The following is a 72089-nucleotide window of genomic DNA, read 5'->3' on the forward strand; positions in this document are numbered from 1 at the left end:
TGACAAAAATAAAGAGGTACTGGTCAGCAATGACTGGAGGAAAAATTGGGAATAAACTCAAAGAATCTTTTTTGGTAGCAAGTCACTCTTGAACATGACACTTCCACTCCGTGCCTGAGTCGGGTTGGGTTGTTTCATTAACCGGTCACATCACCATGGTCACGCCACACCATCCATATTTGGGGTAAATGCTACCAATCCATCACATAAGTGTCGTCGACATGTTCAAGAGAAGTCATCCAGAGAAGTCACCTGTGTCCCATCCACTACCATACATTATACTTCATTATTTCATGACCGCCACCCTGAACCATATATCATCAGATCATTTTCACCTCCAGCAAAATCATTTGCTCCATTCCGTGTCATTGATGTGGGATTAATTAAGGCCCTCCTTTGACGGATTGCTTCTTGTCAACATCAGCTCATTATCCAAGAAGTTGATCTAGGAACACCCCCTTCAGTACTTTGAAGCTTGCATGCCTCAATGGCAAGTTTCTCACTTCCAGCGACATGTATACATCAATGACCTTCGACCGAAAGATTTTGCGTGGTGTTCGACGCCAAGTCCTTTATTCACACCACGTGAATTGTACTGCAGTACCTTGAGGGTCATCATCATTATCGGTGATTCCTCTCGCGCTTGTTAACAGTTTACATCATTGACTGGTAATCAAGCGATGTCTTTCCATGTTCGACTTCAAAACATTTCTCACATGGATGGACTTGTACTTCGAGTAAAAATTGGACGAGATTGAAGACCCCGGATCTAGTTTCATCCATTCGGGCTGCGAGATATATTCAGGAAAAATAAAGACATTGAAATGTACAACATTACAGCACAGATAATCATCCTACCAAAAGGATGATGGCTCTATCAGAATCATCAGACTACCATCAGACGATTGTCTGTCCTATGTACATGAAAATGAATTTATAAAGCTGAGCATGGGAATGCCCGCCTCAGCTAGATCATGAAAACAGTATGAAGATAATGTATTGTATTGTATCTTATTACAGGTCTCCTCCCAGCATTGAAGGAACTTCGTATCCTCCTAATAAAGCATTTCACCCGATAAACGGCCTCATACTTTAGGGGGCAACTGTTATAGACATTTTTGTGCCTTACAGCTCTAAGCATGAAATGTCCATTTCAAGGGATCCTAAGTCCCTAAAAGTGTTGTTCCGGCCCCTAAAGGAACAAGGTCAACAAATTACAGCTTCTCCCAGAAGTTCTCCACCAGAAACTGCTCAGAATCAGTCAAATCAGGATCATTTCAGCTGCTCCACTAGCTAGCTGCGTTGCATAGCACCAAAGTACACTAGCTAGGTGCATTGCAACGCACCTAAATGCACTACCAGGGTGCATTGAGTGGGAAATGACAAATGGCAGTGTCATTCCGCGAGGTGGACAGACAATGGAAGCTTCCAGAATCTTCCCCAATGACACTTGCCTCACTGAGTTCGACCAAGGATGAGTAAGAGGCTCTCAGTCTCCAAGTGGAAGAAAGAAATGACAGAGAGAAGCCACTAGTCAAATCATAAGCTGACTCATCCTCTTTGCATACATCTATATATGGATCCCTCATCCCAGAGATCCAGAGGCTGGAATTTTGTACATTGCAGAGAATTGCTGTTGGTTTTGGGATAGATATCAGAGTATTGGGTGATTTATGCTTTGTTGGAGGTGAAGAGGGGATTCTATGCTGGGAGGTTGATGCTGGATCAGGAATCATCGGTTGTAACTCCTCCTGGATCTTCTTGTTTTATCAATAAAACTATTTGAGTTTCTCCTACATGCTTGTGTATCATTGATGTTTGTTACATTTGTATGTTTAGCTTAAATCTGAACCTAAGCTATTTATGAATATAAATCCATGTCTTTGTGTAGTTTCCTTCTTCTGTAATCTTGCAGGAACTTGGTGACACTGGGCAAGTAAGGGAGCAGGTAGTTGGAAGCTGTCAAAGAGGAGAGAGATTGGATCAAAGGACTAGCACAAGACACAGGTTGGTTCATCCTATTCCTCTTCATTTATAGTTCATAAAGAAGAATACGAAAGTAGTTTTCCCTATTTGTTTCTGAGGTCACTGTCACACCTTAGTGGGATAGGGTCATTCTGAATAGACACTTTTCCCGTTAACACTATGTCCATGATACTCTTTTTTGGGCACTGGACTAGAGTTACACACAAATCTTTAATCAGGCCAAGGCATTTGACTTGGCTAGAATCAAAGGAAAAGAGGTCCTTGTATGGTCTGGTGATATCTAAGTTTAGTCTCTCCATGATTGCTTTAGGCATTAGGTTATGGGATGCCCCTGAATCTAGCATAGCATTATGTAAGATTTTATCATGAACATTCAAGCTAATGTAGAATGGAGGGATAGCCCCTTGTTGATGTTTTCCATTTACTTCTGGACCAAATAACAACTCAGGTTGATCATCATTAAGGTTTACAACATCTTCTCCTTCACCTATGTTTAATGTTTCAGTGATTTGTGTCCTGTATGATTCATTTTTCACTAGCTCGGTCAAAGGAACTGATATTTTCAATTTGGCTATCTCAGTCTTAATGTTAAATGGCAATTGAGTTTTGCTTGATTGTATGAGATCTTCCTTAGAAAATGTGGTCTGTGTAGTTTTATCTTCTTTTTCAGCATTTGGCAATTCAGTTTTTGTTTCAGCAGTTTTGTTTTGAATTCTCTTATTTGGAATGGTCTGAGTAACAGTCTCAGTTTGAGTTTCAGTTGAAGTTATATCTACAATTTTTGGGCTGGAAGGCTCCTGAGTTCCTCTAGGGAGAATTTGCAGAACTTTGGTCACAGGAGCTTCTGTTATCTTTTTAGTTTGGGTCTGGAATGTTTTCTTAGTGGGAATTTCATTATTGTTTTTGCTTCTAAGGCTATACTGTTTGTGGACTTCATAAATAGCATATTCATAGCCTTGTTTGTAGTCAAAGGACTCCCAAGATTCTAATTTCAATTGTTGTAACATGTACATTTCCTGTTCTTCCTGAGTAAGAAAAACAACATATTCATTTTTAATTCCTAATAGATTTATCTCGGTATGATCCTCTTCTTCATGGTTTTGTTAACCGTCAACATAGTTTTCCTGGAAAGGAGGTCTAATCTGTTGATCTGGTATATATTTTTTCCAGTGTTAGGATTCTTCCGAAGGTTGGGGTTTCTTATTAGGGGTGCTTGTTGATTTTCCCATTAAGATTTTCTTTCCATGTTTTCTAATTTATATATTATCCTTTCTACACTCTTAGCTAAACTATCTATTTTACCATAAGAAGTGGAGGTTTCCTCTTTAATCACAACTCTTTTCTCATTTCTCATCCTAGATTTCTTAGCTAATAAATTGGCTTCTACACTAACAACATTACTTTGCATCTATTCTAATGTTTCAGGGTTTCTTTCCCTCAACTTGTAAGACGTGTTAGTGTCAAAACCATCAGGAAATTTGATTAACGCTAGGTCTGGTGGAGGTTTAATATTAGTAGGGATTGCGTTGTAAATACTATTGAACTTAGTACAATAGTCCTAAACAGACTCATTAGGAGCTCTTCTAATGTTGCCATATTCAGCTAATATTTGCATAGGGTTTTTCTTTCTTTCCCATCTATCAATGAACAATCTATGAAATGCAGCTAAGTCTGCAATATGATTAGCAGGTAAACCTTTGAAACATTTTTTAACATCCCTTGTCAATGATTGGGAAAATAACCTCATTTGGACATCAGACTCATCAATCTCATGTAATTCAAAATAGTCAGTCATTTTATTCACATGTTGCTAGGCAGTATACTGACTAGTAGCATCAAATAAAAATATTTTGCTTTGGTAATGTTGGGGCATGGCATGTAGTGTAGCTGGTAAAACTAAAGGTGCATATCTATCTCCCATGGCTGAGATTTTTGTTTGACTGTGGGGCAAAGTAGTGGTGCTTGAAGAAGGACTTGAGATGGTTGTAGATGAACTAGATGGCGTTGAAATGTTTGGTTGGAGAGGAAGATGACGTATGAATGGTTTAGGGGAATGAACTATGGTGGATATTATAGGTGAGGTGGTAGTAAATGAATCTGTATTTACAATTTTTGAATATTCTGTAGAATGTTCAGAGGCAGCAGTAGTGAGGGCAGCTAATTCAACTGATTGTTGAAGATAGGCATCATCTATATCGCTTATCAAGATTGAGGTTAAATCTTCTAGTTTATCAAAAGTATCCAAAACAACTTGATCTAAATCAGGATGTATAGGCACCTTTTTTTACTCAATAAATTGAATAAAATTAGGGTCTATTACAGTTTCATGAATTGAATTTTCTAATTTGGTTCTAGACAAAGAAAGCTCAAATGACAGATCCAACTGAATATCCTCTAAATTTGATAATTCTTTGGGGAGTGAATTTTCTTTAACTAACTGACTACTACTTCCTTGAGTTTCTACCTTTTTTGATTTTCTTAAAATTCTTTCAAGGTCATCAACTATTGTAGTAGGGTTTGGATCTGAATTTTCCCTGGTCTAGTGTGTTCTCGTGGAAGTGAGAATTTTAATTTTTTAATTGTTTTATGAAACTTTTTCACAACTCTAAGATGACCTTAAGGTGCAAAAGGTAAGACTTAAGATTTCATTAAAGTTTTATTACATTGAGGACTGGTCCCAAATATGGTCACCAATATGTTATCACTCCAAAATTTCTCTAGAGTTGTTGTGAAAGAAATGACAGAGTTAACCACAAACCTGCTTTGGAGATTAGGATCTGGCCTTCCTAATTCTCAGAGAGGGCTCTCTATTTATGATTTAACTTTGTTTAGTTAATTGATTTTAGGCTAGTTATGATTGTACTTGGGTTTTGATTCTGATTTCGTGGTGGGATCACTTACTTAGATGGATAGAGGGATGTCTTTTACCATTGGGCTATGGTGTCAAATGGCAAGCAAACAAGACTGGTTTAAGTTCTAAAGATAGTGTTTACAGGGCAAGGTAGCTGAGTAAGTTCAGATCTTAAGGCTGGATAGTGAAGTTGTTTTCAATCCAATCTAAGGAGCAATTAGGGGTTCTTGAATTGGATAATGAAGGAAGTGAAAGAGGTCAACCAGGATGGGAGAGAAATTAAGGATTCTCAAATCCGAATATCAGAAGAAAACATTAAAATGATTAACTATTCAAGACAGAGTATACTTAAACAAATTCTGAAATAAATTTCTAGTTAATTCATTCAATTTAGATAACATGAAAGTTTGTGAAATACATAAGAAAATAACAATTTGACAAAAGAATATACTTCACTGAAGTAGCTCAACACATGAATCCTGTAATGCAATCTCTTCATTACTCAGTCCAGTCTGCTGACTTGAAAAATTTGGTACAATGAACCCTCAGGTTACAGATAAAAACAACTACATAAATTTCTAGCAATCCACACCCAATACTTCGAATTATGAAGTATTTATACAAAAATAATTTACAAAATATCCCAAACTATCTTGGGAATTAATCTAGGAAAAATAAATATCTTCATGCAAGAAGATAGAGACAGCTGTTGAACTGCTGTATGATGTCCCTATTTATTTGGTTGTGTTGTCTTTATGCTTTGATCTTCTATTGTTTATTCTCTGCCTTGTTGTTGGTATTCACGTTGACTATTCTTTTTTTCTTTGGCCTTTTAACTCATACACTTTCACCTGATACTCTTTCATCTGGCTGATCTGTCACTTTTCTTTCACTGTGCTATTTTCACTTTTACAGTGCATTTTTATAGTAAGTCATTTAACTTTTCCCATGCCTCTACATCTAGAAATTGAATATTTACCATCCTCTTGTAGATTTCATCTTCTTCTGTGTACTTGGCAAAGGTGGGCTTATTTACAAAAAGGTGTTTTACCTCATGTTGGAGGTAAAATAAGTTCTCAAAATTTTGGTACAGAACCTTTCCTGTAGGAATCCTTTTCATAGAGGAATTATTGGCTTTATCTCTTTCCACCTAACTGATTCTCCTATTGTAGTCTTCCTGTAGCATCAATTTTTCATTTATCACCAAGGGATTTGGCAGACCTTTCTGCCTTAAAGCATCAAACTTAACCATGAATCTGTCTATAGCCAAGTGCATGATTTGGCATTTTTCCTCAAGGTTCATCATCAAATTCCTCTTGGTGAGCACCTTTTTCACCTCTGGTATGGTGCCAATCCTGTGAGCTATGTCAAGCTCCTATAATTCATATTTACTTTTAGAGTTAAGGAAGTGGATTAATCTGGTGGCTTATTCAAGCATGTCTCCAAGTTCAGCCTTAACTCTTTGAATTGCTTCTGTAGCCTCTTTGACTAAGTCATTTTTTTCAAAGGTGACTTGTATAGATGGCCAAATATCATTGACATAGTCAATGATATTGGCCCATAGCTGTTCTTTAGCTTGGCCAAGTGGCTCCTTTAATGTCATTTCTTGTTCCAAGCTCCTCATTCTTTCAGTCAACCTGGTTTACTTTTGAACTTCATCCTTGTCTCATCAGAGGTATGAATGGACATGTCCTCCATTGCTTTGATCAATTTTCTTGCCTCATCACTTAGTTGAGTTGTTATTGTTGTCGAACCTATTGCTGATGTAGATTTTGTTGTAGCTGGAAGTGTTGTAGCGAGTGGAGCTGTGGGAGCCAATGAAGCAGCTAAGGTTGATGGTACTGCTGTAGTGGCTGTTGGAATGGCAGTGACAGTGGTAGTCTCAAGGCTGGCTTGTTTCAACTGTATTAAGTTGTCCAACTCCTTCTCCATTTCTTTCAACTGATCATTCAATTGCAGAATGAGGTCCATCATCTCCTCTTGCTGAGTTGGCTCTCAAGGACTTCCTTTTTCTGTGGATGCTCTGAATGAGGTAGCTTTAGTTGCTTCTTCAAAGTAGAAATATCCTCGTTCTTCTTCTTTATTAGTTTCTCAGCAGCTTTGAGATCATTGGGATTATACCCAAACTCAATCACCAAGTCTTCCAGTGACTTGATTCTGTTGTCCTTGGCTTGTGAGGAGGTATTTTCCAGCTTGTACTATGGAGTGATATTATCCAATGAAATTTGAAGTTTGTGCATAGTCATAGCTTTATTTTTCATCGTGGAATAGATCATCTCACCTGCTTGCTTATGGAATTCGATCTGGTCAATAGGGTGAACATCCCTAGCCAAAACTTCAAATTCAGTTTTCCTATAGTGAGCTGATGATTTGGACTGTTGGACTGTAGGCTGCATGAATGTCATTTGCATCTTCCCAGCCTTAATTTCAAAGGCTAACATTAACCTATTTTGATTTGCAGGTGTTTGCTTGAAGTACTAGGCATAAGTCTCAGCCTTCAGTGCCTCATTCCTCAACTTAATTTCTTTATATTTATCTTTAATATCTTTCACTTTATCCACAGGCTTGCTGGACGAAGAGACTTCAATGCTGAGTTGTTTCTCAATAAGTTGGGTGTTTGAGGTAGAAGGCTGGTGTGTTTCTTCTAAAGCTGCTGGGCCTTTATTTCTTCCAACCATTATTTCAGTATCAGTGATTTCCACTGTATCAATGGTGTCTTCTTGTTCAGTTACAGGATTAAGCTTGGGCCTCTTCTTGTAACTTATCTCAAATTGGTCATCTGTAGTGTCCATTGCTGAACTAGAACCTTCTTCCCTTGTTCTTTTCGCATTCCTATCTTCATTGGCTAGAGTCTGCAAAGTAGGAGGAATATTCATCTGTTCTTCTGGGGCTGGAACTTGCAGAAAGGAACTAGTATCAATCTACTTTTCCACATCTATTAATGTATTCTCCACATCTACTACAGTATTGTCCATATCTATCAAAGTGTTTTCCAACCATTTTGATTGGTTGGAAAATCTCTTACTGTCTCGCCTAGGATGATGTATGAACGTACCCAATTTGACTTTGAGCGTTAGTTTATTTATGACTCCATGAGGATCATATTGCCACATAAAACTGTTCTTGAAATTCAGCTGTTATAAAATCTTATCTGCCTCTGATCCAGCTTCCCTAGTATTACAAATAAAGGGGCCCAATTCATTTTTCATTTTGAACTAGGTCTTCTTCCTAGTTGATAGGAAATTGACTTCATTAGAGTTTATAATCTGTCTAAAGTATTCTAATGCAAATATCCTCATGGGGAGGTATTTGGTCTGTTTGTAGGGAGCTAGTTGGCATCCCTATATCCTTATCTCTATGTGGTCCTAGTATAGATACCAGTCTCCCACTCTACTGTTCTTTGCCAACTTTAAAACCATTTTAATTTCCTGAATGATCCTGGGCTAGTAGCTTCTGGTTAGAATATTTATAACTGGATGGACAAATCAATCAATGAAGTATTTACAGGAAAAAATAGTGGAGAATGTTTGGATCAATGGTGTCCAATAGATGACAGATCTTGGATTGCCTTTGGTGTCCAACTTCTGGATGCTGATAGGAAATTTGTCTGACTGGAAGTACAAGAACATATGAAATAATATTGATGAATATTTAAAGACTCTCTCAGTTGGTAACCTCATAAACTGCTCATCTCTTCTTTCTGCTATGAACTGAGCATAGTTGTAAATTGTAGCCGAAGGCTTTCCTGGGAAAAATATAGAAAGGAAAGTAAGGACAACCTCATCCACATGTTCATCAGATGTATACCCTAGAATGCAAGAGAGGATGGTAATGATTTGTCTACCTGTCTTAGAGAAAATGGTGGCAGCATATGAAGGACTTTCTATAGGAGTATGAGACTCCTCTATGATGAAAGTTTGAAAAATCTGGGCCATCTTGGAAATGTCTAACTTGGTATAGAGGTCAAGTAAGCCTTCAATTGAAAGTGGGGTCTCATTTGGGCTTGGCTAGATTTGCAACATTTGATTAATGGATTCTTCGGTGATGGTGAATAAAGCTAGTTGGTCAGGGGTGGCTATGGATCTTTGACTGGGAATGTAGCAAGCTTGGCAGAAGTGGATGATTTATAGGAATGGGTGTACTTCTGGGAACAAGTACTTGGGAAAATTGGACTCCTATAGGTGAATGTCATCATTCTGGTTCAAAAACTTGTCTTTACTCCAACAGTGGAGTTTTAGTAGGTAGGCAGGGGAAGCAATGCCCTTGATTTGAAAGTCTCTATTAGCTAATGCAAGGTGGTCAATATCCAGGTGAGGGGTTTACAGGGGTCTTACATCTAGAAAGGTTTGGGAAGCCATAATTTGGTTTTTTGAATTGAATTACTCTTTCAGTGGCTTTAGGAGTAAGATTTAGAAGCTCTGGACAGTGGGAGGGTAATTTCAATCTGTAAAAAAGGGTTTGGATGGACAGAAAGTTGTTCTTCATTTTATGAAGGTTTCTTAATTAATTTAATTAATTAACCATTCAATAATTACTTTGCATTTTTCAAATTGACAGTTTCGTTCTGGTTTTTCCAAGAATAATTAGAAATTGGCGATTTGGTACGCAGATGGGGTTCTGTGGTAGGTGCAAAGGGTACTGAAACTTGAACTGGGTATTTGCTGCTTCAATTTGGTGTCTACAACATCTTCAGGTGGCAATAGGTGGCTAAATTGGTCTCTCAGAGGTTCTGGGTGTCACAATTTGCTTAGCAGAGTTTTACAGCAAAAACGAGTGAAAAGAGTAAAATGGGGCATTTTTGGCCTTTTAACCGATAATGGTTACATTTTGGCACGGAATTTATTGAATCAACAATGGAAAGTTTTTGGTTTAGGTGGGGAGGTGGTTTTGTACAAGATCACACCACTTTTGGATGGTGGGCGGTATTTTTCACGAGCACGCGATATAACGTGGTGCCGCCACGTAGCAGAACAGTGCCCAGCCAAAACCGTGAATATCGCGTGCTCTCGGGCCGTTAACAGTCAGGCGATGAATCTGTGCAATATGGATATGCGCTGTTGGATTCGGGGGTGGGAGATCGAAGGGATATCGCGTAGTTGAGTTGCACAGACTGAGTCGAGAAAGTGGTTGGCGGGGCCTGAGGTTTAATTACAAAGAATTGTAATTAATTAACGAATAATGTCAGGATTTTTAATATAAGCCAATGGTTAATATAGGTGGGACAATAGGTTATATGGAGGGGTTTTTTAACTTCACCAAGGGTTGGTGGGTTAAAAAGGTTATCGAGGAATATTAACATGGGGGAGTTATAAAGCGAGACTTTAGGAAAAAACTTAGGATAAAGTCTTTTTGTGGGTTTTTTAGTGGAAGAGGAAATTAATAAGGGGGAAAGTATTACTTGTGATGGAAATGTGTTTCACACTAGGGAAAAGGGGTTTTGGGAAGGGGGAATAATTTTTGAACGATAAGGTGTAGGGAAATGTGTGAAACAAAGGGATAAAAGGTGAAAATGGAGGGAAAGGGTTTTTTACAAGAAATGAAGGGATAATGAGGGGAAATTAGCAAATAAGTATGTGGGGGTCTAGTGAAATGAGGGGAAATTATTAAACAAGCTTCGGTGAATATCCTTTCTTTTTCACAATCCCTCTTGCACATAAAACATAGGATTAAGCATAATGAAAGTGTTTTTGACTTAGCAACCTTGTGCACTTTTCAAAACTTCTTCTACCTACCCTTTATTTACCCTAACATTTTATCTTCATTTCAATGGATGCATTTGAGCTTGCTGACCCTTTATTTCCTTTTCTTTTGATAAGAAAATTATCTAATTCTAACCTTATAACTTCTGATGGCTCATATTAAACTGATGAACTCATTATTATTCTCTTCCTAACTACTGATCTGCCAAGATTAAACAGTTTGGCTAGATCTTTATTCTCTATCTATCAACATGAATTTTAAAGCATGAATGAGTCAAGATTAAACTATTTGACCACAATGGATTGTGGCATTTTGGACAAGTTGCACACAATCCTATTTTGCAAAGTAAAGTAAAAAGGTAGTGGCATTTGAATTTTCACACTTTCATGATCTATTTTTATCTCTTTTTGGGGTTCATATTTTTCACTTTTTTTTAATCTTTTTTCTTTCTTTTTGTTGTTTGATTATTATTTTAGGACATACCCCCTTCACATTTTTAAATTTTTAATATGGAAAACATTTTGCAGAAAGAAAAAGTATGTACAATATTAGAAGACTAACCATAGTCGATTCAAAATTATGAATCCTATTATTATATGACCCTAACACCTCACAGAGCTTACTGGTTGAGTTATAATCTGTTTAGCCAATTGTTAATGGAATCAAGAAAATGTTTAAGAGTTACCATGTGGCACAGTAATATTTATGATTTACCTTGTAACACAATAATATTTATGAATTACAATATTGAGTGCATGCTTGATTTTCTTTACGATGCACAACAAATTATCTTTCCTAGTGACCTCCTTAAGTTATTTATATTTCTCATGTAGATTTTTGTAATTCATGTCCAATGAATACGTATCCTCACAGAATATTAAAATCTTAAATAGAGGGAGATGAGAACCAATAGTTTAAATTAATCACTGTCTGTTAAGAAAATGGTACTACATAAAATATTTAGAAAATTCTTGCAAGAATTTACATAAGAACTGTAAAAAAAACAATAGGGAGGGCCTATCTATTTCTTTAATGTGAATTCCTTAGAAGGCTGTCCTCCCAACCACGATTCAGAAAATAACGTCCATAATCTCCCTCTAGATCCTTACTCCAAAACTTTCTTCAGATTATGATATAGAAATAACCCTCCCGAACCTCAAGACTGTCCAGTCCAGTTCAGGGTTAATATTCTAAACTCAATCAACTTAAAAGATTCCACTAACCTTATATCTAGCTCAAGAACCCCCTTATGCCCAACAATACTTTACTCCCTATAGAGATCATTGTTTATCTAGAGAAGAAGAATAAAGATCCAAAAGAAAAAACCGTGGAAAAAAAACCCCTTCTCTCTTTTCCCCCCTAGGAAAAAGGAAAGGAAGCCATAACTATTTCTTCCAACTATATCTAACTGTTTGGAGGTTCTTGGAATTCATTTCATGGTTCCCCATATGATTATTTTTTTCACCCAATTTTTACTCTTTAACTATTTACATATCAGTTATGCATTTTTCCTAGACCCTTCTCGAGTCTTATGTCCAATAAAACCATAGTTCATAGTTCAATATTTAAAAGTAAGTAAAACAAGAAATTATTGTGGTAATTAATGCATTCAGGGGTGCTATAGCTATCATGGGAAGAGGTGGCTACGTTGGTTAAAGATGCTCATCATGATCAAGATACTAATCTTATGCAAAGGGAAGTTGATTTAGTACAATATAAATAGGAAAGCATATTCATCCACAATCATTAGTTTTTTCCCATTATATTAATGTATGTGGTTTATTTTATTCCTTAATTAAGTCGATAGGATTTTTATTATGACGTTCATCCTCATGACACTGTAGTAGATTATTCGTCCTAAAACAAATATGTCAATTTGACAGTTGTTAAAGAAGACAATTTCATGGTTGAAAAACATGCATGTTGCATGAGGAGTAGTTCAATAGTTTCTGGTATGCTCCAACTATTAGTGATTATGCTGTAGAAAATGCATTGCCTCCAATCCCTCTCCATCTTTTGACATCACTCACCTGATCACCTTCGCCATATCCTCCGCCATTTCCAATGCATTCTCATCCGCCTTCATACACTTCTTCACTTCCATGCCCACCTTCAACTCCCTCAACACCAGAATAGAATTTTCAAATTGATTTGAATGCAAAGGCCAAAGTACCATGGTAACCCCAACATTGATTCTTTCCAATGTTGAATTCCACCTAGAGTGAGTTACAAACTCTCCCGTGGCCTTATGCAACAAGATATCAAGATAGGTCATCCATTGTCTCACCAAAAGCCCACATCCTAAAATTTGATGCTTAAATCCTTTTGGAAGAAACTCGCTAATCCAATCCATCCATGCTTCATCTGACGTCATGAAACAAGCACTTTTCGTGACCCTGGGTACCCAAAGAAATGGTTGTTGGATTGCCTCCAACACTCGAGCTAATAAACATAAACAACTGAAGACATTGAACTGAAAGAAACATAAAAAACCAAAGTCGGCTTCTCACATCCCATAGTGGCTTCTCACAGTAATCTTCCCACATGAATTAGGATTCCAAAGAGCAAAATTTTTTGATAAGATACGCTGTCGCGAGGCTTAGATGGTCTGACTAGTGAGAATTGAAATAAATAAAAAAAAATCTATGGGGGACACCTTTCTTATGACATAAAGGAATCTGGAAGTCCATGCCTCTTTTCCATCACAGTGTAGATATAGGTGTTGAAGCAATTGTAAACGTAGGCTGGGGTGCCATACTTGGCCGCCACAGTCTAAGCCCACCCAAGAAATAGGTTGTGCACAATCACAACTCTATTTTGATCTAGATTGCATATCCGATCATCGAAGGGCTCCCTGAGATGTTCCAAGGCTTCAGAGACAAGAATAAAATGCACGGGGGAAGGGGGATCCTTTTAGATATGTTCCATTTCAAAAGTTTCGATATGAGAGTGGATGTGATCTTATAATTAATCCAAAGCTTAAATCAAATTGGGTCCAATATATCAGAGATTAAAACATATCAGAGGTCAGAGGTTATATTGCATATCGGAGATCAGAGATTATATCATATGAAAACTTTTAAAATGAGACAAAATAAATAGTTGCAATATTGTGCGGCTGCGATATAGAGTATATGAGATGTCGTATTCAGTTCCCTTTAATAACTTTATCAGGTCCATTATATCAGAGATTTGATATCGGAGGTTTTACAGTTGTAACCATTTAAAAGTTCTGATATACATGTAGACGCGATATTCTGATTATACCATTGTTAATACGTATATCGGGTCCAGATATCAGAGCCTGATAGACATAGGAAGTTGGAGGCCAGAGGTGCAATGGGATATCGAAGATCGGAGATAGGAAGAATATGAATACCAGATATCGAAGTGGCATGGATATCATAGCAATGGCATATCAGAACTTTTAATTGGTGACACATAACAAAAACTCTGATATGAGGGATTCTTCAATATAAGGGAGCAGAGGAGGGTTATGTGGTATGTGGGTCCTCCATAATACTTCAGCCACTTTATAATATATATCATCGAAACCTATATTCATTTGTTTGTATTAAAGACATTTTTGATATGGTTCGAAGTTTATACTTTTATGTTTATTGAAAAGGGCTAAGCCACTTACCAAATTATAGTATGGTTAATGTATGAATCTTGGTCTTGGGGGCTATGTTTTATTAATTAATATAATTAAAACAAAAGAATAATTACAAGTTTATCAACTTTAGAAAAATGAATATTTTAATTAACTTAAAAGTCTAAATAGTAAAAGTAGGGCCAAATTTGCGAACCATAAGGGAAGATGAAACAAGCATTGATGAAAAAGATGGCTAGGTGTTGTAGCGGCTACAACCACCCTCCAAAATTTTGGTTCGCATGCAAATTTCAAAGGCTACTTTGGATCCTGAGATTGATCATCCTTGGTCGCTTGTTGGTAAGTTGATGATTTTAAGCTCCCTCTATGATCCTAAGAGTTGCCTGTTTTCTCATGCAACATGTGTCATTTTTAGGCATAGGGGTTGTTGTTTGTCATGCAAAGGGAATGTTGTCTTGCTTCAAGGGAACTGTATGCACATGAGTGATTGTCATCACATATAAATGTTTCACACTCACCTCACGCACTCACGTCAAGAATGTTGTTACATCATGAAAAGTATGTCTTATGTATTCTAGATGGTTTGCGTTATGTTACTAAGTGTCCGTGTACGATCACAGTCAAGTCCTATCAATGTTTACATATGTTTCACTGGTACACACTTAACCATTTTCCCAAGCAACCTATCCGCATCCAGCTTCCTAGAACTGTGTGCTTTGCTTCTGCAACCATCAAGCTTCCTCCCTTGCATGCTGAAACTCCACAATGCATAGAGACACTGACCTCCCTTGCCTTTTGAAACCCCATAGCCCACAGAGGCCCCATCCAACACTGCTCTCCAAAAACACGTAGAGCAGTCCAGCTACACTACACTAAGAAATTGTGTAGAGGTGTCCTCCCGGGACCCCTATCCTGCAAAAATGCCCTGAGCCTCAAACTAGGCAGTGTTGTCCAAGTTTTCTTGTTTGTCTTGCATGAAAAAACTATGCAGATGGGCCTCCCAGGGCCTCATTCCAGCGGTAGTCACTGTGTATTGAAATTACGCAGATCTACCTCTCAATGACTCTAGGAAAAGGTGACATGCTGAAATCACTTCCAAGGAGTTGAGGATAAGGACCAAGGAACTGAGTAATGGAAAAGATCAGGACCTCATGCAAACTCTACCAGATGCATGATCATGTTGAGGGTAAGTATGGTAAGTAAAGAACATCTTCTGAAGTACACCTCTTACATGAGTTTACTAGACTACTTGTCATTGTCATATCATCCTGTCCTTAGTAACATGCATGCGCGCAAACACAAAAAGTCATCTCATGTGTTTCTTCAACATATCTTGCTTCTTTTTCACTTGTTCGACCAACTATCATCTTTTGCATGTTGATTTCTATGTCATGCTTGCGATCTCATTCTGATGATGTTGAAGGTTGTGTTTGAGTTGTGTTTGCCATGTACACATCTATTGCACTCACACATAATGTTGTATGCACTGCCGCGCAAGCGTCGTTGCGGTCGTTCAACGATCTATCACAAGTGTCACGCTTGCCACTTGCACCGTCAATCAGTCACACTGAGTATGTTGTCTTAATGGTTTGAGGTGTCTTGTCATCGAGTCATTTTGAGTGTGTGTTTGCAAGGTCGCGTATGCATAATTTCACTCACTCACACACACAGTCATTTCCTGAAGTTCTGACAACTGGATCACCCTCCAACAGCCGAACCCTCATTGAGATGCATTGCACAGTTTCAGCCCTCAGTGGACATTTAATATTGCCTAGAATTACATAGAGCTTGAGGCTCTCTCCCAGGAGTCCTGCACTGCACAATCCTATAATTGATCGAACCAAATGTCACCCAGAAAGAAGAAGTTTATCAACAAGCCATGTCAATCTGCACTGCCCGCAAGCGAATCAACCAAGCCTCTAGCTGGTCAACTAAAGAGTTTGGCCTAGAAGTGACCCGGAAACTCACTCCCCCAAAAAATTGTGAAAAAGTTATAGAACTTGCCTGCTTTGCTGATTGAAGAAATTGTGTAGACATGTTGGATAGACACCCACTGCCTGCCCTTGTCTCCCTCAAAATATTGTGTAGTTTTTCCAACCAGTCACCGAGATAGTTGGTCTACTACTCACCTGGAAAACTGCGCATTTTTCATGAGCAGTCACCCCATCTGCCCAGTGTCCTACTTAGCTTAGAAATTGTGATGGTATGTTCAACAGGCCATCCTCCCAGCAATTGCACAGTTTTTTCTAGCAACACTCCTGCAGCCCGTTGCCAGCTCCCTAAAAACATTGCGTATTTTTTCCTGGCAAGCCTCCTGTAGCCCGCTGCTAGCTCCCCAGAGGAATTGTGTAGTTTTTGCTACCAATACCCTCTACTGCCTGCACTTCTTCCCTAAAAAAATTACGCAAATTTTACCTCTAGCCGAACCAGATCCCATGGATAGTCATTGCTAATCCAAATTGTCCATCTCAGTGTCCTAGAGACTTCTGTGCAATTTTCATTGACAATGCCCGGATCCCACATCCCAGCTTGAAATATGCCTTGCATAGTTTCATAGCCTTGTCCTCTCTCTTGATCACCTACATCCAAAACAAAATGGCAATGCATCATGGTAGACTAGGAGATTTATGGATTTGATGTTGTCTCATCATGAGTGATTGCAAATATTGCTACATGGTTGAGACATGACGTGGTGATGAACAGGATGAACAACGAGAGCACATGCGAGGAGATTTATTCGTGAACGGACAAATGAACAATGCACGTGAAGATATTTTTTTGCAAATGGACAAACACGTGAAGCATGCCAAAGTACAAGCAAAGGAGGAACATGCACATGCAAACATCAAGCGAACACTAAGACCATCGAAGACTTCACACACCTTGCCATATAAAGATGAATCTATGATACACCAAGAGCACATCCATCACTTAGCAGCACTGCAGCTTGAGATGGACACCACCAGCAGCATGAACATACCAACACTGTCGTGTCGAGTCGTGTCATGATTCATCTCGGCCACATCACTACTTTGGGCCATACTGTTGCAATCAATGTAAAGTAACATGGAAGTCCAAGAGACCCGCATGTAAAGTTAAAGATTCATGTAAAGTTAAAGATTCATGTAAAGATGGAGAGTCATATAAGTTAAACAGTGATGAGGGAAGTTGAATAGTCACAAGGATCAATTTCACCCTTGGCTATAAATATCCCTCATTTGTACATGCAAAATACTTATTCACCTTGGCTCCTCCCACATAGCCTTGAGAGTCTGTAATATTTTCTTTGAGGAGCAAGCAGTGGCTCGAACGCCCCACCTCTCAGATTAGTGATGTATGGTGTACCGATGTGTCTTGGAACTTTCACTTAATTCAGAAGCTTGTTAACAGGTTAGCACTTTTTAACACATGTATTGTAATTGTTTGTAAGACTATTCTTGAACACTTGTAATGCATGTTGATTTAACGTCTGTTAAGATAGTTGACCTATTTCAGTTGTTCTAATACATATGTTTATGAAAATGTGTTGTATAAGTTGTTAACGTTGTCTTTCCTGTGTGGGCTACCTCGCTGGAGACTAGAGAAAACCATTCCCATAAACTTGTTATAATGACCATCACACTCCATGGACTACTTCGTTGGGTGTTGTATGTGCTATCCACTCATTGTGTGTTTGTGACTACCACATTCGTGTGGACTACTCCGCTAGAAGATGTGCATGTCTTGTTGTGTTGTGTGTCTCTGACAAAGTTGGGACTCTTCCCTTTCGACTAGAGACTCACTTACACCCTCTCTTTGTGTAGTGAAATAACCTTGACACAAGTAACACTAGCACTCATAAGGCACACCAACCTCGCTGTTTGAAGACAAAGCAGACCACTCTCACATGCTGACAAGCAAGAGCTAAGGCATATCTTTAAGATAATGGAAATCAAGCCATCATACTAGATGGGACTCCTACACCAAACGGTGTGAGGTCTAGTTGGGACTTCATACTAGGGAGATCCCCTGACTGTTGGCGGGTTCAGCACCGTCAACTCTAGGCTAAATTGAAGCAATAAACAATGAAAGCCTAAATGGATGGAAATGGTCCCCATGTATTTTATGATAGAATCAAATAGGGGTGATGTGTTTTCACTACAACAATGGTGAGACACTCAGGAGAAGCAATTATCTCAGTCATAAAGATACGAAACTTGATTTAAAAATGAAGAAATTATAATTAGATAATTTGAAATGTTAGATATCCTAACCATTTTGTCACTATTATATGTTGTCAAATAAATATATATACCATTATCATTCATGAACTTGTAAAAATTTACCCCATGAATTCAATGTTTTAGTAAAAATTATATGTACAACAATCAACTTAGTTGGACATCAGTTTCGAGTAAACAAGATAATCAAGAAAAAATAGTATCAATTTAACTTCTATACCATAGGCATGGCCACTGCTTCCAACATGTGTCTATAGCCTTAACAGGGATGCCTTTTAACCCTTTTAGGTGTCAGTGTCCCATCTCTTAGGAATAAATGCATAGTTACAAAATATCAACTTAAAATTATTTGAATGCTAATTGAAGATCATTGTCCTAACTTGGTAACCAACTAATGACAATGAAATTCACAAGATCTAATAGGGCAAACAAGCCAGTTCGTGATGAGAGCTCTTTTCCTTCAACCTTGCGATCAAAAGCCATTACCTTGGCTTGGTCACTAATAATGGTAATGTCACAATGTTAGAACTTATGTTCATGGTAGGTCAACTCATGACGATACCTCTTACCCTTCAATTAACCATTTTTGTTTTTATGTTTAACTATGGTTACCATTAATCTCATAGATCTTATGTAATAGATGGGGTGGCATACTGCTCCTTAAGAGAAAGGGATGGCATAAAAAGTTTTACACTGACTACTATTCACTTGACTAAACTTGCTCCCAAAAGAACTCATGACCTTAAGTAACTGCTTTTAAATGTGTTTTACTTTCTTCAAAGATAGGGGTTGAAGATAGTTCATTAACAAATAACAGAAAGATTTAAACTCAAAGAACAAAAACCAGGAACTCTACTGGGTTAGGAAAGATGAAAATGAACATAAACGAAATCGTTTCCATTAAAGTGGTCCTTAGATATTAGGTTTCATTAATATAAATTAGATCATAAAAATGACTCGCCCAATGATTATGTCAAGCTTAAAGAGAAAACATTGCTCCATTTTATTGTGAAATGAAATTAAAAGACAATCCGGCTAAGCCTAAAATGCTTCTCAAATTAGAAAGATTACAATCAAGAGAATGAACCTTGAGATATATCTTATGAGATAATATATAGAATTAACAGAAACATGAGATTATGTTGATTTTATCTTGTATGATGATTTGTTAATAAATCTCTTTTGTTTCAAAGCATAACTATTGATTTAGATTTATTGATGTATGCTTTGACACAATTTTTTTTACTTTTGCAAATATTGCTTAAAGATAGTTTACGAGTCTTTATAGATTCAATTTTAAGAATAAGACTGACAATCAATTTCAAAATGTAAGCAAAATTAGAAAAGAGAAAACTCCCTAATGTCATATGATGATTGTTATTCTAAAATTTTTGTTGCCTAATCCATTGTGTTATGAATCAGGATTTTGACATTGGGGAATTCTAAAAGGTTCCTTTGATGTCAAAGCTTTGATATCTCCGATATATTATAACCACTTGTTTAATCATTAAATCTTAAACCCTATGCACACATCTTGGTCTCAAGGGCTATTTTATTCATTAATCTAATTAATTAAGATGTTAAACACAAAAACTTATTCACAAATTTTATTAACAAACAAACGTAATCAAACTTAGGCAAACTATAAAAAATAAAACAAGTGTAAATAAAAAGAAAATTAGATTTGAAATGAAGTAGTCACACTAAAAGTCTACATGCAATGCCAAAATGGTCCTGTTGATCAGCAAAAATGTCCTCCGTCAACTTTAGGGGAGACCACCTGGTCGGGAACTTACAACAACTCCTTTTCTGTTGAAGATGGTGGTTCTGACTGGCTATGGGTCCACTTACCCTCTCATATAAGACTAACCTAAAACTAATATAATACTAATCTAACCTAAACTAAGAGTTAATCTATCCACATCATAGTATGTTACATTTCCTTTATATCAATCTTTAAAGATGTAAGTTAAAGAAGTAAATCGACACAAAGGTTTGATCGAATTAAAAGTTGATCAAATCAAAATATAATGATTTATTTGCCTCTTTAAGACAGGTTTTAAAACAAAACTAAGATGCCTATGTAAAACTAATCTAAAACATGAAATCCTATCTCAAACTAGAATGGGATAGCCCTCTCCTAATCCGTGAGAAAGTTAACAAAAACAAGGAGAAAGAACTGATATAATTCATCATATGATTTTGTAATAGTTAAAGGAATTAGTTCTCATTAACTAATACAAGTGAAAGAAAAATAAACCTGCAAATGAATAATAAATAGTTATCAGTCACCACAGGTGTACTTTAATGAATTAAGATTGATTCTAATCTCATTCTACTCTGCAAAAGATAGATTGAACAAAGTTTCAACAACAAAATGTCAATGACACAAAATAGTGAATAATATCAAAGAAACTTAATATTGTTTAGAATAAAGATCAAAACCAAAAATGAAACTTTAACAGTGAGACAATAATCCTCCATTATAGCAATAGTGCACAAGAATAAAAATTAATTAAAACCATGTCAAAATTTACATTTACAAAAGTGCATTCTTGGAGTAGCTCAGACCCATAATCACATTGCTTGCAATAGTGCTAAGCAACGAGAACAGAGCCAAAAACCCATTGGTTTCTCTATAATCAACCTTTTTGTACATAACAGTAGTGATATTCCACAAATCGAACAACTACAGAGAATCCCCCTTGAATGGATTGCGACCTCCCTCAATATTATTAAAGAGACAGGGATTTATATAGAGTTTCAAAGTTAACATGTCCCTTCGATTTTTTGAAGTTAACATGTCCCTTCGATTTCTCAAAAAATGAGAATAAAAAGTAAATGAATCTGGAGGTTTTTCATTTTGTTGAATCACAAGCTAAACTTAGAAGATCTTGGAAGCTTCATTTGGATTGGATTCGAACAGTCTTCAAATGAGCGAAAGGGTAGTTTCCAACAAATTCTCTGAATATAATTTTTCAACAACCTCTATCATTCTTTAGCACTATAGTGGTTCAACTATTCCATTAAAATCAGAAAAGAATGTCCTTCCAGAATCGGCCATGTAATCCAAATACAACATAGTATTAATCATTTTACAAATAATTTGAATCTAAACTAATCCCAATGAAAAACAAATGATAAATAGCATGAAACCATTAACAGTGACTTATTCAAAACCTAATAGTAACGACCAAATCTACATATGGAAAATGGCGGACGCGAATGAATATCAGAGGTTTTGACTATTGGAGTTTTAACATGAAACACTCTATAAAACTTGCGATATATATAAAGTTATGATGAGGAACAAATGCGATATTATATTAAATCGTTGTGATAAATCCCATCGGATCTGCAACCAAATCGACGATTGGTAGATTAAGTCATATCGACGATTTTAGATATGTGCCATTTCAAAAGTTTTGATATGAGAATGGATATGGTTTTATAATTAATCCAAAAGTTAAATCAAATCAGGTCCAACATATCGGAGGTCAGAGGTTATATCGCATATCGAAGATCAAAGGTTATATGATATCAGAACTTTTAAAATGAGACATAAGAAATAGTTGCGATATTGGGTGACTGTGATATGGAGTTGATGCGATATCGTATTCAACTCCCTTTAGTAACTTTATCAAGTCCATTATATAAGAGCTTTTACAATTGTAACCATTTAAAACTTCTGATATATAGGCGGACGCGATATTTCGATTAGACCATCGTTAATACATATATTGGGTTCAGATATCAGAACCTAGAAGATATAAGAAGTCGGAGGTCGGAGGCGCATTAGGATATCGAAAATCAAAGTGGCATAGATATCAAGGCATTGTTATATCAGAACTTTTAAGAGGTGATACATAACAAAAACTCTGATATGAGGGATTCCCTGATATAATAGAGCGGGGGACAGTTGCGTGGTATGTGGGTCCTCCATAATACTTCAACCACTTTATAATATATACCATCGAAACCTATATTCATGTGTTTATATTAAAGCCATTTGTCATATGGTTCAGAGTTTATATTTGTATCTGTATTGAAAAGGGCTAAGCCACTTACCACATTATAATATGGTTAATGTATCAATGTTGGTCTCGGGGGCTATGTTTTATTAATTAATATAATTAAAACAAAAGAGTAATTACAAGTTTATTAACTTTAGAAAAATTAATATTTTAATTAACTTAAAAGTCTAAATAGTAAAACTAAGGATAAATTTGCAAACCATACGGGAAGATGGAACAAGCGTTAATGAAGAAAATGACTAGGTTAAACTGAAGAAAACACTCAAAACCTAAATGGATGAAAAAAGGGTCCCCGTGTCTATTATGATAGAATAAAATGGGGTTGTTGTGTTTTCACTACAACACACCTCTTCCTCTATTTTAGTACACATCAAACAAATATATCTGGAACTCAAACAACCAATTTTATAATCTTTTTAATATTATCAATGGATTATCCTTCATTCTGTTAATAGCCTTATAGTTTACATTATTTTAGAGTAATATGTATGCAATACATACCTTAGAGTTATAGTTTATCTTTCATTTATTCCTCTATTGTACACTTGTTGTGTAAAAGGATAACTAGTCCTATTATAATAGTGAGAACCACCACATAAATAGATATATATCTAAGTTACAAATATTGACTTCATGGATTTCGCCAAATGTTGATTAGGACATTTTCCCGATCAACACCACCGAATAAAACAAATATGTGCTGGAAATGTTTTCCAATGTTTTGCCTAGGAAGATTCAGTCTAGTGTATCATTAACGAGAGGATCTTCCATTTTCGTAGTCCTATCAGTGTGTCTTTGTGCTCTTCCGATGCAAATGCTAGTATATTCTAAGTCTAAATATGCTTATTACCCTACAATGCATTTGTTATGTGTGGGAATATTTTAGTTGAAACAACAAATGGTTATGTGGTGCAATGACCATAAATTTTGCATCAAAAAGTTGGATGACAAGAAGAAAACCTATGATTGTGGGATGGCTACAATATTTCAAGTCACCAATATGAATTTTAGAAGTGATAGGCATCCAAAAATATTCGAAAATAATTACTGTGGGTATTTGGATAATATATTTTATTGTGACATTAAATCCTTTAAAGTAGTCCTATTTGACAACAAATGGTAAATATGTGGATGAATGAATATGGTCCTAAAAGAACTATTATTGAACATGTTGATGCCTTTGCCATGGCTAATACAAATATACTTAGCTAAGTAGAAAGCATTGCATTATTCCAAGCCAATGTGAGAAGGTATTTTACTCAAAAGGTTCCAAGAAAAGCAAGTTGGTAATGTGTGTTAGATATGATCTAAGACGTCGTGTTGAATCTGTTGCCATAGATGTCAATGGGGGAGATCGTTGAGTGTGTTAGCAGAATTCTCTCTACATGTGTTTTGTACAACAAAGTTTAAAATATGTATGATTAGCTAGCTTCTTCAAAGATATTTCCAATGGTATATGGCACTTAAATTCTCGTTGAAAATCAGAAACATTGTTTAAGGAATCTTTTTAAGAAATAGCTAAAATCCCAAATTTTACATAATGTTGACTAATTCTGTTAAGATTTAACATGTGGTTATATGTATAAATCACTTACTTATTGATTACAAACATAACATCTCGAGATACTTAACATTTATAGTTTCAAGTAAGAAAACTAACATATATCAATAATTTACAAGTACTAATTGCCTCCATAGGTGCTTTACACTCAAGTATGGAGGTGATGTTGTAGTGTTGTAAATGTTTGTAAACATTTACATGTTGGCTTAGTAAAAAAAAAGTATGTGGAGCATGTTGTTGTGTTGGTAAATGTAAACATTTAAATGTTGGCTCAATAAAGAAATAATAAAATAATAAAATTAAATTTTTTTATATTGTAATTTGTTTTTATTAATAAAATTACCATTTTTTTTAAATAGAATAAAATCTAATATACACATCATATTAAAATATATGACATAAATAATAACTATAAATTAAGATCCATTTTACCATATAAATTAAAATAATGATTTCATAACCATAATTAAATGTAATTAATAACCACATAAAACTTAATATTTACAATATAACAAAATTCTTAACTATGGATATTCACCCCCACTTTACCATAGATGTTATTGTAAATAGGTTTTGTTACAATACCATGAGCCAATATCATATCTTATTCATATCACATGCTCAAAAGCCACAACTCATCTCACAATCAAAATATTTTATAAATATTTATTTTGATTTAATTTATAGCATTTTTTAATTAAATTTAAAAGCAAAAAATTTATAATTACTTTTAAAATATATTCAAACCCTCTATCTTCATTACTATTTAAAATGTTTTGTAGATATTCCAAAGTCATTAAATTAAAGTTTTAATAAAATAAAAATGAGAATATTTATATATAAATCTGAACTTTATATAATATAAATATTATTGTTAATCACTGACATATATCCATTTTAATTAAGGATCTACCAAAGAATGAAAAGAATCAAAGTTCTAGAGGTGCAAACTTTTCCTCAATTTTTCATTCAAAAAAAGTTTAAATTTTGAAAAATTTAATCCCTATCAACATTTAATATATCTAAAATTAAAATAACTTTCCATTATTACCCACAGATAACATGACTATGTTCAAAAATCTTGAAAAAAATTCTATGTACTGCTTCTATAAACCAAGTTTCCTCGGTACTGAATAAAAAACTTTGTTTTTGCATTTAACTTTGAAGCTGGTCCCGAATCGGCTCAGTCTAGTTTGGAAAAAATATTGTGAAAGCTATAGTTTCATCTGTCAGAAGTACGCAGCACTCAGGGTGCTGGAATTTATTATCAGTTTAGGATAGAGAGTATAAGTGCTGAGATAGGAATATTAATTTAAATGGTTTCTCCTTTCAAAAGGTTTATTTGAATTAGTTAAAATTAGATTAAATTAATAATTTGAATATATATTAAATTTTGGAGTTGTTTTTATTGCTATTTTTTGGAAGTTTTTACAGTGAGTTTTTTTCGTCAAATTTCTTTAAAATCTGGCAGAAATTTATTGAAATCACAAGTTTGATGGGTATTCTAGTGCAATCTAAGTACCCTGGGAGTTTTCTAGGGTGCTGAATCCATCTATATAGTCAAAAGACTGGCAGAAATTTATTGAAATCACAAGTTTGATGGGTAATCTAGTGCAATCTAACTGCCCTGTGAGTTTTCTAGGGTGCTGAATCCATATATATAGTCAAAAAACTATTTTAAATAACACAAATCGAGATCCATATATATAGTCAAAAAACTATTTTAAATAACACAAATCGGTATTTCATCTCAAAATTTTCCAAAAAAATCCAAAAAATAATATTAAAGACAACTCCTTAAATTTTTATATATATGATATAATAATTTTAATTTTGAAAGTTAATTTGCATGATTATGAATTAGACATGATATTTCTTCTCAGAGGGCACGAGTTTGATTCATTTGATTTAGTTTAAATTAGATTGAATTCATAATTAACTAGTTTCTTATTTATAATTTATTTGGAAATATCAATTTATATTGTTTAATAATTTTAATTTTGAAAGTTAATTTGCATGATTATGAATTAGACATGATATTTCTTCTCAGAGGGCACGAGTTTGATTCATTTGATTTAGTTTAAATTAGATTGAATTCATAATTAACTAGTTTCTTATTTATAATTTATTTGGAAATATCAATTTATATTGTTTACCGTCTATAATTTATACGACAATTTTTGAAAGTTTTTTTTCTTTATTTTTTATTTATTTTATATTTTAAATATTTTTCAAAATTTTATTATTTGTCATTATTTTTTTCTCAACCGATTATGTTTCATTATTATATTAAAAGAACGCAAAATTTATTATAATACAAAATATTTCCTTAACGTTCATATCCAGTAAAGAAAAAAACAAAAAAAAACACTTAAAAAAATAAATACCTGGTATGGATGGTAAATTTAAAACTCGCGAAAATAATAGATCTTTTAAGATCATAACTTATATTTGTAACATTGAAAATTCAATTTCTTATTAAAAAAAAAATAATGTAATTTAATTTTTATTTTTAAATCAAAATATTGTAAAGTGAAAGAAGATCATTGTCCATTCTGTATCTATTTTAAATTTACCAATAAAATAATAAAAATAATCAATATCATTATACATAATATGATCAGCTTAGCTGCCTATCAGCTTGGATGATGACCGTGAAATCCTTAATGTCCAAGGGAGACTCATTTTTTGTAATTTCACTCTCTCACGCTTGCGGTCGACAGGCACGGCAAAGGAAATAAAGTGTTTGGAACAGACGTTATATGTTCACCATCACCCCTCCCTTCGTTCTAAAGGAAGTAAGTCTCATTACTGCTTCTTGTAATTTTGTCAGAAAACTCAGAATTCCCTTTTGCAAAGCTTCAATGTAAATCAGTTTTTTTGGCCACCAGGATGGCCTTTGTTAGCTCTTGTGTTGTTGGAGAGGATTTCTGCTGCAATCCGACTTTTGTAAATGTAATATTTATACAATAATATAATCTATCTTATTCACAGAAAAAAAATTCCTTCTTATTATTAATAATTTTAAATTATTTTCATAATATAACCTAAATGAAAATAACTTTACAAATAATATCTCTAAACATTAAAACTTCTTTTAAATATCAATATACTTCATAAACTCTTTATTATCATCCATAATTCTTAATCGTTCTCATCAATATACTTCCTATACTCTTTATTATCATCCATCATTCTTAATCATTCTCATAACACAACTAAAATGGAAATAACTTCATAAAACAATATCTGAACAAGTTATTTCCTCCGAGAAACAAACTGAGTTAAAATAAAATTTAAACTGGTTTAATTAAATAGTTCATGGCTTTTAGACATAGACTTTTAACTAAGATGAAGTTGCGCAAGGATGGCCCCTGCCCACCACTCTCAAGTTGGTTGAATCAATATTGAATAAATTAATGATTTCACATGCTTGGAACTATACAACTTTATTTATATATATATAATTTGATTAATGTCAAAGGTACTAGAATGTTTCCCTGCCTGCGCACGGGTTATCTTGTTATTATGGAGATGTCCTGTTTGCATTTTAGTTCCATAAATTTGTTGGTCTGGAGTATTCTCGAGCAACATAGTAAATTCTAAAAAACTCCTACTAGTCCATGGACTTGAAACCTGGCATAAAAAAAAATTCCATTGAAATACAAGCTATGCGACCTGTGACTTCTTAATGGTATATGGGCTCACTATATCAAATCTATCTATGTTGGTTTCTCTGGATACATGTATTAGAAAACTCAATACAAGCGGAACATGCTATTATTCGAGTATTCAATAGGTTTTTTTTTATGGTACTGTTCAAAAGAATATTTGTGGATGTGGATTTTGGATAGCTATATCAAATGAATTGGAATACAGGGTTTACTGGAATGCTGGCAGTGGTACAAATACTAGAGCAGAAGCAATGACCTTGCTGGGTTTTTTATGGTTCACAAATTTTTTCAATGCCCATGATATACATATTTATGGGGATTCCAAGATTATCATCGATCAGGTAAATGGTTGTGCAAATATCAACAATCCAGGGCTCCTTGGATGGTTAGGGAGAATTGACCTACTATGAAATCAGCTTAACAATTTTACAATTATGCACATACACAGAGATCAGAACAAAGTCCTGATGATCTTCCAAAGAGGAGACTAGAAAGTAATTTTGGTAATATGCACATAAAAATAATTCTGGGTCACGATGTTCTAGATATTGGGGAATTTCCTTTCTCCGGTAATTTCTTCCTCTTTTTTTATTTATATATTTTTGTGTGTCTCAATTACTAAATCTGCTAGCTCCTTTGCATGGATGGATAAATGGATATGATGGATAAATGGATATGAGAAAATATTATGTTACTCCATTTACATTTTTATTAGCCTTATGTTAATTGTTTTAAATCTGTCTATCTTCTCCAAATTTTGGAACAGCAATGGACCAATTAACTATTCATATATTGTATTTTCTGTGATATAGTTTTTTCGGATTGAGAAACATGATATGCTTTCCCAGCTAAACTATATGATGAAATTAGACACACAATGAATGATGTCTACATCCTGTATTTTGTTCATATATTATGATACATTATGCTTTTTTCGTACTGAAAAAAGAAGAAGGATGATTTTCAGCCGGGCATGACATTCCTCACAGCCAAGTTCTCTTCCTCTCTGCCCTGATGATGAGTATTGTATTTGTGACATCGATGTACTTTGTGCAGGCTGGGAAGGTGAGCCATAACACTTGTTGATGGATGCCATTAGGGTCGATCACGGATCACTGAAGTCGTCAGATTCCCAATGACATGACGATGTCGGGATGTCGCACCGTTGGGCCCATTATGTACTGCCTCGCAATATCAATGAGACTCACGATCGGCTAAACTTTTGTCGAGTAATCAACAAATTTGTACAACCATTTCAATCCTCCGTCACTTCGGAGCAGGAGTCGTACTGTCGATCAGATTTAATTCACAGCTACAAGCCGAGTCCCAGGCACCATGGCAATAAAAATAAATATGGAACCATAAATATGTGTAATCTTTTGTGAAATGGCGAATCCAGACCTTGTTAATCACTCCATGGTGACCTGGAATGCGGGAATTGCCCTGCATCGCCATGCTTTTCTTGCAGATCCCAGGCACTCCTGATCTGATCCAAATGAATCGATTTTGAATCAATAATTCAACAAAATGGAAAGAGCCCGCAAATTTTCAATTTCCTGATCTCATCATAAACCTCCCGCGAATCAAATTTGACTAAATAATTTAACAGAATTAAACAAGTGGGCAGATCACTTCGTTATTCCATCCAACAATTTAGGGTTTGCTCTTCAATAACAAAGCTCCTTCTTCCATTTAACACTCCAGCACTATAACAAGAAGGTTCTTTCTTCCCTACAATATCCAAGCAGGTTCTTTCTTCCATCCAATATCCAAGCACTTTGATGACACTATTATATTCAGTTTGAGCTGAACAGGTTATTATATTCGGTATAAGCTTAATATGTCATTAATATCCTGGACGATAATAATATATTTAGTACGTGTTTAAGATGTCATTGCATTCTGTTTGATTTTAATATGTCATATAGTATGAATGAAAAAAAAAAAAAAAAATGTTTACCCTAGACTAGAAATAGTTTATGGGATTATTTGAAATAATTTACCGGACTACTAAGGACCATTAGCTTTTTGTAATCCAATCTTCCTATTACTCAGTATAATCGAGTAATAATCCCTGAGTGAAACATATAATTAACACAACGGACAGTCGTATAATCCCTGAGTGAAACAAATAATTAACACAGTGGACAGTCGTATTGTATGCATTTTTTAAGTTTTGTAATTTTAGTTTCTGTGGATGACCAGAAGTTTTGTATTTTTAAGTTTTTGTATCTTCATTTTATGTATTTTGTTACAGAGCAGTCCCTACGTCCCTAAACAAACATGAACCCTCCCATACGATTTAATAACAGTCGCCTGGTGTTAGTTCCTGAGAAGCTAGTCCGGGAAGGACCAGCCGCTCGAAACAGTCCCGAAGCTAAACACATATTTAACGAATACAATAAACACAGTTAATGAATACAGGAAATTTTGGCATACCCTCCAAACAAAGACATGAAATTAATTAATGACCACAGTGAAAAGGACATTAATTAATGACCTGTCTGTTCATTGTGAGCGAAGGAAAAGAGATTAAATTAGCACAAACATGAGGGAAAAAAAATTAACTTATAAACTTTTATATATATATATATATATATATATATATTCAATAACCCGCAACTAATAACTACGACCAAGAACAAAAAATATTATTTGCTTGAACATATTTTGGAAAGGAACAAATGAATATGCCATTAGGGAACTGAGGAACAAATGAATATGCCATTAGGGAACTGTAGAGTAAAGAAATAACAATAATTGCATTTAACCTTTTGCACGAAGAAATTACTTTTCAGCATGGAAGATACTTCATCGCATGAAAAAAAATACAGGAAATAGACTGCTTAAAGAAATCAAGCATCGAAGCATAACAACGCAAATAAGTTATTGCTTTTCTTTTTCTATAAGCAATTGTGACTTTGATAACAACAATACTTACAGGGTTCGAAAGCTTTAAAGAAATATGTTACACATATTGCAGAACACTCATTTATTTTTGCATTTCCCTTATGTGAATGCAGTTTGGGAGGGGGTATTGGACATTTTTTGTATTGTTCAAGAACAGCAATTCCCATTATTAAGGAGTTGTTTAAAGAAATGGTTCAAAATTAATGATAGATATTGATTTCTCTCACTATATCTCATTTGGGCCATTTGGCCTAGTAGAAATGCACTTATATTTGAGAATAAATATCTTGCACTAAGGGAGGATGTCATTAAAACTGCTGCATACTTCAAGAAGTTCCGATCAACCAAAATTGGTAGCAAACACATAATTATCATAAGAAGAGACATTTGGCAAAAATATCATGTTGGCTTCATGTATGGCACAAGTTGTAGGAGGAATTGTGGCTGATGTGCATACATAGTCATAGAGGTCGGTAAATGCTATCACTTTTGGTGGGAAGGGGGTCCAGGCACTAATAGCAAAGCAAAGATTGGTGCACTATGGGGAGTGTTGATCATAGCGAAATGGTTGGGATTGGAGAGCATACAGATCTATGATGAAGCTAAGGGAACCATTGATCGGGTCAAATGACATAATCACTTCAATCCTCCTATATTAAACAACCGGATGAAGCACAACAAGATGTTGGTATGTACTTTCCATTGCATCTATTTCGATCACATATATAGGAGCAGAACTGGACAATTAATTTATTATCTAAAAGAGGAATAGACAAGGCACCTCAAAAGTTTTTCTTCTCTCTATTAGAGCAAGGAGTCAAGACAAATGCTGGCAGCATTAAATTTTCGAAGAGGGTATTATGTGGAAATGCAAGCAACAAGTATTATGGTAAAGAGGATGTTTTCTTTTTTGGCTTTTTTTGTGTAATGGACTATGGATGATAGAACCTAGATTTACATAACTCTAGAAAATAGAAGATATGGCTATTGTAAGGAAAGGAAGAGAAAGGGAGTTCTTTTTGTTGTGTTTTTTGGTTGATTTTGTAGAAACAGACTTAAAATCTATTCCAATTGTACTACCTGTTTTATTTATATAATATAGAAAAATTTTCCTTTTCTTAAAAAAGAAAAGTGATTAAAATAGAAGTGTATTTCCATAAAATTGCTATACATATACCAAAAGAGATTTGTCTACTTAGGGTTCAAACTCCAAATTGTTTAAACCACAACAGTTCTTTAACCCATATCCTAAATGTACACAAGTTGTTACAGCATATTATATGACTAGCAAACCCTAGCTTAGGGTAAGCCAAGAACTCATATTCAAGAACAAGCTTAGGAAATGATAGAAACCCTAGAAGGGTAAAAAAATTGGGACACCTATTGTCACGTCCCCGCACTACTAGTGACTTTATTTCCACTAGTGGGCAGTGTGCGACACTAGCCAATCTTTTCATTTTCTTACTAGTACCGTTCACAGACTGTGCTTATCACCAACACTTAAGTTTATTTTTCATTAAGTGTTCACTTTATTCAATAATGCATCCTACATATATTCATTTAACTTTCATCAATTATACTTCATAAACAACATTTCATCAATTACGCACATTCATGAAGGGAGAGGAAACTCTTGAACAAGTTTACCCAATACACATACAAAATATTCAAAATTACAAGTACAAATAATTTTACAACTTGGGCAGCCTTCTTAACTGGCCTATTGAACCTTGTCGAATTTTTGCTGCAACCGTGCAACATGTTCTCGTCCACACCGTTCTGCTGCAACCCCAAATTTTTGTTCTACAAACACTTTTCCCAAGAGTTCGTTCAGTCTGCCCTCCCCGCATGCCCTAACATGCCCTTCCCAACACTCTGTATGACCCGGGTTATGCGTGCGCGACACGACCCAAACGACTTCACACGGGTCTATCTACAAGACCCAAACTGAATGACCCAAATGAGTTCAGTCTACATGACCTGACCCGAACAACTGCACATAGGTTATGTGCACGACATGACTCAAAAGACCTCACATGACCGAAACGACCCGAACAAATTTGCATGACTTCTCCCAAACGACCCGAATGACTTTGCATGCCTTCACCCGAATGACTACACACACGTTTTGTGCATGACACAACCTAGATGACCTCACATGACTTTGTTGAAACGATTGCACACGACTCGAACGACCCGATTGTACACGACATGGATCACCCGAATGAACATGACCTGGTTCACCCAACTCTTCATGACTCAAATGACCCAACTACACAGGACCTGGTTCTGAACTTCACATGACCCAAGTTTCACTTAGTATGCCCGCCTTACGGGCTCATGCCCTTTGTTCTGTTTTGTACTTGAGCAAATTGCTTGATTTCCAAATGAGTGGCAGCCTCAGCCAATATATATGCCTTGTTGACCAACCATTTTTCCAAAGATCGCATCTCTTGGATACCTTCATGGGTCGGTTTGCCCACAAGTTTCTGAGTTGACCTGTCCGCACACCCAACATGCACCCCTTTAATTTTTCTAAGTCATGGGCCGACCTTCCTTCGATCGAGTGGGAATTGTCATACCTCGAGTCATCGTCGCACTTGGGCGAGTCGAGCGTGCACGATTGGTGCGCTCAACCAACAAGTTGGGGGATGAGTTGTTGTGCGTGTTTAACCGATGAGTTGGGCAATCGCACATAACCGACGAGTCACGATGGGTGTGTTTAACTGACGAACCGAGGCAATCGATGAGTTGAATAGTGCACCAACACGAGGTTTGAAAAACCGAGATGGAAAAATTTGGCTAAGTGTTGGAAGTATGCATGTCAACTTGGTTATAGGGGAGCGACGAGCTGGGCGCACCGACACTTCGGCTGATGGGGTAAAGTATATGAAGTGTATGTTATAGCTCTGATACCACTTGTTATAGCTCTGATTCCACTTGTTATAGCTCTGATACCACTTGTTATAGATCTAACCCAAAATATATATGATAATAGAAATAAACCCAAGAATAATAAGATCTGATATAGAAATGCTTCTTTATTGATCAAACCCTTAAGGTAGGGCAACACCATACATTCACTCCTTAAGGAAGGGGAACACTCCACAAGCCATATGCATGTTCATACAATAATTCTTGACCCCTTTCCATGTGGAGTCTTTAGCCTCTATATAGGCCTCATACATACAATACCATGGATCATTACCATGGTTCCCTCATACCATCGAACTAATACCATGGGCCCATTACATTATTACTAACTACTTGTGGTCCCTTACATGATATGGGTTAACCACCTTATTTATTAATATGGCCCATCCCATTATTACATTGTTACCTTGGGTACCTCCTTTGTAACCCATATTATCCCCCCTAGGTATATAACAGTGTAAGATTTGGTCGGTCGGCGTGGTAACACCACAACCCATCCATATGACTTAGCTAGCATATAAGTATGCATTGGAGGTGAAGTGAGAAGGCATCATCAAATCACAAAGCAAGCAAGACTCAACGCAAGGATTGGGTAGCGAGAGTTGAGCGAGCTGCAGGTTTGATGAGCTCGCATCGATGGGCGGATGAACATTTAGACAGTTCGGATAAGCCATAGGCCATGCACAGTTGGGTCACAGCGTGGGCGGGTATACCCGCGGGTATAGCGACTGGGTAGCAAGGTGGATAGCGGGCGGAGGGCCGAACGGACAGTGAACGCGACTTGTGGTTGGGTGATCCAACACGACCGCAACTCAAGCGACATGGTAGGAAAACAACAACACAGTGGACAGACAGAACATGGTGCAGGTGCGAGTTGTAGTTGTAGCAGCGTGTGGTAGTTCAGGTAGACTGTGGGCAGGGCTGAACGGTGCGATAGCCAGGTCATGTAGGCCAGTAGGCCGAGCTGCACGATATTTCCTTGTGTATCATTTTTATAACTCAATGGAGTAAAAACTCCGAGGATTGTATAAAAAAACCATTCGATATTATTACTGTTATTTACCTATATGATGTGTATATTGCATTGTTAATGTTGGTAAAAGATTTATGTTTATTCCGAAAATTAAAATATAATTAAAATGACGAAATATGAATGTGTTAGGCATAGTCCGGGAAATGACTTAGAAAACAAAATGTTTAGGCATTTGGTCGGTGTTGCACGTAGACCAATTCATGAAAAAAATTGGGGGCATGACAGATGGTATAAGAGGCGAAACAGCAAGATGCAGAGACCAGGTATGTATGCAGTCTGAAGTTTTGGAAAAGAAACCTTGGATTCCTAGTTTGGGGTTTCTAGACTTGGAAGTTCATGGCAAAACTATCCAAGCATTGGTGGACATGGGTGCCACACATAAATTCATGACAACACGTTTGGCAAGAGAAGTTGGGCTGCAAATTATTCCATCTAATGTGGAAGTCAAGGAAGTGAATTCAAAGGCTAAGGTGTCAGGATTGGCAGATGAAGTGTCGATTCAAATTGGAGACTAGCAAGGTCGATTGGACTTCACGGTGATGGAGATGAACTTCTTTGACATGATATTGGGGCAGGATTTTCTAAAGGGAAATAAGGTAATTATTGTCCCCTTTTGTGATGAGATTATGTTGATTGGAGGCTCACAAACTTGGACTTTGCCTACTCATAAGCAAAGGAAGGAAGTTCAGGTGTAGCATGTTTATGCACTAAGCTTAGAGAAAGCAATGCCTGAGTCAGATGTGGAGACATATGTGCCATTCATTAGGGAGGTTGATAGCAATGATGGAGTGGGACACTTGTTCCAGCTGATATTTCCGATGTATTCGTCAAATGTGCAAATTTGATGCATGATGGGATACCAAAATCACTTCCACCAAGACTTGCAGTGGACCATAGCATTGAGCTAGAGCTAGGGAAGAAACCTCTGGCAAAAGCTCCTGATCAATTTTTAGGGCCAGAGTTGGAGGAATTGAAACGATAGTCGAAGGACTTGACTAATGCAGCTTTCATAAGACCTTCAAGTTCCCCATATGGAGCTCCAATATTGTTCTAGGGAAGAAATATATGAATGAAATACGAATGTGTTGTGATTATCATGCTCTTAACAAGCAAACGATAAATAATAGGTATCCTTTACCATTAGCTGCAGATTGCTTCAACAAGCTTGTGAAGGCCCAAGTGTTTTCCAAGCTAGACTTGAGGCATGGGTATTATCATGTGTGGATAGCGGAAGGAGATGAGAGGAAAAATGCGATTTTGAAAAGGTATGGAAGCTTTGAATTCCTTTTTATGTCATTTGGGTTGTGCAATGCTCTTGCAACATTTTTCACTTTGACGAATGATGTACTATGTCCATATTTAGATTTGTTTGTAGTTTTATACTTGGAAGATATCATGATATATAGTGATAACATGGATGATCATAAGAAATAGTTGGATTTAGTGTTTGAGGCACTGAATAAGAATTAGTTGTAGCTGAAGAAGTTGAACTATATGTTTGCCCACATTGATATTCCATTCCTTGGACACATTGTAGGCCAAAGACATATATGGATGGTGCCGAATAGAGAGAAGACAATAGAGGATTGGGCCGAGGCGAAAAATGTCCATGATATGAGTGTGTTTTTGGGGATGACCAACTACCAGCTAAATTTTTTAGAGGGGTACTCCAAAGTGACATCCTCACTGATAGACCTTTTGAAGAAGGACAAGTGAAGGAATTGGATGGAGAAGTGTCGTACATCGTTTGAAGATTTGAAGAAAAGGATGGTTACAACACTGATAGTTAAGTTACTTGACTTTGAGAGACCATTTGAGGTACACATAGATGCTTCATATTTTGTGATAGGAGGAGTTCTTATGCAAGATGGGCATCTGGTTGCATATGAGAGTCAAAAGTTGCAAGATAGTGAATGAAGGTATCCAGTTCATGAGAAGGAGGTGACTGCGATCATCCATTATTTACAAGTATGGATGCATTACTTGATTGGGAAGCCTTTTGTTGTCAAGACTAACAATGTTGCAATGAGTTATTTTGCATCACAACCGAAGCTTTCAGCCAAGAAAGCTCATTCGCAAGACTTCTTGGCAGAGTTCGACATGACTATTGAGTATAGACCGGGTAGACTCAATGCAATTGCAGATGCTCTCAGTAGGAAGGGACAATTAGCTATACTTGAGGAGGAAGAAGACCGGGCAGCACGAAGTAGGATTCAGGTATAGATGCCCAGTGTGATGCAGAATAAGCTTTGAGCAAGCATTAAGACTGATACTCAAGCATAGAGCATTGTGAAGCAGGTGAAGGAGGGAAATACACAAAGGTTCTTTCTACGAGATTGACTCTTGTTATTTTGGAACCAACTTTACATTCTGAAGTCATCAAGGCTTAGGAGACACCTTTTGAAGGACTGCCATAATCCTCCATGGGCTGGCCACCCAGTGCAACACCATTCTTTGGCATTGTTGGAGAGAGGGTTATTTTGGGAGAAGATGCAGGGGGATGTAGAGGAGTATGTACATACATGCATTATTTCTCAGCAAGACAAACTGGATAACCAGAGATAGGGAGGTTTGTTGCAGCCTTTGTCGATTACGGAGAGACCATGGATGAGTGTTTCTATGGATTTCATTACTCAGTTACTACGATCTAGGGGTATAATGGGATTATGGTCGTGGTCGATCATTTTTCCAAGTATGGCGTCTTCCTTTCGATGAAGATACCTTGTGGGGCTGAGAAGATTGCTGAGATGTTCTTCAAGAACATTGTGAAGTATTGGGGAATGCCATTGAGTATTGTATCAGACCAAGATCTGCAATTTACAGGCAGGTTTTGGACCACTTTGTCCAAGTTGGTTGGGAAAAAGTTGTTGATGAGTTCGAGTTACCATCTGCATACCAATGGGTAGACTAGAAAGATTAATTCACTGCTGGAGGACTACTTGAGGCATTATGTGACAGCTGATTAGAAGAATTGTCCTTGACCCTTATATGTGGCTTAGTTTAGCTACAACATGTAGAAGAGTTCCACAACTAGGTATAGTCCATTTGAGTTGGTAAATGGAGAGATGCCAGTTTCTCCACACACCATATTATTGAGAGGTTTCTTGAGGAGTCCACATGCGAAGAGACTTATGACAACATTGTTTTGGATAATTTGGTATCTACGGATAAATACTAATTCCCCAGATAAGTAGCCATATCTATAACAATAGTTTAAAGCACTTTAGCCTTTTCCTAGAAGCAATAGATAAGACAAAGAAGATGAAGACCTACTTGTAGTTCTACTTTCCTGTTGTCTCCTCTGTATTGATCTTGTCGCTCCTTCCCATACTTAACACATTTGAGAAGTACTTGTAAACATCAACAGAAGATAAAGAACTGATCAAAGAAAAAGATCTACTGAATACAAGTGAATGGAATCAGATACAGTTCACACATATAAGCATCATATGACAATACAAACATACAAAAAAAGGTTGAAATACTTTATTGAATATAAGAAGGAATTACAACCATTGTGTCTGATTCAAAGTCATTCCTCCAGCTTGGATCCCATCCACATCACATCAAAAGAATGACAAACTTGTAGCATTATAATACGTGCTTCAAAACCAATTCTCATAGCAAGATTATCTCCTTACAATTTGACATAGTCTAGCCCCTTATCACTTACATGAGTGTTCAATTTATAGGAGGATGAAGGAGGTTATGTCATAAATGGTGGTATTGAATGGCATTCCATACTTAGAATTAGTTCCATGGAGGAAGGGATGAGAGGATAGGATGCATCTTAACTCATTCGTCATCCTTTTCTGAGCTCATGGGAGTTGATAAGTGAGGGAAACTTCTAGATGACTCCAAAAGATAAGAATATTCACCAAACCCTATGTGAATTTTGCTCAATCTCGTCTAGTGTAGGTGAAAGAGGGCCTGAGTTCTCTACAGAGCACCTTGGCATGTACTCAACTTCTCTACAACACACCCTTACATGGGCCTACCTGCACTGGTCCCTCTAGAGGTCATTTTAGGATGTCTTCAAGTCATGAAACTGTCTCAGAAGGAGGCATTCAAAAGGGTGACTTGTTTAGGGCATGTAGCAACTGAAATTAGGGTTTGATTAGCCCTAAAACATTGATCTGGATGATGGGAGTGATGTACCCAAATGGATCTATAACAGTTGCCCCTTAAAAAATGAAGTCAAAAAATGCAAATGTCAAATGAAATGCTTTACGATGTGATGAGGAGGTTTTGAAGTGGAAGGTGACCTGCATCAATTACAATACATATATCATGATATTTGATTTTTACATGAATTGTTGAGGGAAGGCATACCCATTCTCAGTATATAAACTTTCATTACATGTACATAGACAATCGTCTACAGATATAGAGCCATGATCAGAATGACCATCAATGTAAAGCCATTGTACATATGATTTAGTATTCCTAAAATCACAACCCGGGTGGATGAAACTAGATCTGGGGTCTTCTATCTTGTTCAATCGTTCACTCAAGTACGAGTCTAACCATGTGAATATGTGATCTGAAGTCGAACATGGGAATACATCGTCTGATTACTAGCCCATGATGTACATTGTTAACAGACGCGAGACAAATCACTGATAATGATAATGATCCTCAAGGTACTGCAGTACATTCTGCATGGTGTGAATGGATTATTTGATGTCGAATACCATACAAAGTCTTTCGGTTGAAGGCCATTGATCATGTCAACCTATCGCCGGAAGCTAAACCTGCCATTGATGTATGCAAGCCTCAAGGTAATGGAAATATTTTTCTAAGTCAACTTCTCGGATAAGCTGTTGATGTCGACAAGAAGCAACTCGTCGTAGGAGGGCCTTGATGTATGACACAAAAATGACACGAAACGAGTGTAATGATTTTGGAGATGGAATTCAACTGACGACACAAGGTTCAGGAATCGTGGTCATGAAAATGAAGGTTTATGGTATTGCAAAGGATGAATTTTGACTGGATGACTTCTCTTGAACATGTCGGTGACATTGAAATGAATTGGTAGCATTGACCCAAAACAAAGTGATGGTTGGTATGATAGACCAATGATATGATAACCATCAAGCTGATAACCCAACCCAAATAGTCACGGTGATAGAGTGAAAGTGTCATGTTCAAGAGTGGCCTGCTACCATAAAGTGGTTTTCCCCTTTTTCCCATTTCCCTAGTCATTGCTGACGAGTACCTCTTTATTTTTATCAAGGTTGAGGATGATAACATATGCTTGTTGTATAATTCAACTCTTTGAGTGAATCCATTGCGATTTGATGTTTTAACAAGTCTAGCGAAGGTGAAACTCGGTCTTGTCTAGATGGACAAGTTTGTCGCTATTTGATGTTTTAACGAGTTTAAAAACAAACATAACTCAGTCCTTTTCATGTTTATAGAGTTTTAAAAGGGACAAAAAGAAAACTCCACAAGTTCTTTTTCGTATATTTGTCTCTTAAGCCTGAAAAAGCATAAAACAATACGAGAAAGATGTCGTTTCCAATCCGTTAATGAGCTGAAAAGGATAAGCGCTTGACAATATTTTCATGTTTAGAGAGTCTAAAAAGAGCTTAAAGAGGACTCCAATGGGGTTCCTTTTTTGTTTTTAACAGAGCTCGAAAAAGAGATAAAAGTATGATCTGTGGTCAAAGATATAATTTACAATCGAGCACGTCAAATTCTGTAAGCCAACTATAGAACCTGCTAAAAAAAACACCAAATGGATTAAAAATACCTACTGCATAGGAAAAAATAGGAAAATACTAATGTTTACTCGATTAATGAACATGAAATAAACATAAAACAATTTTTTACCATGACATTTTTACCATTTGGAACTTACCATTTAGTTTTGTGCTCTGGGCTAGTTTTTTACCTCAAACTTCATCAGCTAATTGCGATAGATTCTGTGGACCATTTTTCATGCTGTTCAGATCAGGTAGGAGATCCATGCCACTTCTTTCTTTTCAGGTCATTCTTTTGTCATTTCATGCAAGTTTTAGGGTTTTTTGGGGTCTCTGGGGTTTCATTTTCTCGCCCTGGGATCAGCACAGGATTTCACATCAAAAACTGCACTGAAGAGTACCCTAATAGAAGGTATTATGCTCTGTAGCACACTATATCTGTGCCTGGGCTACACTGTGTGAGTTTCCCCAATTTGATTTAGCTATTTGCTCCAAAATTTGACTTGTTTTTTGCATGGAAAGGATCCTAATTTAGCTTATGATTGGATTTCAGGCTTTCATCGGATCAGAATGTCAATTACATGGCAAGAAAGAGAGCATGAAGAACAAGACATGGTTGCCCTAAATAATCCAGGTACAGTTAAGGCCCTCAAAAACTGTGGGTTACTCAAATACTTCAAGTTGTCCTGAATGAGACAACATATAGAACTATTGCAGTTCCTTGTTCATGCATGGGATCCGACAGATCAGAATTTTCACATAAGGGACAATATGGTCCCTATTACCATTGATGACAGTTAATTTCTCACCGGACTGTCCAGGCGAGGTGCCCCCATCTCACTTTCTGGATTTTCCCATGGAGGTGAATTGGTGAGAGATTACATTCAACAGTTTTGTCGGACAGGTACACAGCCTAGCAAGGACGGGAAAATAAACATCAAGGATGTAGGTGATTTTTCTTTGAGAATGATCCTCTTCACAATCGCAAAGTTGGCTGGTAGTGTGACACTACATCTGGTGAACATATCATATATGCAATATGCACTTGAGTGTCTAGAGCCAAAAGTATTCAACATGTGTGATGTCATGCTTTCTTCACTGAAAGAACAACTGACCAAGGTAAAAAATGGTAAGATGAAGAATTTATGCTATGGTCCGATCTTAATTTCTTTTACCTTAGAGAGAATCCCATTGATGCAACCATAGCATGTATCATTAGGTGTAGCTAGTCCTAGAGATTCACGTATTCAAAGGTGGGTTGAATTGATGGTTGGACATTCGGGTCAGTCAACAATCATTTTTTCCATTGCATTCTTCAGTTGGCTCGATTTAAAACATCTCATCATCGAGGAGAATCCATACTAAGGGATGGATTTCTGTGGAGATCCAGATTTGATTATGCGAGTTGGAGCATAATGGGGTCCTATATGTAAATTGTTTGACCAGATTCTTTTTGATTTTTCAAGTTTCTACATGTTTTTTGTGTTTTTAATGTTTCCAAGACTAAACTAAAATCATTCTCATGCATGTAGATGTGGGTACTATTCAGCCTGTGGGACACCAAAGATGTGTAAAACCTTTAGCCCTCTCAGTGTAATTGGGAATGAACCTCCTCAGAAAGTTAGCCTTCCCTTGGAGTCTCTGTAATTGTAAAAGATTTGAAGGTGGAGGCAAATCAAGAATTGCCTGAACCTTTAATGGATTGAGTCAAATTCCATCTTTAGACACTACAAATCCAAGAAAATGACCAAAACCAACACAAAACACACATTTGTGTGGATTGAGTCGTATCTTGTAGTGTCGGCACCATAAAAATATTTCTCTCAAATGTTGCAGGTGATCAGTCCGCTTTCGTGAATGAGCAGGTAAATCGTCAAGGTAAGGTTGAACAATGTGCTTGATGTCATGGAAGGCATAGTTCATTTCCCTCTAAAATGTAGCCCCTACATTCTTCAAACTGAATGGGAGTTTCCTATAGGCGAATATGCCCCATGGATAAATAAAAGTAGTTTTAGATTGGTCATGTGGGCGGATATTGATTTGATTGTAACTAGAAAAACCATCCATAAATGAGAATATTTCGCATCCAGAACATTCATCAATAATCTGGTCGATAAAAGGAGTAGGATAATTGTCCTTTGGACATGCCTGATTTACATCCCTATAATCGACGCATGCTCGAATTGTCCATTGTTTCCTCATGACAGGAACAATGTTGGAAACCCAGTTAGTAAGAGGTACATGGTAAATGAAACCAACATGCAAAAGATTTTCAACATCTGCTTTAATGGTAGCGGCTTTCTTTGGATGAACAGGTTGAAGCCACTGTCATACTAGTTTGACATTAGGATACATTTTAATTTCATGTTCAACTGTACTAGAGTCAATGCCTCACATCTCCTCATATGACCATGCAAATATATCTCGAAATTCATGAAAGAGAGTATGGTAACTATCAAGTTCGGATGGAGAACAAGATTTTCCGACATGAATGTTTTCTACAACATTAGGTTTGGTTGAAATATTAATAGAAACTGTTTCTTCAATATTTGATAGGTTTCGCTCGGAATCTATTGTTTCTATAAAAACAAAATTTAGAAGGAAATCAACAACTGAAGGGTGGTTTAGTTCATTTGAATAATCTTTGATGTCATCTGGAAGATGGGAACGATGATGATAATCTTCCCAAGGTTATTCTCCTATCATCAATGATTGGATGATTCCTTCATCCGTAGAGAATATACATGAAAAAGGATCCGAAGCAGTACCATATTCTAATGAATGGTCTACCCATACAATTGGTGAAAGTGGATTTGGGTTTTCCACACAAGCCAGAAAATTTGATTTCTATTCAAGCTCAATGGGGCTTAGCGGCATAACTTCAGTATAACTATCATCTTCAAAATTGTTGGTAATTCTCCTTAAATCAAATGAGGTGGTGGAAATCATGTTGCAAGTCTCTACTCTTTCCACTTCTGCCAAATCAGATGGTGACGGTAGCGTAAAAGTACCCATTAGGGAAGGATCTTTAAAAATACCTACACCAACACTTTGAAGTGACAGCGAGGGTTTGGGTACCAACAGAATGCTTCCTGTAGCATGAGAACTAGATGTAAATAAGGAAAGTTGATCAATAAATGTGATTCCACCCTTATGAGGGAACACAATTGTACGAAAGTATGTGGAAACCACAATAGCCATAGCATATACCCATGGCCTTCCCAGTAAAATGTTGTAGTTGAGGGGTTCGTCAACTACCTCAACTTCATCAGTAACTGTTTTGCCCCCTAGTTTAATTTGCAGGTTACTCAAAAACCCACAAGTTGTATATGTTTGTTCGTCGAAAGCTTTTAACATTGTTGGTGATCATGACAACAGCGGTGAACCAAGTGTTTTCTAGCAGCTCATTGACATAATGCAAGTAGATGCCCTCTCATCAATAATAGTTCAGTGAACATTCTTATTGAGAGCCTTTACTTGAATTAGGAAAGCTAACTATGCTGGTAACTGTGGCGTATATCCTGCATGGTTAAAAACCAGAAGATTGGAATCCATAGGGTCTATTCCACCAATTGATGACAGTAAAGCCTGCTTCTGGGAGGGACAATTTTGTAACACCTTGAGTATCGACATAGAAGAAGGTGATTGAGCAAGGTCTTCTACTATGTTATAGTTCTGAGCTACTCGAGCTTGAGGGTTAAATTTCGATCTATGCACAACTCCCGTTGGTGGTTTTATTGTCAATTCTGGTGCAATAGGTGGTGGAATATTTTCAGTTGAAGTCAAAGTCAAAGAATTAGGTTGAACAGTGGCCTGATTATTCGATGATGATGGTTGATTTCCATAGTCTTTAATTCTAATTGACACCAAAACTTCTTTTTTAGGCTTTGCATTGGATAACATAAGTACTTGGGATGTGGAAGCATGCTCTATCGCAACCAAATGTGTCTTCAGGTTCGGAAATAAATCTGTCAACACTGCAGATGTGTTAGAAGTCTTTAGAAGCTTAGAGACTTCTGAGCGGTGTGGACAATCTCTTGTAAAATGCTCATCATTACAGATTAGACATGGATAACGAGGTTTCCTTGCCAAAGTAGAGGAATTAGATGATTTCTGTTGAGGGGGATTATCTTATTTCTTCTTGCTTTTCCCCTTCTTCTTGCTTCCTGGTTGCTTTTTATTTTTTCCTTTGTCAGATGACACGACATTAACTTCGGAAGAAAGAGTGTTTTTTGATGCATTGGAAGTTTGATTGGTAATGGCAAGAGTTTGACTAGATGGTCCACCTGCCATTTGCGGGCTTGAAGAACCGAGCACACTGTCGTCTGCATGAGAGTTCTTATTCTATTGTGGAGGAGGAGGAATAGTGAAATTTGGTCGGGGTGCATTGGAAATCTTATCGTAGAGCGTGCCAGATTGTGTGTAAATCAAATCCAAATATTGGGCACGAAAAATTACTTGCTCTTCTGTGACAAATCCACCTTTCTCAACATCCTCGGTGATTGATGGTGTTATAGACATTTTTGGGCACTACAACCCCAAGCATGAAATGTCCATAAACCAAGGGCTCCTAAGTCCCTAAAAGTGTTGTTCTAACCCCTAAAGGAACAAGGTCAACTGATTACAGCTTCTCCCAGAAGTTCTCCATGAAAAACTGCTCAGAATTGGTCAAAACGGGATCATTTCAGCTGCTCCACAGGCCAAGTGCGTTGCATCTCACCTAAGTACACTGTGTGGGTGCGTTGCATTTCAAAAAGCCCTTCTATGGGGTGCGATGGGTGAGAAATGACAAATGGCAGTGACATTCCGCGAGGTGGAGAGGCAATGGAAACTTCTAGAAACTTCTCCTCTGACACTTGCCTCTCTGAATTCAACCAAGGATGAGTAAGAGATCATCAATCTCCAAGTGGAAGAAAGAACTATCAGAGGGAAGACACTAATCAAATCACAAGCTGACTCATCTCCCTTACAAATATCTATATATGGATCCCTCATCCCAGAGATCCAGAGGCTGGAATTTTGCATATTGTTAGGAATTGCTGTTGGTTTCTTGAGACAAACATCAGATTGTTGGGTGATCTAAGATTTGTATGAGGTGAAGAGGGGCTTCCTTGCTGAGAGGTTGATGCTGGGTCAGAACAACTGGTTGTAACTCCTCTTGGCTTTTTCTTGTTTATCAATAAAAGTTATTCAAGTTTTCCTCCATACTCTTGTGTCATTTATGTTTGCTGCATTTGTATGGTCAATTTACATATGATCCTAGACTGTTTATGATTATAGATCCATGTGAAGCTGGGCGTGCAAGGGAACAAGTAGCGAAAGACTATCAAGGAAGAGAGGAATCAAACCAAGAGATTAGTGCAAGATAGAGGTTGGTCTTCTTTGTTCCTCTCTATCTATACTTTATAAAGGAAAAACAAAAGTAGCTTTACTCTGTTTGTTTCTAAGGTAGCTATCACACCTTATTGGGATAAGCAGTTCTGAGTAGACACTTTTCCCTGTAACAAAATGGCAACTCTGCTGGGGACGAATTAGTTTGTTTGTTTATCTTCCTTGTTGTCTATTTCATAAACTTACAGACGGAGTCTGAAGTCGTGCCAGGTAGCATTTGAACTGTGTTTGCCATAGCAAATGCAAAGTAGATAATGCCACTTCAGTCCATCTTCGGGATCTGTTTATGATTTAAACAACTGATTCACAAACTCTATGATTGCCCTTGTGATAGCTCTTAGATCCTCCTTAGATCTACCCATGATTGTTGAATTACTGATTACCTTTTGCTCGGCCAAAACCCATGAACTGAACTGCAAACTGTGACCCAGAACCCAAGCAAAGTCTCGTTTCTGGCCCAGCACAGGTACTATTTTGAGAATCTGAAATTTAGCACACTTCCCGAGTGTAGAAGGTGCGCTTCATTTCAAATTCCCTGTGTTACAGGTGCGCTGATCAGACTAGGCTTTGTGCAGTGTTGGTTTCTGTGATTCATTCTTTCCAGTTCTATTCATGAATTTTTCTGCCTGTGATCAGTATATCTCTATTTGAAACACCTTTTCCTTGCTGTTATTCCGCCTCCTTTGTACAAAAGAACTGTAAATGTTTTTGTGTGTTTGTTGAGTCATTTTCAGTACTCCTTTGCAAAAGTAACATAATCGTACTGTCGTCCTTTGATTTGAAATTGTCGCAAGTGTCGATTTCAATCATAGGAAAGAGTTTAATTGTTGTTGATAGTCGATTATCTTGTTACTATTGTTTTTGGTCTGAATTTGTAATTTTTCTAGTGTCAAAAACAAGTATTCATTTCAAAATCGTAAGGTGTTGTGATTGTCTCCATTTTTGATTTCGAAAAGAAACTTGTTGATATTTGTCACTTGAAAAGAAATTCAGATTTGTGCATCAACTTTCTTCTTATCATTCATATACTAAGAAAGTCGAAAAAAAATACATGCATGTGCATTTGCATTTAGACAGTCTGATTGGTTTGATTTAGGAAAGTGCATTTAGAGTATGCTCTTTGCTCTTTGTGAAAGGATTCTGTCTTTCTTTCCTTAGTAGCTAGGATTTTCATTGCACAAAGAAGATAAAAAGATTGTTTATCATCTTAGATTGAATTTTAGGAATTACATCTACATCTCGCGGTGAACCTGGAAGGCAAACTTCATAAACAAGATCAACTATAAAATAAATTCAATGAATCTAACAACGCTTTGGAACCTAACACACAACATTTAGAAGTCTAGGCTAGAGACGTATTCCGGCGTCGTAAAGCCTGGTAACTATTGTTCTCACTGATGGTTGGGTGATTCCTCCACTTTGAGACGATAAGTGCCAATACGGACTTGTGCTCCCACGTACCGTCGAGTATATTTTGGGAGACCACAATAGGCTTAATCCTTTATCCATAGGAAGCCGTGTCTGCCGCCCTATCGATTGCAATGCACTGAACACAACATTTGGGAAGATTGACTGCCGTACCATAAAAAGTATTCTGCAGTTTTGCGATTGGTTTGGTAATCCCTCTACCTAAATTTCCAGAGCAGTCCCTTTCGTTCCTTTTTAGACTCTTTAACGGAAAAGGTCCATCTGAGCACTTGTCACTTCAGGCTCATTAAAAATTGAAGGCGACTAGAGTCATCTTTTGTTTTTTCTCGACTCTTAAAAATTGAAATAACAAGTTGTGTCAAAGCGTCTAAAATTTATTTTAAACGGAATATTCATTACCCTTTCCTACATTGATCTTGGGTTGAGAAAATGGAATCCACCAACCAAGGAATTCCCCTTGGAGGAAATCCTAGTCCCTTCTCCTCTTGGGGAGATGTTGGTGCACCCCATATGGCCACATTGTCGCTTCCAAGACTGACGATCGGCTTGCCTGTATGGCTCTTCTCAACCTCTATCGTTCAGAACACCGCAATTCCTGAACAATCGAGTCAACAACTAGACGAGTCCAGAGTTACCCACCAACCTTCTACTTCCTCTAATTCTTCCTCTCCTCCTTCCTCTTCGCTTGATGAGGCTAGTAAAGCCAATAGTCAAGTACCTGAGAAGAAGAAGGAAAAGAAGAAGAAAGAGAAGAAGAAGAAGGAGCCAAAAGCGAATGGGCGCAAACGAGCGTCGTCTAGCGAAAATCCACACACTGCGCCGGCTAGGCCTAAATTTCCATGTGTCATTTTCAAAGGAGACCACTATCATAGAGATTGTCCTTGCATCCCTCGGATCTTAAGGGACTGTTCTCCTCATTTGCACAACCCGGTGTCATCAACCTCTGATGATCATGTTGAAAACACACCGTCGACTAGTGAAAGTGAAGTCCCAAGACAAAAAGGAAAATATAGATTTCCTTGTAAATTGTGTGAAGGCGATCATGTCGTCCACTGTTGTCCCTTCTTAGACGAAGCTAAAAGAGTTTTGGACGATCGTCCGGTTTCACCGTTACGACTTCCTCCTGGATATAAAAAACTCTTGCCGAGTCCGTCACTAGTTGAAAATCTGACTGGCCCGCTCAGGTGGTCAGCTGAAGCATCTATCATTGAAGACAAACCATCTGAACCCATACCAAATGAAAGTCAAAAGGTCGAGGCGGCAATTGACCTGGTCTTGCCTTCAGAGGTTCCATCTTTAGATGATACAGTCACCGAAGAGAACAAGGATGACACCATCCAAATTCTTTTCGTAAGCACAGACTCCAATGAACATGGGGGCAATTTACCCGTTCCTTTACCGCAGGAAGGAAGTTCGTCAGAGTCATACCTGGCCGTCTATTCGGTCCCACCTCCAAGCAACCTAGTTGTCTCCTTTGATTGGAATCAACTAGGCAGACCCCGTTTGCCAGCTAGTGTACCATTCCGAATCATTGTTCAGATATATAGAATGGTTATGGCTGGTACCATCATAGATGAAGGGGCTTCTGTGAGTATCCTTTCCTCGACTTCTTGGAAAGCGCTTTGTTCGCCATCGCTTTTGCCTGAGATGAGAAATCTAACAGGCTTTGATAAAGGAACCAGTCGACCGTTAGGGATCCTTCCCAATGTACCCATAACATTGAGAGGAAAAACCGTTCAAATGAACGTAATGGTAGTTCAAGGACCCTTGGATTATAATCTACTCCTTGGACGAGACTATATTTATTGCATGGGAGCAATTGTCTCCTCACTCTTTAGAGTAATGTGTTTTCCGCACGAAGGAAGAGTGGTCAAGCTCGTAGACCAGCTTTCATTTCCTGGATCACACAGAGGAAATAGTCATATACCATCCCTAAATGGTCTTTTAATGCAAGAAATGTCTCAATCCCCAGCCCGTCCACCCGATGAGCGCGAGTAATCCGGGGGACATGACTGAAACCCAGGGGGCATGCATCCTGGTCTGCTTCGGTAGGAAAACTTCGCATATAGGGTAGGTTTCTGTGAGAAAATATGACTAGTTTGTACTCCCATCCGTGATTGGAAGAGGGGGTTATTCTGGAATAAGATTCTCTTGTCAAAGTTATGTGGGTTGGCAAGCATCGCCACTCACCTTTGTTTATTTCGATAAACATCGCCGAAGAAGTGTTTTGTTTACATAGTAAATAGAACAATCTTTGGTAACCTGTAAGAGGTAGATCTCTCCCGGTAAAACAAATGTTTTAGCGGAAGGAATAAGGGGTAACCTTGAAACTCTGTTTTATACCTGGGGGCATGCAATCCTTTTGGCATGCAAGCGAAGAGCGACTATTTATTTTTTTAAATTTGTAGGTCCTCTAACCCTTTAAACTCATAGGATTGGTCGTTTCCTAACTTGCATAAAGAAAGGATGTGGGGCAAAACTCTAAAAGTTTCCGTTTTTATATATGAGACATTCTTATCACACGACTGGATTAAACGAGCAGTTTTAGCGCGGACTTCATGCTCGTTAAAAAATAAACATAAGCAATGAGCACATGTTCCTCTAGAGTTTAAGCTCATTAAAAAATGAACCAATTTCCGGTAATAACCATCGTCACCTCCACTTTTACATTGGCCGATTGTTCACCTCCATTTGATTGTTTACCCATTTTGAGGAACAATTGCGAAGAGTGATCATGTTAGCCACCCTTGTAACACTGTCGTGATTGGAAAATTCCAAACCTTACCTGGAATCAGTTGCTACACATTTTATCACTCATTCCTCAAAAGACGAGTCTCCTTTAAGCTCTTTTCAATTGACTCGTAAAATATGAAAAGATTGCCGAGCCATTGGCCTCTCCAGCTCGTTAAAGGGACCGGAAGTGCTATCCCTCCTCTAAATTTTAATCTTTTTGGACCTAAGGGATTATTACACAAAAAGATCGAGCGCTTGTTTTGTTCGGCTCCTTAAAAGTATCGAAAATTCATCCCTTATGTATTGTTTTATACTTTTTCGGACTTAAGGCATTAGATGACGAAAAAGGAATTTTTGGAGTTTCCTTTACGTTCCTTTTCAGACTATCTAAAATTGAAAAGGACTGAGTTATCTTTGTCGTTAAACTTGTTAAAATTTTAATAGCGACAAACTTGTCTATAGACGAGAACGAGTTTCACTATCGCTAGGCTCGTTAAAACATAGCGATGGGTTTTCCCGAAGGGAAAATTATAGAACAAGCATATGTTATCCTCCTCAAGATTGATAAAAATAAAGAGGTACTGGTTAGTAATGATTGGGGAAAAATTGGGAAGAAAACTTGAAGAAACTTTGTTGGTAGCAAGTCGCTCTTGAACATGACACTTTCACTCCGCATCGAAGTCGGGTTGGGTTGTTTCATTCACCGGTCACATCACCATGGTCGCATCATACCATCCACATTTGGGGTTAATGCTACCAATCCATCACATCAGTGTCGCCGATATGTTCAAGAGAAGTCATTCAGAGAATTCACCTATGTCTCACCCACTACAATACATTTATACTCCACTCTTTCATGACCGCCACCCTGAACCTTATATCACCAGATCGTTTTCACCTCCATTAAAATCGTTTGCTCCGTTCCGTGTCATTGATGTGGGATTCATTAAGGCCCTCCTGTGACAGATCACTTCTTGTCGACATCAGCTCATTATCCAAGAAGTTGATCTAGGAACACCCCATTCCGTACTTTGAAGCTTGCGTGCCTCAATGGCAAGTTTCTCACTTCTGGCGACAGGTTTACATCAATGACCTTTGACCGAAAGATTTTGCGTGGTGTTCGACGCCAAGTCCTTTATTCACACCACGTGAATTGTACTGCAGTACCTTGAGGGTCATTATCATTATCGGTGATTCCTCTCGCGCTTTCTTAACAGCTTATATTATTAGTTGGTAATCAAGCGATGTCTTTCCATGTTCGACTTCAGAACATCTCTCACATGGATAGACTTGTACTTCGAGTGAAGATCGAACGAGATTGAAGACCCCGGATCTAGTTTCATTCATCCGGGCTGCGATATATATTCAAGAAAATAAAGACATCAAATGTACATCATTTCTACACAGATAATCATCCAATCAAAGGAATGATGGCTCTATCAGAATCATCAGTCTACACTCAGACGATTGTCTGTCTTATGTACATGAAAATGAATTTATAAAGCTGAGCATGGGAATGCCCGCCTCAGCTAGATCATGAAAATATTATGAAGATAATGTATTGTATTGTATCTTATTACAGGTCTCCTCCCAGCTTGAAAGAACTTCGAATCCTCATAATAAAGCATTTCACCCAACATCAAAAGATTAACGACCTCATGCTTTAGGGGGCAACTGTTATAGACATTTTTGGGAACTACAACCCCAAGCATGAAATGTCCATAAACCAAGGGCTCCTAAGTCCCTAAAAGTGTTGTTCTAACCCTAAAGGAACAAGGTCAACTGATTACAGCTTCTCCCAGAAGTTCTCCATGAAAAACTGCTCAAAATTGGTCAAAACAGGATCATTTCAGCTGCTCCATAAGCCAGGTGCATTGCATCTCACCTAAGTACACTGTGTGGGTGCGTTTCATTTCAAAAATCCCTTCTATGGGGTGCGATGGGTGAGAAATGACAAATGGCAGTGACATTCCGCGAGGTGGAGAGGTAATGGAAACTTCCAGAAACTTCTCCTGTGACACTTGCCTCTCTGAATTCGACCAAGGATGAGTAAGAGATCATCAATATCCAAGTGGAAGCAAGAACTATCAGAGGGAAGACACTAATCAAATCACAAGCTGACTCATCTCCCTTACAGATATCTATATATGGATCCCTCATCCCAGAGATCCAAAGGCTGGAATTTTGCATATTGTAAGGAATTGTTGTTGGTTTCTTGAGACAAACATCATATTGTTGGGTGATCTAAGCTTTGTATGAGGTGAAGAGGGGCTTCCTTGCTGAGAGGTTGATGTTGGGTCAGAACAACTGGTTGTAACTCCTCTTGGATTTTTCTTGTTTATCAATAAAAGCTATTCAAGTTTTCCTCCATACTCTTGTGTCATTTATGTTTGCTACATTTGTATGGTCAATTTACATCTGATCCTAGATTGTTTATGATTATAGATCCATGTCTTTATATAGTGCTATGCTACTGTGATCTTACAGGTACTCTGTGAAGCTGGGCGTGCAAGGGAACAAGTAGCGAAAGACTATCAAGGAAGAGAGGAATCAAACCAGGAGATTAGCGCAAGACAGAGGTTGGTCTTCTTTGTTCCTCTCTATCTATACTTTATAAAGGAAAAACGAAAGTAGCTTTACTCTGTTTGTTTCTAAGGTAGCTATCACACCTTAGTGGGATAAGCAGTTCTGAGTAGACACTTTTCCCTGTAATAGATGGAAACAAGGATTTTATGAACCACTAAGCAGAAGTTGATCAGGAACATAGGTCTTAACCATTCAACGATAATGTTGCCACTCATGAATATGATCTAATATATGAGTACTAATAGTCTATTTAAATATGGTTAGGAGTTCCATTCCAGTCTCATATCTGATAGGTAACTAGAAGTGGGTCAGAAATGTGGTGGCTAAAGTTGTAAAGTTGTCGAAAGAAGCTCATGGTAACTCAATGTACCACTTCGCAGCAGGACCAGTAAGCGTTCTTTGTAAAATACGAAGTCTAACCTAGTCATCATTTAAGGAGTTTGATGAACACCACAAATGAAATGTCATGACATGATTTGACGGGTCTTCTACAGGATTTCCATTGAATTTCGGAATGTCATAATGTAAAGTTCCAATTCGAGTCTTTGATTAGATCTACTAAAATAGCCAGTGGAGTTGCCAATTTGTTTTGGAGAATTTGATATCTATGGATAAACACTAATTCCCTAGATAAGTAGCCATATCTAGAACAATAGTTTAAAGCACTTTAGCCTTTTCCTATAAGCAATAGATAAGAAAAATAAGATGAGAATACCTACTTGTAGTTCCGCTTTTCTCTTGTCTCCTTTGTATCGATCCTGTCGCTCCTTCCCATACTTAACATGCTTGAGAAGTACCTGTAAACATCAACAGAAGACAAAGAACTGATCAAAGAAAAAGATCTATTGAATACAAGTGAGTGGAGTCAGATACATTTCACACATATAAGCATCATATGACAATACAAACATATGGAAAAAGGTTGAAATTCTTTATTTAATAGAAGAAGGAATTACAATCATTGTGTCTAATTCAAAGTCATTCCTCCAGCTTGGATCCCATCCACATCACATCAAAAGCATGAAAAACTTGTAGTATTACAATACTTGCTTCAAAGCCAATTCTCATAGCAACATTATCTCCTTGCAATTCAACATAGTCCAGCCCCTGATCACTTAGATGAGTGTTCAATTTATAGGAGGATGAAGGAGGTTATGTCATAAATGGTGGTATTGAATGGCCTTCAATACTTAGAATTAGTTCCATGGAGGAAGGGATGAGAGGATAGGATGCATATTAACTCATTCCTCATCCATTTTCGAGCTCATAGGAGTTGATAAGTGAGGGAAACTTCTAGATGACTCCAAAAGATAAGAATATTCCCCAAACCCTATGTGAATTTCGCTCAATCTCACCCAGCGCAGGTGAAAGAGGGCCTAAGTGCTCTGTAGAGCACCCTGGCATGGACTCAACTACTCTGCAGCACACCCTTACATGGGCCTACCTGCGCTGGTCCCTCTAGAGGTCATTTCAGGATGTCTTCAAGTCATGAAACTGTTTGGGAAGGAGGCATTCAAAAGGGTGACTTGTTTAGGGCATGTAGCAACTGAAATTAGGGTTTGATGAGCCCTAAAACACTGATCTAGATGATGGGAGTGATGTGCCCAAATTGATCTATAAAAAGCATGGGAGGAGCCCTTGGAGTTAGCATGGGTGCACCTACATGAAGCTACAAGGAGGATGAAGAATTGGGAAGATAAGGATAGGTGGGATGTACACTTGAGTGTTGGAGATATGGTTTTTCTTAGGATTATCATGATCCATTTCAGCCATCGAAAGGGACTACGACATCTTTGAAAAGGAAGTATGAGGGGCCATTTGGGGTGAAGAAGCGAGTGGGATAAGTTGCATATGAGTTGGAGCTTCCGAATCACATGCGTTCAAAACATCTTGTTTTCCATATGAGTTAGTTGAATAGGCGTCTACTTGATGCACACCATCCAGACAAGACAAAACCACCGAGGGGGGTAGCCATGATTATTAATAGGCCAAACCTTGTTTTGGAGAAGATCATGGATCTTCAGATGACAGGTCTTGGGAGTAACATGCGACGAGAATTCCTCATTAAATGGAAGGATGCATCAGAGGAGAGTAGCTGGGAGATGAAGGGTTCACTGTGGAGATGGAGGAAGGAGATTGTAGAGTATGGTGAGAAGCTGAGAAGGGTAGATGGATTGATGAGGATGACAATGACTTCTAGTGGGGGAGGATGTCATGACCCCGAGTCATCATCGCACTTGGGTGAGTCAGGCATGCACGATGGGTGCGTTTAACTGACAAGTTGGCGGACAAGTAGTTGGGTGTGTTTAAATGACGAGTTGGCCAGTCGCACATAACTCATGAGTTGCGACGGGCGCATTTAACTGACAAGCTGGGTCAACCAATGAGTTGAGGAGTGCACCAACACGAGGGTCGAAAATTTGAGATGGAAAAATTTAGCTAAGTGTTGGAATTGCGCATGTCGACTTGGTTATAGGGGAGCGACGAGCTGGGTGCCCCCACACTTGGGCCGACGGGGTAAAAATGCTAAGTTTAAGATTTCGTGGGTCAGCTAGGTAACACCACAACCCATTCATATGACTTAGCTAGCATATAAGTATGAATTGGAGGTGAAGTGAGAAGGCATCATTGAATCACAAGGCAAGCAAGACTCAATGCAAGGATTGGGTAGCAAGAGTCGAGTGAGCCCATGGATAGGCAGACAAACACTTAGATAGTTTTGATAAACCGCAGGCCGTGGACAGTCTTGTCATAGAGTGGGTAGGTCTGTCCGTGGGTATAACGACTGGGTAGTAGGGTGGATAGAGGGTGGAGGGTTGAACGGACAGCGAGCGTGGGTCATGGTTGGGTAAGATAACACAACCGCAGCTTGGGTGACATGATAGGGAGACAGGAACATGGTGGGCAGACAAAACATGGTGCGGGTGCGAGTTGTAGTTTCAGAAGTGTGTGGTAGTTTAGGTAGATTGTGGGTGGGGCTGGATAGTGAAATGGCCGGGTCGTGCATGCCGACCGGCCAAGCTACACGATATTTCCTTGTGTATCATTTTTATCACTCAGTTGAGTATAAACTCCCAAGGATTGTATAAAACAGCCATTTGATATTATTAATGTTATTTACATATATGATGTGTCTCTTGCATTCTTAATGTAGGTGAAAGATTTATGTTTATTTTGAAAACTAAATATAATTAAAACGACGAAAGATGAATGGGTTAGGCGTAGTTCGAAAAATGACTTAGAAAACAAAATATTTAGACATTTGGCTAGTGCCTCACATAGATCAATTTGTGAAAAAATAATTGGGGGTGTGACAGATGGTATTAGTGGCGAAACAACAAGATGCAGAGATCAGGTATGAATGTAGTATGAAGTCTTTGAAAAGAAATCTTGGATTCATAGTTTGGGGTTTCTAGACTTGGAAGTTCATGGAAAAACTATCCAAGCATTGGTGGACATGGGTGCCACACATAACTTCATGACAACACGTTTGGAAAGAGAAGCTGGGTTGTAGATTATTCCATATAATGTGGAAGTCAAGGAAGTGAATTCAAAGGCTAAGGTGTCAAGATTGGCAGATGAAGTGCCAATTCGAATTGGAGACTGATAGGGTTGATAGGACTTCACGCTGATGGAGATGAATGACTTTGACATAATATTGGGGTAGGATTTTCTAAAGGGAAATAAGGAAATTATTGTCCCCTTCTGTGATGAGATTATGTTGATTGGAGGATCATAAAATTGGACTTTTCCTACTCGTAATAAAAGGAAGGAAGTTCAGGTGCAACATGTTTCTGCGTTAAGCTTAGAGAAAGCTATGCAGGAGTCAGATGTGGAGACATATGTGACAGTCATCAGCAAGGTTGATAGCAATGATGGAGTGGGAACGCCTGTTCCAGCTGATATTTCTAATGTATTGGCCAAATATGCATATTTGATGCTCGATGATCTACCAAAATCACTTCTACCAAGATGTGTAGTGGGTTATAGTATTGAGCTAGAGGCAGGGAAGCAACCTCCGACAAAATCTCCTTATCAATTATTAGGGCTGGAGTTGGAGGAATTGAAACGATAGTTGAAGGACTTAACTAATGCAGGTTTCATAAGACCTTGAAGGTCCCCATATGGAGCTCCAGTATTGTTCCAAAGGAAGAAATATACGAATGAACTACGGACGTGTTGTTATTATCATGCTCTTAACAAGCAAATGATAAAGACTAGGTATCCTTTGTCATTAGCAGCAGATTGCTTAAAAAAGTTTACAAAGGCCCGAGTGCTTTCCAAGATAGACTTGAGGCATGGGTATTGTCAGGTGTAGATAGCAGAAGGAGATAAGAGGAAAACTAGGATTAGGAAAAGGTATGGAATCTTTGAATTTTTTGTTATGCCGTTTCGACTGTGTAAATCTCTTATCACATTTTGCACTTTAATGAATGATGCACTATGTCAATATTTAGATTTGTTCGTAGTAGTATACTTGGAAGATGTCATGATATACAGTGATAACATGGAGGATCATAAGAAACACTTGGATTTGTGTTTGAGGCACTGAAGAAGAATCATTTGTACTTAAAGAAGTCAAAGTTTATGTTTTCCCAGACCGAGATTCCATTCCTTGGACACATTGTAGGCCAAGGACATATACGGATGGAGCCGAGCAGAGTGAAGGTGATAGAGGATTGGGCCAAGCCGAAGAATTTCCATGATATGAGGGTGTTTTTGGGGATGACTAACTACCAACAAAAGTTTGTAGAGGGGTACTCCAAAGTGACATCCTCACTGACAGACCTTTTGAAGAAGGAAAAGTGATGGAATTAGACGAAGAAGTGTCATACAACATTTGAATATTTGAAGAAGAGGATGGTTACAACACCGACACTCAAGTTAACTGACTTCAAGAGACCATTTGAGGTACACATAGATGCTTCAAATTTTGTGAACGGAGGTCATATATGATGGCTTGTGGCGGACCACTGTTCCCGCGCGAATGCATGAATGATCGAAAAGGAGGAGTTCTTATGCAAGATGGGCACCCAGTGGTGTATGAGAGTCAGAACTTGTAGGGCAGGGAACAGAGGTATCCAGTTCATGAGAAGGAGATGGTTGCGATCATCCATTATTTACAAGTATGCAGGCACTTCTTGATTGGGAAGCCTTTTGTTGTCAATACTAACAGTGTTGCAGCGAGTTATTTTGCATCACAACTGGAGTTGTTTGTTGAGAAATCTCGTTGGAAAGACTTCTTAGCAAAGTTCGACATGACTATTGAGTACAAACTGAGTAGACTCAATGATGTTGCAAATGCCCTCAATAGGTGTTATGAAACCAGCTCAAAAAAGATAGAAAAGATAGATCAACGCCTTAGAATTTAGCCTCTTCGACGAGACAACCTCATTTACATTACATAAATGAACAATTCTTGGATGATTCAAATGAAAAAACCTCCTTTCTATATATAGGAGTCTAAGGAGTCACAATATAACCCAGCCGACCTAAAAATAATAATATAAAGCCACAAAAATAACAATAGAGGGATTCTATTGGGCACAATAATAACAATATGGGGACAATAGGGGCACAATAAGATTAATAAGGGATACAACTACAATATTAATGGGGTAATCATTAGTATTATAGGGACCTAACATGCGCCTCTCCTTCAAAAAAGTGTTTTCCTCAATGCTAAGTAGTTCTGGATGCTTCTGTATAAAATTCTCATCCTCCCATGTGGAATCTTTAGTGGATAAGTTCTTCCACTTGATGAGATACTCCGAAATTGATCGATTTTGTAGCTATCGAGTTCTTGTTTTTGTGACTACTTCTGGTTCCAATATAATTTTTCCTTCCTCATCAAGTTCTGGCAATATTGTTTGAACTAGGAGCTTGTCACCTATAACCTTCTTTAAACATGAAACATGGAAAACTGGGTGCACTCGAGAAGCTGCAGGAAGCTCCAATTTTTATGCCATAGTACCAATATTTTGCAACACCTCGTATGGACCATAATACTTTGGTGATAATTTATTATCCTTCTTAGCTTGCTTGAGGAACATTTGTTTATATGGTTGTAGCCCTAGGAATATCCAATCACCTACATCAAAACTTCTTTCGCTACGATGTTGATCTGCCTATTGTTTCATTCTATTCTGTGCCAACATGAGGTTATCCTTTAAGAGTTGGAGGACTTGTTGTTGATGTTTGATGTGATGTTCCACTGCTTGAACCTTAGAATTTTCTCTTAAATATGATGTGATGGATGGTGGCTGATATCCATAAAGTGCCATAAATGGGGTCATTTTTGTTGCTGTATGGAAGGAAGTGTTATACCACCATTCAGCCAGAGGCAACCATTTGACCCATTGTGTCTGTTTATCAGATACAAAGCAATGAAGATATCCTTCCAAACATTTGTTTACTATCTCATTTTGCCCATAAGATTGAGGATGATAAGATGAGCTATGAGCTAACTGAGTAACAAGACAAGAAAATAATTCTGTCCAAAAATTTCCAGTGAAAATGGGATCTCTGTCACTTACAATAATCTTTGGGTTTCCATGTAGCTTTTGAATTGTTTCCATAAATGCAGTAGAAACTGTACTGGCTTTAAATGGATGTGATAATGCACAAAAGTGTGCATACTTGGTAAGTCTGTCAACTACCACCATGATGACACTCTTTCCCTCAGACTTGGGTAAACCTGTGATAAAATCCATTGAAACCTCCTCCCAACGTTGGCTTGGAATGGATAAAGGTTGTAATAGACCCAAGGTCTTAATTGTTTCAACTTTATTTTGTTGGAAAACCAAACATTCCACCACAAAATTTTGAATATCCGATTTAAGGCCATCCCAAAAAAAATTCCTTCTTAACCATGTGGTAAGTTTTTAAAAAATCCTGAGTGCCCTCCTATGGGAGAAGTGTGTAATTCCATAAGAATATTTTGTTTGGGTTGGGAATTTTTACAGAGGTATATGCGATCTTTGTACCATAACGAATCATTTTTCCAGCTAAATGTATCAGATGTATTGAAATATTTTTGTAACTTTGGAATAAGTGCCCACACTTCTTCATCATTCTTCCATTCCTCCCTTGCTTCGTTTATCCAAACTGGTTGGATAATAGAAATGGCGCACAACAATGCTTCCACATCCTCATCCTTTCTTGAGAGTTCATCTGCCACCACATTTTGCTTCCCTTTTTTTGTAGATGATTTCAAAGTCATAACCCAACATCTTTGTGACCCACTTTTATTGCTCTTCAGAGGATAATCTTTGTTCTAAAAAGTATTTAAGGCTATCATGATCCGTTTTTACCTTGAAGTGTCTTCCCATTAGATAGGGTGTCCATTTCTTAAGTGCATGTAGTATTGTCAACATTTCCTTCTCATAAATAGCTTTGTGTAAAAACTTTCCCTTGATTGGATGACTTTCAAAAGCAATGGGTCTTTCACCTTGCATTAAAACAGCACCAATTCCATTTCCTGAATCATCACATTCCACAATAAAGGTTTTTGTGAAGTCTAGTGTAGCTAAGACCGGTGCTTGGCACATTGCCTCTTTAAGATGTTCGAAGGCCTTTGTTGCTTCTGGAGTTCATGAAAATGCATCTTCCTTCAATAATGTTGTTAGAGGTGCTGCTATTCTCCCATAATTCTTAACAAACTTGCGATAATACCCTGTCAACCCGAGAAATCCTCGCAGATGCTTTATGGATGTGGGGATTTTCCATTCCTTAATGGCTTTAATTATGCTAGGGTCTACCTTAACTCCCTCATGAGATACAATATGACCCCAAATATTCCACCTCTTTTACTCCAAAGAAACATTTGGATCTTTTTGTATATAATTGTTTCTCCTCCAATAGTTGTAGCACCCTGGCAACATGTTCAACATGATACTTCCAATACTTGCTGTGGATTAGTATATCATCAAAGAATACTAACACAAATTTTCTAAGGAAGGGTTTGAAAATGGAATTCATCAAACCTTGAAATGTAGAAGGTGCATTGGTAAGGCCAAAAGGCATGACCAAAAATTCATAATGACCCTCATGAGTTCTAAATGTTGTTTTTGGAATGTCTTCAGTCTTCATTCTGATTTGATGATATCCTGAATTTTGATCCAACTTGGTGAAGTAAATTGATCTATGCAATTCATCCAATAATTCATCAATGGCAGGAATGGGAAACTTATCTTTAATAGTGAGCTTGTTGAGCTCCCTATAATCCGGACACATGCACCATGATCCATCCTTCTTGTGCACCAATACTACTGGAGTAGAGAAAGAAATTTGACTAGGTTGAATTATACCAACCTCTAGTATTTGTGCAACCATACGTTCAATTTCACTCTTTTGGGCATAGGGATATCTGTACGGCCTGATGTTTGGAGCAACACTTCCTGGAATCAGATAAATAGCATTATCATTGTTGTAGATCTGACCTAGAAATATTATAGATCTGATATGAAAAGATAAGACAATGCAAATAAACCCAGAAATAATAAGATCTGAATATAGAAATAGAAATGCTTCTTTATTATCAAAACCCTTAAGGTAGGGCAACACCATACATTCACTCCTTAAGGAAGGAGAACACTCCACAAGCCATATGCCTGTTCATACAATAATTCTTCACTCTCCCAAGTGGATTCTCTAGCCTCTATATAGGCCTCATACATACAATACCATGGGTCATTACCTTGGTTCCCTCATACCATCAACTAAAACCATGGGCCCATTACATTATTATTAACTACTTGTGGTCCCTTACATGACATGGGTTAACCACCTTATTTATTACTATGGCCCATCCCATTATTACATTATTACCTTGGGTACCTCCCTTGGTACCCCATATTATCCCCCTTAGGTATATAACATTCCACCCCCCTAAGCATGTTTCGTCCCCGAAACATGGGAAGAACATAAATAGTAAGATCTACTCAAAATAGTAGTCCACTGATACCATGCACGTGCATCTAGCCATCCAGGAGAAAGGTGAACCCTCGATCTCGCTGGTGCCTCGCTCGCTTGAGCTAGAAGTTGACCGTGGCAGCTCTTCTGTGTTGATGTGTAGTGGGTGGATCTTCTCTCCTCGTTATCCGTCATGTGACTACTTGGTTTTCATCTTGATGGTTGTCTTGCGGGGTGATGTGGGTGATGATATGTTGAAGTTTTAACACACGATGTCTTTTTCTTTAATTCACCCTGCTGTGGTGCCTGTTGTGGTGTCTTCCTTTCCAATATGACTTCAACCACTGAACCCTCATCAGATGTGTCAGCACCTGTTACCTTTTCTGCTTCCGCCTCTATTTGTGTTTGATTGTCGATCATCACTGGCTCATCATCAGATGTGTAAGTGTCATTAGAGCTTTGTGCTTCTGCCTCCATAGTCTCTGCTTGGGTCTTAATGGAAATATCATGCACTGTAATTTTCTTCTTTTTATACCAGAGCTTCAGGAATTTCTTCTGCACATTAATATTAATAGTACCCACGGATTCCATCCAAGGATATCCGAAAACAACATCCATATTATCCATCTCTGAAGTATAAAATTCACCATGCAACACATACTTATCATAGAAATCTTCAAATCCTTATACACTTGAACATCCTCATCCTCCACCTGTGTGTTTTTAATGTTTTTGGCAGGAACTTGCAATTTTTTTGCCAAATTAACATGGATGAAATTATGCTTGCAACTAGGATTTATAGAAACAATTATCTTCTCTTTCTGAATCAATCCATGAACCTGCAATAAGAATATACCAGTAGGAAATAACCCCACATGTTTCTCCTTATCTTGTTTTCTAGTCTGAGACCATTTGTCCATAAGGAGTTTTTCCATTTCTTCATTCGAGATTTTGGTCAAGGCTATATAGCCCAGTGAGTTCCACCATATGGCGGCCTCTTCTGTCAAAAAAAGTGGTACCATAAACTTCCATGTCTCCTCTTTAAATATTTTCTTTAGGCTTTGTATGAATTCTTCAATAGTAGGGCTATCATCTTTTCCAGCAAAATATTCCATGAAGAGGGTTTGAAAAAAATTCACTTACTTTGGCGAAAATTTGAAATTGTCACAGTTTCGTCAATATTGCTCAGAATCTCTATTATAACCTGTTTTTAGAAATGGAACAATCATTCTGCATCTGCCCATGTGGTAGAAATCTTGATCCAGGCACTTGGAATTTCAGATCTGTGCTGCTACTCTCCCGCCGTCACCAAAATTTCTGCAAAAAAGAGCTGATTTTAAATCAGCGATATCTCCCTCATCCGGACTCCGATTCGACTGATTGTTTTTTTGAAATTGGGTATTTTTTCCCAAAGAATCCAGATCTGCAATTATAGTTTGCAGATCTTGTACCGAGACATCTATATCTACGCCGCAAACTCGCTGCCCTGAAAATTGTCTGCAACCCCACTAATTTTTAAATCAGCGATATCTCCTTCATCCGGACTCCGATTCAACCGATTTTTTTTTTGAAATCGGTTATTTTTTCGCAAAGAATACAGATCTATAATTAGATTTTGTAGATCTTGCACCAAAACGTACAGATCTGACCTGCAAAGTCGCCGCCCCCGAAACCCTGCAAAAATAAAATAAAAAAATTCTCCACTGTTTGCCCAAGAAAGTGCTCTGGTACCAAATTGTTGTAGATATGACCCAAAAATATTATAGATCTGATATGAAAAGATAAGACAATGCAAATAAACCCAGAAATAATAAGATCTGAATATAGAAATAGAAATGCTTCTTTATTATCAAAACCCTTAAGGTAGGGCAACACCATACATTCACTCCTTAAGGAAGGAGAACACTCCACAAGCCATATTCCTGTTCATACAATAATTCTTCACTCTCCCAAGTGGAGTCTCTAGCCTCTATATAGGCCTCATACATACAATACCATGGGTCATTACCTTGGTTCCCTCATACCATCAACTAATACCATTGGCCCATTACATTATTATTAACTACTTGTGGTCTCTTACATGACATGGGTTAACCACCTTATTTATTACTATGGCCCATCCCATTATTACATTATTACCTTGGGTACCTCCCTTGGTACCCCATATTATCCCCCCTAGGTATATAACAATCATGATCACGAATAGGTGGGAGATCATTGGGAGTCTCAAATACTTTGGAATGGTTGTCCAAGACTTTTTGGAGATCTGAAGAAATAGATGATTCCGATGTGGAAACATCTAGCAAACATAATTGTGCAATTACACCTCTTTGTTCATTTTTTAGAAGCTTTGTCATACTGTTAGAGCTAATTATCTTTCCCGGTTTCCCTGCAATATCTCTTAATTCAACTTCCTTTCCTTCCGCAGAAAATTTCATGAAAAGTTCTTGAAAATTAAAAGCTATTGTACCCAAGGATTGTAGCCATTGGACTCCTAGTACAACATCAACACCTCCCATTGGAATGGAAAGCATTGGGCTAGTCCATACATATTCTCCCATGGATAGCTTGATATTATGGCACTTTCTAGAGCAATTTAGCGTTCCTCCATTTGCAACCATCACTTGACACTCTGGTGCTGGATATAGGAAGTAAGTCAATTCTTTTGCTATCTTACAATGAATAAAATTGTGGGTACTTCCTGAATCAACCAACACTATTACCTTTTTCTTCTTGATTTTTCCTTCTCTATTGATGGTTTGAGGAGTGGTAATTCCAGCCAATGCATTACAAGATATGGTCGGATTCATTTATTCTTTATCTAGGCTTTGTTCCTAGAGTATATCCTCTTCTTTTGACCTTTCTTGCTCCTTTTCTTCTTCCTCTTCACAATCTATGTAGAATAATTTCTTCTCAACACTTATGACCTTTAGTGTATTTGCTATCACAACTGTAACAAAGCTCTTTTGCTCTTTTTTCTTCCAATTGTTGTGGTGGCAACCTTATAGGTTGTGGAAGATTAGGGGCAACAACACTTACATCTTTATAGTTGTGAGTGGTATGCTTCCTGGTTGCTATAATTTTGCTTTCCATTTTTCTTGCTAACTTGAATGCCTTCTCTAATGAGTTAAGTTCCCAAAGGCAAACATCATGTTAGATATTATCCTTTAAATTCCCTATGAACACATCAATCCTATGCTCCTCTGGAATATTTTTTACCCTTATGTTCAATTTTTGGAACTCCTCATTGTGTTCCATTATTGAACCCTTTTGTTTGAGACTTATCAATTGGCTAAATTTTTTTTTCTTTTTGTATCCTCATAATGTGCTATCAATTCTTCCGTAAAAATTTCCCAAGTGATAATTTGCTTACGAGAGCAAAGCCATTGATACCATACAAACTGATTTGGTTCCAAATATAATGTTGCAATACGAACCTTTTGTGTGTTTTGCACAATATTGAGATCAAAAAATTGCTCCATATATAATATCCATGTTTAGGGATCCTTGCAATCAAACTTCCTCATATCAATTTTTGGAATATGGTGGGTCTTCGATCCAACATTAGAGTCTATTAAATCATGATTAACATTTCTTTTGTTCTCATCATGAGTTTTCTTTACTACCCTTTCACCATTAGTAAGAATTTCTTGTAGAAACTTTGTCAAATCTGTCTTCAAATCTTCCATGCCTGTTTTCAAATCTGTCTTCAAATCTATCTTCAAATCATCCATCTTAGCTTCCACATTATTCATCTTAGCTTCTACGCCTTTCTTTAAACAATCCATCTTAGCTTCTACGCCTTCCTTTAAACCATCCATCTTAGCTTCTACATCTTTCTTTAAACCATCCATCTTAGATTCTCTTACTTTTTGTGCAAATGACACTTGGTCTCGTAATTTTGATATATCATGTTGCATTTCTTCCTCTTCTTCATGAGTCATGCTAGAGTTTTCAGGTTGCTTACTATATGTTTGCATTTTCTTTTCTCGGGGTATCAATTACCAATAATAATGCTTTACTATGCCCTTCGAATTCCTTCAAACTAATTTTTCAAACCAAGCTTATGCAAAAATTTAAAAAAAAAAACTACACATCTTTTTTCACTTTGTAGGAGCTTGATAATGAATCTGACATATCTCTATAAATTATGTCATCCAATTCTAAACTTACAACCTGCAGTAGCCCTCTGTGTCCTCTTTCCAATGCCACCAGTCTTATCCAAATTAGATTCTCCAGGGAAGAGTTATGCCAAATATCCCACAGTGACCTGATTATAGACTAGTTCAGTAGAGAAAACTTGTACGACGTGCCACAAGTCACTGTTTTTACCTTTGGCTTTGAAAAATATATACAAGAAACTACAATCCGTCCTCTTTCTATAACTTCTTACGAAATTTCAATCCGATGCTCAGAAAGAAAGTTATGACTATTTTCCCCAAGTCACGTGTTTGGAATGTAATTTAGGAGTCTGCAAAAATACCAACTTCCTCAGATCATATCTCCACAAATATAGTGCAAAAAGATCTTAAATTTGGACCCTAGGTTCAGTGTGATTTTGTCTCAAATGGGTTTGTTTTTTAGCTTTTGAAACGTCGCAGAAAAAAAGTTATAGCGAAAATTCCACAATGACCTATTTGGAGCAGCAAAACCCTAGAATCTAAAGCTCTCATACCAAATTTCATGAAACCAACTCACAAAAGTAGAAAAGATAGATCAACACCTTATAATTTAGCCTCTTCGAGGGGAAATCTCCTTTAAATTACATAAATGAACAATTCTTGGATGATTCAAATGAGAAAACCTCCTTTCTACATATAGGAGTCTAAGGAGTCACAATATAACCCAGCCGACCTAACAATAATAATATAAAGCCACAAAATAACAATAGAGGGATTCTATGGGGCACAATAATAACAATATGGAGACAATAGGGGCACAACAATATTAATAAGGGATACAACTACAATAGTAATGGGGTAATCAATAGTATTATAGGGACCTAACAACAGGAAGGGACAGTTAGCTTCACTTGAAGAGGAAGAAGACCGGGCAGCACGAAGTAGGAGTAGGGTACATATGACCGATGAGATGCAGAATAAGCTTTGAGAAAGCATTGAGACTAATACTCAAGTATAGAGCATTGTGAAGCATGTGAAGGAGGGAAAGACACGAAGGTTCTTTCTATGAGATTGAATCCTGTTCTTTGGGAATTGATTTTACATTTTGAAGTCATCAGGGTTTAGGAGACACCTTTTGAAGGAGTGCCACAATTCTCCATGGGTTGACCACCTAGGGCAGCATCATTCTTTGGCATTGTTGGTGAGAGGTTTATTTTGGGAGAAGATGTGGGGGGCTGTAGAGGAGTATGTACATACATGCATTATTTGTTAGCAAGACAAACCAGATAACTAGAGACAGAGAGGATTGTTGTAGCCTTTGTCTATTCTGTAGAGATGATGGAAGAGTGTTTCGATGGACTTTGTTACTCAGTTACCGCAGGCCTTTGGGTATAATGGGATTATGATCGTGGTCGATCTTTTTTCCAAGTATGGCATCTTCATTCTGGCGAAGATACCTTGTGGGGCTGAGAACACTGCTGAGTTTTTCTTCGAGAACATTGTGAAGTATTAGGGAATGTCGTTGAGTATTGTATCGGATCGGGATCTGCGATTTATAGGCAAGTTTTGGACCACTTTGTTCTAGTTGGTTGGGAAAGAGTTGTTGACAATTTCAAGTCACCATCTGCAGACTAATGGGCAGAGTGAATGGATTAATACATTGCTGGAGGACTACTTGAGGCATTATGTGACGGCTGATCAGAAGAATTGGCCTAGACCCTTAGATGTGGCTCAGTTTAGCTACAACATGGAGAAGAGTTCCGCAACTAGGTATTGTCCATTTGGGTTGGTAAATGGATAGATTCCAGTTTCTCCACACACGGTATTATCGAGAGGTTTCTTGAGGAGTCCACATGCGAAGAGATTTATGACAACATGGGAGGAGGCCTTGGAGTTAGCATGTGTGCACTTGCATGAAGCTGCAAGGATGATGATGAAATGGGCAGATAAGGATAGGCGGGATGCACACTTCAGTGTTGGAGATATGTTTTTTCTTAGGATTACCAGGGATTAGTTTCAGCCACCAAAAGGGAATGCGAGATATTTGATGAGGAAGTATGAGGGGCCATTTTGGGTGAAGAAGAGATTGGGAGAAGTTGCATATGAGTTGGAGCTTCTGAATCACATGCGTTCAAAACATCCTGGTTTCCATATGAGTCAGTGGAAGGGGTGTCGACTTAATGCACACCATTCGGATAGGACAAAACCACCGAGGGGACTAGCCAGGATTGTTGAGAGACCGAACCTTGTTTTGGAGATCATGGAACTTCGAATGACGGGTCTTGGGAGTAACATGCGACGAGAATTACTCATTATATGGAAGGATGCACCAGAGGAGAGTAGCTGGGAGATGAAGGATTCACTGTGGAGATGCAGGAAGGAGATTGCAGAGTATGACGAGAAGCTAAGAAGGGTAGATAGACTGCCAAGGATGACAATGACTTCTAGTGGGGGAGGATGTCAAGACCCCGAGTCATCATCACATTTGGATCAGTTGGGCACACATGATGGGCACACATGATGAGTGTGTTTAAATAACAAGTTGGCAAACGAGTTGTTGGGTGTGTTTAACCGACAAGTTGGGTGGTCACACACAATCGACGAGTCGCGACGGGCATATTTAACTGACGAGTTGATGAGTGCACAAACAAGAGGGTTGAAAAACTGAGATCAAAAAATTTGGCTAAGTTTTGGAAGTGTGCATGTCAAATTGGTTATAGGGGAGCGACGAGATGGACGAGATGGGTTCCCCCACGCTTGGGCCAACAGGGTAAAATATGCTAAGTGTAAGATTTTATGGGTCAGTTGGGTAACACCACAACCCATCCATACGACTTAGCTAGCATATATTTATGCATTGGAGGTGAAATGAGAAGGCATCATCCAATTGTTGGCATTACGATGCATGTGTTGTACTTGATGGCAACCCACTTGTAGCAGAACAACTCACTTATATATAACTAGATGAATCTACAAAAGAGATATCAGATGTGACAGAATACATGGTAGATGTATTAACAGATGTGATGCAGGGCAGTTCAAAGGAATTAGTTCAGAAGTAATGTACAATGGCAACTCACTAAGATGACAATTCACAGTGCAGCAAGTTAACATTGCCATTAAGTCCAAAGGGGGAGATTGTTGGCATTATGATATAGGTGTTGTCCTTGATGGCAAATCAATCAGATGAAAGATCTAAGTACTACAGGTTAACAACAAAGAATTATTGTTCAGGCCACAAAGAATGAAGAAAGAAAGGTATACACAGGTTCACCTTGACCAACCTACGTATACATGTAGGTTCATTGAACAAAAGGAGCATATACATACACACACACTTTGACAGTATGAAAAGCACGTATATCTTGGGAAAACAAGTTTTCGGGTCCAAGGTATTTCTTTGGTCCAACGTATCTAACCCAAGGTATTTGGTCTGTGGTGTTGGTCAATGGTATTTGGTCCAAGGTATCTAACCCAAGGTATTTGGTCTGTGGTATTGGTCTAAGATATTTGGTCCAAGGTATTGGTCCTAAGTGGTTTTGATCCATGGTATTGAGAAAGGCCTAAAACTATATAAGGAGGAGAAGATCATTAGGCCAAAGCAAGCAAGTAATGAATATCTGATGAAGTATGAGATCAAGCATGTAGGTTATGGGTTTGTGATGCTTTGCTTGATCTGAACTAAGGATGCACCTATATGGATGATGGATCGGGATCCTAAGGCTTGAAATGTATTATCATTATGTGGTTTGATCTTGAACATTCTAGATCTAAATACTGACGCATGTTTTATTATGTAAATGTGATGATCTGGGTATGAATGAAGTCTGAAATAGTTGTGATGCTTTAAGTTAGCATTTCCAGATCTGTACGTAGGTTGGCTTTGGCAAAACAGCGTATACACGCCGATTCAACATACAAAAGTAGCGTATACCTCACAGGATGGAATTTGCAGATCTGTACGCTGGTTTCCCTTAGTAAAAGGGCGTATACACGCTGGTTCAGCTTATGGATGTAGCGTATATCTTCTGAAGTATGATCTATAAGGGTTCTGTTTGATGTTGCAGTATTTAGGGTTCTGCAGTGTGTTCTGGTGACTGTTTACTGGTGATAATATTCTGCATATTCATATTAGTTGATTATGATTAGCATGAAATCTAATGATGGATGAGGATCATAATGACTTATCATTATGTTATCTGATAATGAATGGGATAGATCTGATCACTAACACATGTTCTATCCTCTATGTATGATTATGTCTAAAGTATAGAAGTGCAACAAAGTGTTTGCAGATCTACACGTTGGTTTGCTTCAGGGAAGCTGCGTATACACGCAGGTTGGCTTCTGCCAAATAGTGTATACAATCTGAAGCATGGTTTTAAGATGACAACTAATTCTGAATGATAATGTAACTCAGAACTATGTACTGATCTATCTGTTGCAGTTGATTGATTAAAGTATGAATGAATGATTGATTCAGTTGTGTCAGAGGTTCAGAGGTTGTCAATGATTGATTGAGTTTGGTTGATTCAGATTGAGTTTTAGTGATTGGTTGATGCAGATATAGTTGATGGATGTATTGCAGTGGTGATTGATTTTGAGATTCAATGTTGTTGATGGGTCCAGTATGAAAATTGGATGAAACATAGCCTTTAGATTATGATGTTGTGTTCCAGGAGTATCCAGTCTGAAAATTTATGAAATGAGGTCCCTGGAGGATGAGAGAAGGTTGTATCCTTCTGTAGGTCAGCGCCTACGTACTAGTAAATATATTAGCTAGTACAAGAGCTAGGGGGTTGTAGCTTCCTTCCAGTAGAAGCTAGAGAATTAGAGAAGGTTGTAGCCTTTTGCAGGTAGAAGCCTGTGTACTGGTATGAGTTTGTGCTAGTACAATGTTGTAAACAATTTTTCTTAATATTAAAAGAAGACATAGATGACAAAAACAGGTGCTTTTCACCCACATTGGGTTTCCACCTTAAATCATGGTGTTCATGTGTGTTTCTTATGTGTGATGATTTATTTTGATGCACTGATTAATGATCAACATATGATGAGATAACTGAATCATAAGTTTGTTGTATATATGCTAGTTGCATTAAACACAGTTGCGTGTACAAGCGAGTTCCCTTAACTGAAGTAGCATATATGAATCTGATTATGGAAATGAAAAAGTTATTGATTTGCTAATACTGATTCACCCCCCCTCTCAGTATTATTTCGAACACAAATCAAAAAGAAAGCAAGACTCAATGCAAGGATTGGGTAGCGAGAGTCAAGAGAGATGCAGGTTTGATGAGCCTGCATGGACAGATAGACAAACTCTTAGATAGTTCAGATAAACCACAGGCTGTGGATAGTCAGGTCACAAAGTGGGTGGGTCTGCATGTGGGTATAGTGACTGGGTAGTAGGGCAGATAGTGGGCAGAGGGCCAAATGGACAGTAAGCATGGGTGGTAGTTGGGCGAGCCAACAAGACCGCAACTTAGGTGACACGGTAGGTAGATAGCAACATGGTGGGTGGACAGAACATGGTGCAGATGCGAGTTGTAGTTGCAGCAGCATGTGGTAGTTCGGGTAGACCATGGGTGGGGCTGAATGGTGCAACGACCGGGTCGTGCAAGCCAAGTGACCAAGCTGCACGACATTGCCTTGTGTATCAATTTTATAACTCAGTCGAGTATAAACTCTCGAGGATTGTATAAAACAACCATTCAATATTATTAATGTTATTTACATATATGATGTGTCTCTTGGATTGTTAATGTTGGTGAAAGATTTATGTTTATTCCGCAAACTAAATATAATTAAAATGACGAAAGATGAATGTGTTAGGTGTAGTTCGAGAAATGACTTAGAAAACGAAATGTTTAGGCATTTGGTCGGTGCCGCACATAGACCAATTCATGAAAAAAGAATTGGGGGCATGATTGATGGTATCAGAGGTGAAACAACAAGATGCCAAAACCAAGTATGTATGCTGTCTGAAGTTTTGGGAAAGAAATCTTGGATTCATAGTTTGGGGTTTCTAGACTTAGAAGTTCATGGAAAAACTATCCAAGCATTGTTGGACATGGGTTCCTCACATAACTTCATGGCAACACATTTGGCAAGATAAGTTGGGTTGTAGATTATTCCATCTATTTTGGAAATCAAGGAAGTGAATTCGAAGGCCAAGGTGTCAGGATTGGCAGATGAAGTGCCAATTCAAATTAGAGACTGGCATGGTCAATTGGACTTCACAGTGATGGATATGAATGACTTTGACATGATATTGGGGCATGATTTTCTCAAGGGAAATAAGGCAATTATTGTCCCCTTTTGCAATGAGATTATGTTGATTGGAGTCTCACAAAGTTGGACTTTTCCTACTCACAAGCAAAGGAAGGAAGTTCAGGTGCAACATGTTTCTACACTAAGCTTGGAGAAAGCTATGTAGGAGTCAAATGTGGAGACATATGTGACATTCATGAGGGAGGTTGATAGTGATGATGGAGTGGGGACAGATGTTCTAGCTCAAATTTCTGATGTATTGGCCAAATATGTAGTTTTGATGCCCGATGAACTACCAAAAGCACTTCCACCAAGACAAGCAGTGGACCATAGCATCGAGCAAGAGTCAGGGAAGCAACCTCCAGAAAATATCAATTGTCAGGGCCAGAGTTGGAGGAATTGAAATCATAGTTGAAGGAC

Source organism: Pinus tabuliformis, chromosome Q (genome assembly GCF_031772625.1).
Source record: "Pinus tabuliformis cultivar Carrire ecotype Pingquan chromosome Q, CPIR1, whole genome shotgun sequence".
NCBI classification, from domain to species: Eukaryota; Viridiplantae; Streptophyta; class Pinopsida; order Pinales; family Pinaceae; genus Pinus; species Pinus tabuliformis.